The sequence below is a fragment of the Camellia sinensis genome, chromosome 2 (genome assembly GCF_055761805.1).
Source record: "Camellia sinensis isolate YWXY chromosome 2, ASM5576180v1, whole genome shotgun sequence".
NCBI classification, from domain to species: Eukaryota; Viridiplantae; Streptophyta; class Magnoliopsida; order Ericales; family Theaceae; genus Camellia; species Camellia sinensis.
Genome location: NC_138962.1, coordinates 109,735,794 through 109,807,882, shown reverse-complemented (window position 1 = coordinate 109,807,882; position 72,089 = coordinate 109,735,794). Strand labels below are relative to the sequence as shown.

General features: G+C 37.2%; 2 protein-coding genes and 3 long non-coding RNA genes across 10 annotated transcripts; 1 reads left to right on the top strand and 4 right to left on the bottom strand.

The window, feature by feature from the left end:
• Window positions 1–15,949: 15,949 nt before the first annotated feature.
• On the top strand, window positions 15,950–37,765 carry LOC114266731 (uncharacterized). 5 transcript variants are annotated; one of them, XM_082913574.1, is made up of 6 exons: window positions 15,950–16,086; window positions 16,359–16,485; window positions 17,193–17,271; window positions 19,061–19,130; window positions 19,338–19,456; window positions 36,068–37,765. In XM_082913574.1, exons 4-6 carry the CDS (start codon window positions 19,108–19,110, stop codon window positions 36,235–36,237), a joined length of 312 nt encoding a protein of 103 aa, XP_082769700.1. In that variant the 5' UTR covers window positions 15,950–16,086; window positions 16,359–16,485; window positions 17,193–17,271; window positions 19,061–19,107; the 3' UTR covers window positions 36,238–37,765. The 5 variants fall into 5 exon arrangements, 3 of the variants coding, with proteins under 3 accessions (XP_082769700.1, XP_082769699.1, XP_082769701.1); XR_014360416.1 differs by lacking the exon at window positions 36,068–37,765 and adding an exon at window positions 21,754–21,899 and having other exon boundaries at window positions 15,956–16,485; XR_014360417.1 differs by lacking the exon at window positions 36,068–37,765 and adding an exon at window positions 20,621–21,438 and having other exon boundaries at window positions 15,956–16,485.
• Window positions 37,766–44,515: 6,750 nt separating this feature from the next.
• Window positions 44,516–45,521, bottom strand: LOC145819650 (uncharacterized). The gene is made up of 2 exons (XR_014360415.1): window positions 44,855–45,521; window positions 44,516–44,747 (listed from the first exon to the last, which is right to left on the bottom strand). It is a non-coding gene; the product is annotated as an uncharacterized LOC145819650 (long non-coding RNA).
• A 3,396-nt stretch (window positions 45,522–48,917) lies between these two features.
• On the bottom strand, window positions 48,918–51,026 carry LOC145819649 (uncharacterized). Of its 2 annotated transcripts, XR_014360414.1 has the most exons (4): window positions 50,675–51,026; window positions 50,088–50,136; window positions 49,560–49,820; window positions 48,918–49,002 (listed from the first exon to the last, which is right to left on the bottom strand). It is a non-coding gene; the product is annotated as an uncharacterized LOC145819649 (long non-coding RNA). The 2 variants fall into 2 exon arrangements; XR_014360413.1 differs by having other exon boundaries at window positions 50,088–51,024.
• A 97-nt stretch (window positions 51,027–51,123) lies between these two features.
• On the bottom strand, window positions 51,124–52,146 carry LOC145819648 (uncharacterized). The gene is made up of 3 exons (XR_014360412.1): window positions 51,893–52,146; window positions 51,374–51,434; window positions 51,124–51,269 (listed from the first exon to the last, which is right to left on the bottom strand). It is a non-coding gene; the product is annotated as an uncharacterized LOC145819648 (long non-coding RNA).
• A 1,498-nt stretch (window positions 52,147–53,644) lies between these two features.
• Window positions 53,645–54,456, bottom strand: LOC114285398 (rab GTPase-activating protein 22; the record flags this gene model as incomplete). Its single annotated transcript, XM_082912841.1, has 1 exon — window positions 53,645–54,456. A coding segment is annotated over one exon (777 nt), but the record flags the coding sequence as incomplete, so codon positions are not given.
• Between the last annotated feature and the right edge of the window lie 17,633 nt (window positions 54,457–72,089).

Below are 72,089 nucleotides of genomic sequence, written 5' to 3'. Positions count from 1 at the left end.
TAAAATACCATCTACACATCATGATTTGGCAACCAAATTTAAACATTGTCAACCATAATCACTCCAAAAAGAGTAAGCAAGTAGTAAGTACTCAACATTGATTACAATGATGGGTGCAAGAATCAAACTGTTCTATATAAAGGATGAAACACTTACCAATACTAGTTCTCTGCAAAGACGGAGATGCATCCACAAAAAGGAGAGAGAGAGAGAGAGAGAGAGAGATGCAGATGCATCCACAGGAGATGAAGATGTTGACACATGAGCTAGGACCTCCATTGGGGTTGCCTCTGACACTGAAGTCTTCGACCTCCCCTCATTGGCTTACCCAGGTGGTATTTGTGTAGTCTTTGTATGCAACAATTGTATGTAACAAATGAATTATAAGCAAGGCATTAATAAAGATTTAAAATACATGACAATTCATAAAATTATAAGATAAGCTAGTAGTCTAATATTACACCTACATTATAAGTAATGAAATTATCAACAAAAAAATCAAGGACATTACAATCAAAATGATTAAACATGACTTCATTAACAAGGACATTAAAACTCATTACAATTTGAATCATAACTAAACATGACTTCATTAAGAAAAGCATGCCACTACCATCAAGGACATTACAATTTAGTTATACAAAAATAAAGGATTCTATTTTTATTTATTTATTTTGATTTACGTGTGATTCTAATCTTTGTTTTGTTTGGTTTTACAACTTTTTACTTTAACCTTCCCTACTAGATGATGGGATAATGATGTGCCCAACTTCAACAGCATATCCTCACTCAAGACCCACCCCCACACACACACACAGAGAGCAGAGAGAGGAGACAACTCTTTTTATCCCACATTCTGATAATTGGTTCCAGTTGGGTTTGCAGTGAAACCAACTGGGTTCAATCCATTTTCTGTTAACGATAAGTTTTCTTTCAAGAAAGTTTTGATCTTTGATTCTTCTTTCAGCTCTACAGAGCTTCTACGTGAGGAAAAAAGAAATAGGATATAGAAAAATACCATTTTTTTTTCTGTCCCATTAATGATTCCCTCACAGGTTGCCAAAATAACAACTAGGTACAAACCAGTTTGTTGTTTAGCATGATTTGCTTTCCCTCGTGTCCTTCAAAAGAGGTGTGGTTTTGATGGATTTTTTGTGGTTTTCACATTGTGAAAGAAAGGATCATAGCATTTGAAGAGTTATACACATCATTTGGTGAGTAATTGAAGCTTAGTTTGTTGAGAAATCAACTGGGGTTTTCTTAACTTTTCATTTTTGTTCAATCTTTACTAATGGGTTCTCTGAAGTTCTGTTTTTGGTTGGTCTTGTGAGCTAGGTTTCATGAGGAATCAACTGGGTGGCAAACTATTTTGACCTTCTAGTTCAATCTTCCTAGCTGACGATGCCACCTAAATGTTGATTTTGTTGAAATTTGGGAGCTGGACTTCGTAAAGAATCAACTAGCACTACAAAAAAATTAAGGTTTTAGAGACTAAAATTTAGGGACAAAATAATTTTTTAGGGACTAAATATTTTTGTTACGAAAGGTGTTATTATTATATTTTTAGGAACAAAAATTAGACATTAGTAATGAATTATTATCCTTTTCGGACCAAATTTTTTGTCTCAAAAAATGAACCATTTTGAGACCAAATTATTTTGTCCGGAAAAGTCTATTTATTAGTGACATTTTCAAAATTTTGTCGCTAAAAGCCTTATTTTTTACTTTTTAAGACGTTTTTTTAGCGACTATCCTCATGATGATAGAAATTGATCTTTAAATGTCTTTTGCAACAAAATTTTCACTTTTAAAGACCTAAGCATTTGGTCTCTAAAACTCTTATGTGTTGTAGTGTAGATTTCAAACAATTGTAGTTTATGGTTGAAACTCCATATTGGGTTTCCCTCAGGCTTAAATTTGATGACCTTTTCTGCTCTCTCTGGTGTTTCTTTCAACCTTTCAAGGCTCTTTTTGAGGTTATGTAGGTGGATTCTAGTTAAGATATCTCTGAATTGTAAGTACTCTACCTCTAAGTAGAAAATGAGAACCAATTTCAAGCTGAAGAAGGCAAAGGAATCTTTGCATGGATCAAATAGAGTTTGGAAATGGAGTAGACATCTTCTGTTTTTGTGGCTTTTTGGTGTTTTCATTGGGTTTATTGGTTCTTCTATGGTTTGAATGATGGGGCCTTGAGGACAAAGGAGCAGACTCTAGACTTGTGTCAACAACACAAAGCTAGGATTTTGCTAGAACATTTCAATGTCAGCAAGGACCAGATTCATGAATCAGATCAAGTGCTATCTTTATATCTATCTTAGAGATTTGCTTCTTAAATAGCTCTACTCTTTCTGGTTGTAGTTTTAAGTAACTTTTTTTGATAATAACTGTTTATGTTAATTAATACTTGAGTTAGTTAGTGTGGAGAAGTGGTTTGGAAATGCTCTTCAGATCCTGGGAGACGCTAGTGATCCTCAGCTAGTCACCTAAAAAGATACAAACACTCCAGTCGGGCGTGCCAGAATTAGCACTCCGACGGACAAGTCAGTTCAGACACTCAGGATAACTTGTTTACTAAGTTAAGTGAAGTGATTCTTACATACCTTTCTCAATCCATTGTTCCTATATTTATACCTGTTCTTTTTGATCCTCGAGGCCAGGGCCTACTTTTTAATCATTGTCCTTTCTCTTATTCGGCTCTAAGTATCTACACTTATTCGGCACATATATTATATTCGGCTTCCCATTCTCGTAGGATACAACCGATTAATATCAGTCTTCTAAGGTACACACCTTCTGATTTTGCCATTATTCGGCTCCCACAATTGCCCCCCGAACTCCCCATTGACGATAGTTAATCGGCGTGTTTGGTCTTGAATTGGAAAAGTCAAAATAGGTCAGGCGGCTTCGCGTACCCCAATACAGATGTTAGAATGGGCACACCTTTTCGGTCATCATTACACTTTCCCGCCTCATTCATGCGTCTCACATTTATTGTGATTTGAAATTTCAGTCCTTTCGAGTGCACATTTCATCGAGTATTCGAGACTCTTGGACCGCCAGCGGGTATCCCTTCTCTGACTCATATTTTCTGCAACTCTTCTCCGTCCACCCTCGTCCCCCTTGCTCCTCGTAAGTCTTCTTCTCTTCTCTTTGTAATCCTACTTTCTATTTGTTATTTTAATTTTGGCGAACCCTTGATTCCCCGTGAAAATGGCTAAACACTTGAAAGACCTCCTTTCTGAGAGTCGTGTTTCCGTATTCCGGCGACACTTTTCCATCCCCGACGATGTTCATCTATCTCTAGTAACGAACAATACTCTGGATATGGAGAGAGAGGATCGAAATTCAATCATCTTTCCTCTCTTATCCATTGTAGAGGGCAGGGTCTGTTTTCCCCTATATCCATTCCTTAGGGCCGTCCTCCACCATTGGGGTCTGATTCCTTCTCAGCCCAACATGAACTTTTTTCGAATCGTAATGGGGATCGTAGATTTGAACCGGCGCCTCAGGATCGATCTTGGCATTCCGGTCGGCCTGGGCGGTACTTTCTTAGGGCCAAGGATACTGACCATCATTTGGTAACCATGCTTGCCAGTTCTAGTAAGCGTGTGGATGACGTAATGGTCAATGTCCGAGGAAACTGGGAATTTAGCGAAGGCGAGGGTCACCTAGACCCTATTCCCAGACAGAGGGGTGAACCAGGTTGCCGTGTGTCTCCTTGCGTTTATTGAACTTTTCTTTCACTCGGCCTTCTCTCCATGGCTAACCCTTTGTCTTTGCAGGCAGCAAATTGAAGAAGATTCTGGTTTCTACTGACGACGCAATCCTTGCACAGATTGCGACTGCACTCGGATACTTCGGCCGTCCTAACATACAGAAGCAAGGGAGAGCGGCCCACATACTTCTTCGATACAAGCCTACTTATACTACTTTTTCGGCCGCTAACGACATTCCGATTCTATCCGGCGATCAACACCTTGTAGCTCTTATCTTCCCTAGCTTCAGGAGCCTTAGGCAAGTTGGTCTCGAAGCTTTTGATTCGGGGCAAGACGTGGAACCGGTGGTAGAGGTAGTCGCCGAACCAGCCAAAGAGTTCGCTGAGGAGGCCGAAGAGGTTGACGAGGCCCTAAACTCGGCGTTTGAGGCAGCCAAACTTAGTCAACCTACCTCGCTCTCCACTTCAAGTCAGGCGGAGTTTTCTTCTGGAGATATTTTTGGAAGTTTGGGAGACCTACCCAGCAATTTTTCTGAAGGTATGGCTGGGGAAAACCTTACGCAGATGGCTCGAAAGAAAAATGTCGAGAAAATGGCTGCCCAGAAAAAGACCGAGGCCGCCCGTTTTGGACCTGCCTTGATTGAGTCTTTCGAACCCGTTATTGAAGAGCCGGCTCAGATTGTTGCGGCCGAAATGGCGAAAGAGGTTGAACAACCGGTCATTGAAGAACGGTTGATTCTGGAAGAGCGGGGCAAAAAGCGTAGTGCCGAGGGATGGGCCGGTTTCGGAAGATAGTCCTGTTGACAAAAGGCCTTGCTTAGAAGAGTCGGACGTGGTTGTTCCTTTCATTATTCAGCCAAAGATCAGAGACATACCGATTTCCTCTGACGCATCCATCATTACCGACCTAGCGGTAGCCTTGAGCCTGGCAGCTTCAGTTTCCCTACCAGCTGATAAGGCATCATTTCATGTCATGTCAGATTTGGTGGTCGTAGCCCTATCTGCGCAGTTGACCCATTTGGTAGGCGAACTTGACTTGTTTTGATTTTGGTTGCCTATGGCATCTAACGATCCCAACTCGTTTTGCAGACGATCAGCAGGATCGCTGACTTGGGTCGTCGCCTACACGATGCCCTTGAGAGGATTGATCATTTGCAGTTAGAAGTGGGAAATCAAAAGAGCAGGGTCGAGTTTGAGATAATGAGAGCTGCAATGGAGACTGCACGAGCCAAAGCTGAAGTAGAAAGGGCTCGGACTGCCGATCATCTCCGTTCTGAGGCCGAAGATAGGGCAAACGCGAGCAAAGAATCGCTTAGGCTAGCCGAGGAGGCGCTTAACAAGGTGGAGACTGAGTTAGCAGAGTTGAAGGTGGCCAAGGAAAAGGCAGAATCTGAGGCTTCTGTTGCATTCAAAGCAGGAAAAGGTGCCGCCTTCGAGGAATACGTAGATGAAGTCCCCAAGTTTGAGAATCGGGGATTCAAACATGGGTGGCTTAAGGCCCTTGATGCCGCTGGGGTTACATTGGTCTTGTCAATTCCTTATGGGCAGGTGGACGTTGAGCCACTTGAGTCTGACCCCGAGGATTGATCTGGGAGTCATTCGAATTTTACGAAACGCTTTTCCCTTTTGATGTATGTTTTCGTTTTAAGGACTTTTGTTGGTTTCGAGTAGTTTTCATGTATAAATTGGTTACTGTCTGCGCTTAATTTATTAATGAAAATTACCTTGTCGTTTCACTACTACTTATGCGCAGCTTGTGATGTTATGTTGGTGAAGAATTTTTGCCTTTCACTACTTTAGATAAAATGATTACTCTGTTGAGCTTTTTACGATTGAATATCTTGGTAATATTGACTTATCGTTCGTATGCCGAATAGTTCGTGGGTATTACGCTGTTGAACCGATTGATGGGCCAGCTGGGGCGCTTAATCCGAATAGATTGATTAATCTGCCCTTGCCCCAGGAGCTTTGAAGTCGATTCATGGGCCGGCTGGAGCACTTGAGCCGAATATATTGATAAATCTATCTGCCCTTACCCCAGGCGGTGCATGATCATTCGGGCGCCGGATGAGACGAACACAGGAGCTTCGAAGTCGATTCATGGGCCGGCTGGAGCATTTGAGCTGAATATATTGATAAATCTATCCGCCCTTGCACCAGGCAGTGCATGATCATTCGGGCGCCGGATGAGACGAACTCAGGAGCTTTGAAGTCGATTCATGGGCCGGCTGGAGCACTTGAGCCGAATATATTGATAAATCTATCGGCCCTTGCCCCAGGCGGTACATGATCATTCGGGCGCCAGATGAGACGAACTTAGGAGCTTTGAAGTCGATTCATGGGTCGGCTGGAGCACTTGAGCCGAATATATTGATAAATCTATCCGCTCTTGCCCCAGGCGGTGCATGATCATTCGGGCGCCGGATGAGACGAACTCAGGAGCTTTGAAGTCGATTCATGGGCCGGCTGGAGCACTTGAGCCGAATATATTGATAAATTTATCCGCCCTTGCCCCAGGCGGTACATGATCATTCGGGCACCGGATGAGATGAACTCAGGAGCTTTGAAGTCGATTCATGGGCCGGCTGGAGCACTTGAGCCGAATATATTGATAAATCTATCCGCCCTTGCCCTAGGCGGTGCATGATCATTCGGGTGCCGGATGAGACGAACTCAAGAGCTTTGAAGTCGATTCATGGGCCGGCTGGAGCACTTGAGCCGAATATATTGATAAATCTATCCGCCCTTGCCCCAGGCAGTGCATGATCATTCGGGCGCCGGATGAGACGAACTCAGGGGCTTTGAAGTCGATTCATGGGCCGGCTGGAGCACTTGAGCCGAATATATTGATAAATCTATCTGCCCTTTCCCCAGGCGGTGCATGATCATTTGGGCGTCGGATGAGACGAACTCATGAGCTTTAAAGTCAATTCATGGGCCGGCTGGAGCACTTGAGCCGAATATATTGATAAATCTATCCGCCCTTGCCCCAGGCGGTGCATGATCATTCGGGCGCCGGATGATTGAGGTTTTCACAATTAATGAGATTGCCTCGAGGGTGCTGCCTCTGTAAAGGATAAATGATTAAAGGTACAACTTTTATGAGCACAGTAAACAACTGACTCCAGCTTTTGAAGGTATCGTGTGAATGTCGAACAGACTCTTCTTTAACAGCAGAGGGGAAGCGAGGACGCTAACTGAGCTGGGTGGAGACATGAATCGGGGTGGTGACCCTTCGCGCACAGGGAGTAGGAGTTCCAGGGATCGAGAGAGGCGTCAGTCTCCTCTACGTCGAAGCAGGTCGCCTAGGCGGGACAAGCAGTCGCAGGGTAGATCTCCTCAACCTCGAGTCAAGAGGGGATCTGACACGAATCCGTGCCAGTTAAGCTTTGCGATATTTGTGGGGAATAGACCCATGACAGAGGCGGACTCAATCGTTCGAGACCCAAATGTAGCGGTCGAGTTTGCTCGATAAATTTTTCCTCCTGAGGTTCAGCAATCGATGGTAGGTCGACCGGACTACGAAGTATTTGGTGAAGGCATTCACAGGGCGGTGAAGGGGCTTTACACTACCTATGAAATTGGCATGCGGCTGCGCGCTGCCTGCCGAGAAATGGAGAAGAATGAGGAACGTATTCGAAGTTTGGAGGCTCACGCGGAGGCGGTTGAGCACGAGTTAAAGAAGACCAAGGCGGCTCAGGCACAACCCGCCGGGCAGGGAAACCCAATCATGGAAGAAAGGGTTACCAGTCGGCTCATCAATACTGCGCTCGCCGATCGTGAGACGGCGAGTATGTTCGCAATGGAGACCGTGAAGGGGAGGGCCTATGAAAAAGGTTTTCATGAAGGCCGAAAAGTAGGGATCAAAAAAACCAAGGAGAAACTTGCCGAAGAAGTTTGTCGATATGAAAATCGTGGATTTAGGCACGATTGGATCAAGGCATCTCAAGCCACGGAAGCTCTTCGAGCATCGGGCATTGATTCGACATCGCCAGTCTACCACAGTAAACATTTTTCGTTTTCCGCTTTTGAAGTCGAGAAGAGTGAGGATGACGGTGACGCCGTATAAGTATACCTATTGTAAGGTTGAAACGCAGATCACGTTCAAAACTATGTAATTTATTATTTGTTTGATTGAATAAAAATGTTCTATTATAAATATTTCATTGCAGTTCATATTCGGCATGTACGTGTTTCGTTTTATTGTATACATGTTTGAATGAATGTATAAACATTGATCGGTCCGAGTATCTGTTAAGTGTCCAGCGATACGCCGGTTTATAGGCAGGGTTGACCCATACGTGATAGCCGTTTATTCCTGAATGAGGCCATTGTAACTTGAGGAAGCCGAAAACCAACGAGTAGAGTGGCTGCGGCAAATTTGACTCGGCTCGGGGCCTAGATTTTTGGCCAGTGCATGTGCTTCAAAAAGTAGTTGGGATAACTAGGCCATGGCGAATGTCAACCGACGTTTGTCTCATAGAGTTTAGCGTTAATGAAATCGCCATGGGATTAGGGCCTCGAGATCGTTGCCAGTATCGAAAATAAAAAAGAGTGGGCGCTTCGCGCAGTTAAACAATCACTTATCATATGAGGTGAGATAAGTGGGGATGTTAGTTAGAGAGGCTCGGAGTTCAGCCGAGCTTGGTGTTGCGATGGAGCGCGGCAGAGGACCCGTCCGTATGGGAGGTAGGGCGTCCAAAAGTTGGCATGAGTCTTCAAGTCGTCGAAGCAAATCACCCCGAAAGGAAAGGCAACGACCATTGGGTTTATCCTTCCTTGTCCTGGATCTTTGCCTTGACATTGTCAATGGTATCAGGGGAAGTTTGGCAATGCGTAAGTCATGGGCTTGGGCACAGTTGGCTCAAGGCATTGCAAACCGTGAAGGACTTCCGGGTGACGGGAGTTGATTCGGCGTTGCCGCTTTACCAATGCATTTTTTTCCTTTTTTAGCTTTTGAGGTTGAAAATGGGTATTGTAATGCTCAAATGCGGGTTGCGTTTATGTAACAACTGTTTGATCAAATAAAAAGTTTTATTTCAAACATTTGCATCTTATTCTGAATTTTTTATATGCTTAGTTAAGCCCCTTATTTCAGATGTTGGCGTGTTTTGTTTTGTTTTGTTTTGTTCGTGCCAAAGGGTACTCCGAATACAGAGGTATGATCTGCCCTAGGGTGTTATGCACCAAAGGGGGCTCCAAATGCGGAGTCTTAATCGGCCCAAAGACATCCTACGCCGATGGGGCTCTGTAACCGGCGTTTCGTATGTGGAGCAAACTGATGAAGTGTTGCCCTCGAATATAGTTCGATCAGCTTAGTTCAGGCTGATCAATAGCGGTCTGGCTTGAAAACATGACGGATCAGATTAATCAACGCAATAAATCTATTTGAGCGCTCCGAACCCAGAGACTTGATCAGCCGTAAGGTGTCATGCACCAAAGGGGGCTTCGAATCTGGAGACTTAATGTGGCCAATCGTGATATCCACGAAGGGCGCTCCGAATCCGGAGGGTTAATCGGCCCTAAAGTGTCATGCACCAAAGGGGGATCCGAATCGGGAGACTTAATCGGCCCTAAGGTGTCATGAACCAAAGGGGGGCTCTGAATCCGGAGACTTAATCGGCCCTAGGGTGTCATGCACCAAAGGGGGCTCCGAATCCGAAGACTTAATCGGCCCTAAGGTGTCATGCACCAAAGGGGACTCCGAATCCGGAGACTTAATGTCGCCAATCGTGATATCCACGAAGGGCGCTCCGAATCTGGAGTCTTAATCGGCCCTAAGGTGTCATGCACCAAAGGGGGCTCCGAATTCGGAGACTTAATCAGCTCTGAGATGTCATGCACGAAAGGGGGCTCTGAATCTGGAGACTTAATGTGACCAATCGTGATATCCACGAAGGGTGCTCCGAATCTAGAGGCTTAATTGGCCCTAAGGTGTCATGCACCAAACGGGGCTCCGAATCCGGACACTTAATCGGCCCTAAGGTGTCATGCACTAAAGGGGGCTCCGAACCCGGAGACTTAATGTGGCCATTCATGATATCCACGAAGGGCGCACCGAATCTGGAGTCTTAATCGGCCCTAAGGTGTCATGCACCAAAGGGGGCTCCGAATCCGGAGACTTAATGTGGCCAATTGTGATATCCACGAAGGGCGCTCCAAATCCGGAGGCTTAATCGGCCCTAAGGTGTCATCCACCAAAGGGCGCTCTAAATCCGGAGGCTTAATCGGCCCTATGGTGTCATGCACCAAAGGGGGCTCCGAATCCGGAGACTTAACGTGGCCAATCATGATATCCACGAAGGGCGCTCTGAATCTGGAGGCTTAATCAGCCCTAAGGTGTCATACACCAAAGGGGGCTCCGAATCCGGAGACTTAATGTGGCCAATCGTGATATCCACGAAGGCCGCTCCGAATTTGGAGGCTTAATTGGCCCAAAGGTGTCATACACCAAAGGACGCTCCGAATCCGGAGGCTTAATCGGCCCTAAGGTGTTATGCACCAAAGGGGGCTCCGAATCCGGAGACTTAATGTGGCCAATCATGATATCCACGAAGGGCGCTCCGAATCTGGAGTCTTAATCGGCCCTAACGTGTCATGCACCAAAGGGGGCTTCGAATCCGGAGACTTAATATGGCCAATCGTGATATCCACGAAGGGCGCTCCGAATCCGGAGGCTTAATCGGCCCTAAGGTGTCATGCACCAAAGGGGGCTCCAAATCCAGAGGCTTAATCAGCCCTAAGGTGTCATGCACCAAAGGGGGCTCCGAATCCAGAGACTTAATCGGCCCTAAGGTGTCATGCACCGAAGGGGGCTCCGAATCTGGAGACTTAATGTGGCCAATCGTGATATCCACGAAGGGCGCTCCGAATCCGGAGTCTTAATCGGTCCTAAGGTGTCATGCACCAAAAGGGGCTCCGAATCCGGAGACTTAATGTGGCCAATCGTCATATCCATGAAGGGCGCTCCGAATCCGGAGGCTTAATCAGCCCTAAGATGTCATGCACCAAAGGTCGCTCCAAATTTGGAGGCTTAATCGGCTCTAAGGTGTCATGCACCAAAGGGGGCTTTGAATCCGGAGACTTAAAGTGGCCAATCGTGATATCTACGAAGGGCGCTCCGAATCCAGAGTCTTAATCGGCCCTAAGTTGTCATGCACCAAAGGGGGCTTCGAATCCGGAGACTTAATGTGGCCAATGGTGATATCCACGAAGGGCTCTCCGAATCCGGAGGCTTACTCGGCCCTAAGGTGTCATGCACCAAAGGGGACTCCGAATCTGGAGACTTAATTGGCCCTAAGGAGCCATGCACCAAATGGGGCTCCGAATCCGGAGACTTAATCGGCCCTAAGGCGTCATGCACCAAAAGGGGCTTCGAATTCGGGGACTTAATCGGCCCTAAGGCGTCATGCCCCAAAGGGGGCTCCAAATCCGGAGACTTAATGTGGCCAATCGTGATATCCACGAAGGGCGCTCCGAATCTGGAGTCTTAATCGGCCCTAAGGTGTCATGCACCAAAGGGGGGCTTTGAATCGTCGACATGACGAGCGCTACAATGGGGTTTGAGAAATGAATTGAGCGACGAAGAAAAATGGTTTGCATTGTAGAAGTGATATATATACAAGTATCAAAGCCCACAGGTCGGGTCAGTGATAAGGCTTTCATAAAACCTCTGCTTGTGCCGATTGCGGGGAGCCACGAATTTCTTCAATGCCATGGGCTGTCAGGAAGCGCACAAGCTGATGATAAGTGCTTAGAACAGCCTTCATGATATGTAACCAGGTTCGCCCCATGATGACATTATACGGCGAAGGGAGCTTTACGACCAGGAATTCTACTTCGACTGTTCTGGAGCCCGCTCAAACAGGTAGTATGATTTTTCCTAACGGGTACTCAGGATTCGTATTAAAGTCGAACAATAGGTGAGGCGCTGGAGACAGATCTGACTTGTTGAAGCCGAGTTTGATGAAAGTTTTGTAATACATAACCTCTGAAGTACTCCCTGGGTCTATGAGAATGCGTTCAATGGTCAACCGATTTACACGTAATTTGATGACCAACGGATCGATGTGGGAGGCTGTTGTGCCGCTAAGATCGGAGTCATTGAAAGTAATTGTCGGAGCTTCTTTGGGCCATTCGGTCAGAATACGTTGCTTTTGGGCGATTGGATGCGATTGAATTGTGTGCACGGCTGGGGATGCAGGCAGGCTGTAGATTATATGGATCACGCCAAGTGGAGGTGAGTCCTGCCTCAAGGCTAGTGCCTTGATTGGCTTTCCCTTTCTCACGTACTATTGCAGTCGACCGTCTTGCACCAGTTCTTCCAGGTGATCCTTTAATGCGTAATAACTCTCAGTTTCGTGGTCGTGATCTTTGTGATACTCGCACCGCCTATCCCTTCTTCGTGTGTCGGATGGCCCCACCATCTTTGACGGCCATTTGAAGAATGGAAGGTGTTGGACTTTGGTCATTATCGCAGTAATTGGTTCTGATAACTCTGTGTACTTCTTGTCGGCACGCCTTGAGCGTCTGCTGTCGACTTGCAGTTGTTCATTTGTTCAGTGGGAGCATTGATCGCTTGATCGGCGAGAGTCCCACCTTTTGTCTCGTTTAGCGCGTTGTAGTGGCTCAGGGCTCGAAGGTGGCACGGAACTTATTGGTTGAGCAATTTCAAGGGGAGCCGTTTTGTTGGACATTTGTCCGGCTTTTATTCTCAAGGCATCATCCTCCACTTTGCAATACTCTTCAACTTTCTTCATCAACACCCAGACTGTTTTGGGAGGTCTTCTGGTCAGGGAATTGCGAAGAGCACTGTCAGGATGTAGTCCCATTTTGAAGGCGATGATTGCCATGGAGTCATTGCAAGCGTCATCGACGAGGTTGAAGTACTCCCAATAGCGCGCCAAATACGCTCTGAGTGTTTCTCCTGACTGGATCTGCATAGCCCAGAGAGAGTTGGCCTGTTTTGGCTGTACCTCATTAGTGATGAACCTGGCCCTAAAGGATTTCTATAATTGATGGAGGCTTTGATCGAAGCCGGCTCCAGCTTGTAATACCACCTGACAGCTAATGGCCCCAGGCTGCTGGGGAATATTCGGCACATGAGGGCTTCGTTGTCTGCATGCAATGTCATGGCCTGCTTGTAGTGATGGATATGATCAGTGGGGTCTGATTTTCCGTCATAAAAGAGTGAATGACGGAGCTTTGAACTTCTTGGGCAGGGCCGCCCTTGCAATCCGTCGGACAAAAGGATCGTGCTGGTCCTCTTCGTCTGAACTGCTTCTTCTGAACTTGTTCATTGTATGTAGACTCTTTTCGGAGGAGGTGGAAATTTTGGATCGTCCCTTCTTGTTGAGCTCTGTGGGTAATGAGTTGGAGTCGCTATCGGTATCTTTTGGTCGGGCTCGAGGTCATTGTCCACCGGTCCTCGGAGGTCGTTCGGGATCTTGGCGCACGGCTTCTCTGGATTTTGCTACTTCCAGGGCCAAATCTTGACGGAGACGTTCATTTTCAGCGATCATGTTCTCCAACCTTTGTTCATTCTGCTTTGCTTGTTCCATGATCGCTTGCATTGTCTCTTGCGCTGAAGTCGTTGGTGAGTCGAAGTTCAAGGCGCGTTTTGTAGCGATGGTTTCCTTTCTGAGCATATTTGCTGGAGTGAGGTCATCTCTCTGTGCGGTCTCGTCAGTGGCTATCGGAGGATCTTCAGTCACGCCTGCCATGGATGTATTTGAGTATTCCCACAGACGTCGCCAATTGTGGAGAAGTGGTTTAGAAGCACTCTTCAGATCCTGGGAGATGCTAGTGATTCTCAGCTAGTCACCTGAAAAGATACAAACACTCCGGTCGGGGGTGTCGGAATTAGCACTCCGACGGACAAGTCAGTTCAGACACTCAGGATTGCTTCGTTTACCAAGTTAAGTGAAGTGGTTCTTACATACCTTTCTCAATCCATTGTTTCTATATTTATACCTGTTCCTTTTGATCCTCGGGGCCAGGGCCTACTTTTTAATCATTGTCCTTTCTCTTATTCGGCTTTAAGGATCTACACTTATTCAGCACATATATTATATTCGGCTTCCCATTCTCGTAGGATGCAGCCGATTAATATCAGTCTTCTAAGGTACGCACCTTCTGATTTTACCATTATTCGGCTCCCACAGTTAGAAAGTTTGAGTGAACAAAGAAAGTGATACATAATAGGATTACAATTGTTTCTTGCTACATCTTTAATAGGATTATATTTGCTTAGTTCTATATTTTTGACAAATGGTGGTCGCCTCGTCAGAATTTTGCTACTGTGGATTCTGAGTGTACATGTAGAAATGAAATATGAATGAATTTTAATGATGGAAGCTACAATTGGTTTTCAATGAAGTGACCATTTCTATTATTTCAAATTTTGGATAATTAAAATAATCTTTCTCAAGGAAATGTCTCATGTCTATTTTGATTCAAACTACAGTGAAAACAGTAAGAAATGAAATATGGATGCTAATGCAAAGAAGTCATTAATTGAATTTGTGAGTAATTGGTTTCTAATTAAATAATTCCAGATGACATTTCTCTATTATTGCCAAGGTAAAGCTCTCATATATGGTTCTTAATATATTAATACTAATCCAAGTGTTTTGATTTTTACAATTTAGTTTGTATTGTAAATTTTGTGTTAACATGTTTTCGACAATTGTAGTTTCAAAATCAATTGCATGAGCTAGATGAGGAGAATTGCAAAGAGAATGAAGTAGTTCAAGTTGCTGTTGAGAACTTCGATGCTTGGAAGTTGAGGAGAAACACCCGCAAGTATTACAGATATGTTGGTTCTCTCACCACTCCTTGCTCGAAGAATGTCATCTGGAATGTCTTTCCCAAGGTACTACTTCATTTTTCTTTTTTACACATACAATACATTAGGGGTGGTCACAGGTCTATTTGATTGTACTAAAACCAAAACAAAAATTAACTTTGGTGTCCAAATAATTTTGAGCTATTGGCTCCTTGTCACTGTGCCTTGTTGGGGTTGGAGTTGAGCCATGGCTCAACTAATTTTGAGAAAGCCCCTATAGATTCCCCATATATCCACTACCTTTGAGGACCTAGTCTAGGCTCTTCATGTCTGGCTCCCCGATGAGTAGAAACTCATGTGCTTAAAGCATAGAAAGAGTTTCCATGCTTAGTCTTTCCTAATATCTTCTTTTGGATTAAAAAAAAAAAAGAAGGTGGCTTTTTGGCTTTTAATCAAGCTTTTGGCTTTTTTAGACAAATGATTTGGGAAGTTGGTAAAAAGTGACTTTTGACTTTTTTGATTAATGTTTGTTTATGATGTCAAATCATAATAAAATGACTAAACTACCCCCATTTATTTAAAATATTTACAACTTCACCTATGTAACACATTTTGACCCATGAGGGTAAAATTGTAATTTCACCGTTGACTAAAAACCAACTTCCCAAATGAAAAAAAAAAACAAAAAAGCCAACTTTTGACTTTTGCTACTAACCAAAAAAAGTGGCTACAAACCATGTTGCCAAAATAGGCCTTAGACTTGAAGGTCTAATTTTACTGTATAAAACTTAATTTTATACATTAAAAAATTACTCTACAACAATTTACACTTTTGGCGATCAAATTTGACGACTAAATTTTTTCAGTCGCTAAAATTTGAAGAATAGGTGACTAAAAATTATATTGGTCGCTGTTGAATAAAAAATTTGTTGCTAAATATACCACAATAGGTGACTAATAATTGTTTTAGTCGGCATTAGATCATGTTTTAGGCTACTAAAATTTTTGTTAGTCATGGTATACCAGTTTTTGGCTACTAAAATAAATTTAGTCACCAAAAAGCTAGCATAATATTTGCTATTAAACTTTGGCAAACAAAGTTTTGGTCGGCAAAGATTAATTTTCGGTGACTAAATACTTTTTAGTCACTGTAAGGTAATTTTTGCCTACTTTAGTCACTAGACAAAAAGTATAAATTTTACTTTTATCTTTGGTGACGAAAAATTTGGTCAGTGAATATTTCTTTTCGATAACCAAAATACGTTTAGTCACCAAAATGGTTACTTTTGGCGGCTAAAATATTAGTCGCTGTTAGTTAAATGTTTGGCTACTAAATAAATTAGTCATTTTAAATTAACCTTTGGCGACAAACAAGAGGTTTAGTCACCAAAGGTCGGTAAAATTTTAGAGGGAAACGTTAAAAGATTAATTTCGAAAACAAGGTTCTTCTCTTCTCTCTCTCTCTCTCTCACACACACACACACACAGAACCAGTCACCACCAAACCTCACCTCACTGCAGTCGCTCACCACCGTTGCTCACCGTAAGTCGCACATCGCCACCGCCACCACCACAATACAAACAGGTTCTCTCTCGCTTGCTTTCTCTCGCTTGCTCACTCTCTCTTTCTCTCTCTCTCTCTCTCGCCCTTCCTCTATTTCCTCATTTCTCACTCTTGCTCTAGGGTTTATATGATTTATTTAGTTTAATTTCCAATTTAGCTTGTTTTTGGTTCAATTTCTTCAAATTGCAGTAAATTTCAAGTTGCATTGGTAGATTGTCTAGCTAATTTTGCAGTTCTCTTTGTTTTTGTTGGGGGAAAAATTTGGGTTCAATGAGGCATTTGAGTTTATCCAGGAAAAATTTGGGGTCCCTGTGGTTGTGTGTCCTGCTTTGGGGGGCTTAGGAGCTGGGTCTCTCTTTGATCACCAACGTTGTGACCGTATCATCGTTATCATCACCATCTCTCATTTCTCTCTCACTGGTAAGAAGTAAGAACCCTCTTTCTCTATATATCTATATACGTATATCTTTATTCTCCTCCAAGTATTATTTCACCTTGCCTTCTTTTGTCCTAAATATTTAATTGCCCTCTATAGGAAGCAGATTCTCTGCACCTATGGCTTCTCACATTAACGACGTTGGTTTATAAATTTACTCATTTTGGCACTTTTGCATCTACTTAAAAGTTGTAAACCAATATTTCTTCACCTTTTCCTCCTCCCCAGCACATATGATCTCTAAGTCTGGTGTTTGGATCTTGGATTGGGGAAGGGAAAAGAAAAATGAAGGGAAATGTCAATGAAATATATGCTAATTTTTTTCACTTTTAAGGGGTCATAGAATTAATGCATTTAAATTCAAATCAGAACATGTTGATTTCCCAAATTGTTTGTTTGTTCTCACTCTTAAATATATTCATTGCCATTATAGGGATTTATGGTTTCATTTTCAAAGAGCACTACATTTTGGGACATCCTAAATTTGAAAGGACTTAAAATGTGGAACAGAGGGATTTATAAATATAAAAAAAATGTGGGACAGAGGGAGTATATGCCTGGACCTTATGTTCTCACTATTTTAATTTTCAGTTAACTTACTATGGATAGTTTTAACTATGAATTGTAATTTTTTGCTACAGCAAGTGCATCTTTTCTTCAGCCTACTGACAGTTTTAATTGTCAATTGTAGTTTGTGACTAAAGCGAGTGCGTCTTTTCTTCAGCCTAAAGCCAGACGACCGGTCATGGATTTTATTGTTGCAACTTAAGGTATACTGTGTTATATGCTGATTATTTGTTGCTTTCCTGAACATATTTATGCTTATATAGTTGTACCTTGTGCACAAGGCTCTTGCTTACAACATAATTTGGGAGAGGTAGTTAACATATAAAGATAAATAATGTGGATTTGGAATGAGTGACCGATCTTATGCTTCTAAACTGCTGATCATGTTTCTTGAACGGTGCCAAAACTTCCATTTTGTTGTGACAGTCTTCTGAAGTGTTAATTTAAGTCCCTTCCACCTTGTTTGACCAAAAAGTTGGTAAATTGATGGATTATCTAATTCTGTTGAGGATCGTACCCATTCTTAGTTTTAAGAAAAATAAAAAAATAAAAAATTATAGGTTTGTATATGTGCCATTTGTGGAAGCAGAAACATTTTTTTTTTTTTCTAGCAACATTACAATTAGTTCTTTCCATCTAATCATCTAGTCTGGGATTTTGAGAGAATGGAGTCATGTAGTCAGTAACTTGATGTGGTAAAAGTCCTTTTAATTGTAGAAATTTCTTGTATGACTTTATACTTCTGGAAGTAGCAAATATGTGTACTCGTCACTTACATCATTCCTTCATTGACCTAAGTAGTTTTTTTTTTGGATTAGGTAGCTTATGAAGCTGGTATATACATATCCTCTTTCAGAGTATGTCAAGTACTGAGTCTGGGTTCTTGTTGGAACCAAGTGCTTTGTTATTGTCTGGTATCGTGAGCTGTTAGTATTTTAATTCCTATAATTTTACATCTTGTCGCAACCCTCCCTCTTCCAATGGGCGAGCCTTAGATTGTGAAAGAGGGACTAAGGATGCTATCTAAAAGCTGTGGAGAATGGAGATAACAGATTGGGTCAACATTTTTTAAGTTGAAGTTTTGATACCTCTGTTTGCATTTGGTTCCCCAAATATTATACCAATTAAGATGTCTATGTCAAAGTGGAGTCATGTGGCTGATCAAAGTGCAGATATCTATGATCTGTGGCACTGAACTGCTGATCGCTTATTTACTTCAATCTTGTTTCATGAATTTTTTTTCTTCTTTTGATAATTAAATAAAGTTGAAAGGGGTGAAACCTCTGTACATTGTAGGGGTGAATTCTCTTTACACAGTGGGAGGAAAACTAACACTACAAGAAATTACACTTTTGGCGATTAAAAATGCCGACTAAAAAAAATCTGGTCCACTTGGAAGGCAAGGAATGAGTATGTTTTTAATGACCATCCACCAAATTTTGCAGGATTGAGGAGCTTGTTAAAGTTAGGGTGGCTTTTCAAATCTGAAAGGTGTACATTTTTCAATCTATGATTTTGTCTCAAACTTTAGTGATGTCAGATTTTGCTTGTAATTTGATTGTGTTGGTGCAGCCCTGTTAGTGCTGCGGCAGAATTTTTTTTTTTTTTTTTTTTTTTTTTTTTTTTTTTTTGCTTTTGTTTGTTTGTTGCTCTGTTGCCCTGTTTGTTTGGGGATGCTACTGTGTTGCTCTGTTTGTTTGTTGCTTTGTTGCTCTGTTGCTCGGATTGATTCTATCATACTAAAAATAATTGAAACAATCAAAATAATAAATAATTAAAATGAACAAGTCTTTACCATTGAAATATAACACAAATAAAGAATAAAATATTGTTTAATAGAAGCTAACAATTGTGAATTGTGTAGTGAAGTCCAACTCAAGTTTAAACACAACCCATATGAATTAAATACAATAACACAACTAACCTAGAGAGGTTGAGTTTAATTCTTCAATTTTATTTTATTAGTTGTGTTATTGAATTTATTTTATACAGAATTGCTATTTACAAGGCTATATATCCAAGCTTGGGGACTCTTGCAGATGTGGTTGCTGCTATTGATCAAGTAAAGCACTTTTCTCCATCCATCCCTTTGTAATTGTAGAAATATCACAATGTCACATCATTCAATACATCTTTCTTTTTTTTGGTATAAAAATAATTATATAATTAGTGTTTTTATACATGTCTGGTGTGATAGTTTTTAATTGAGAACTTCTTGAGTTGGCCCCATCAGCCCCTAATAAAAGACTTTTACATTTGTCAATTTTAGGCTGGAAAATATGACAGCTTTTGAAATCATGGGTGTGGCTGCTTGCACCACAGACAGAACTTGCGCTGCTATTCTTGTCCTTAGCAATGGTCAAAAGCTTGGCGGGGTGGGATTATCAGGTAAAGCTCTTGCCTTTGCTTTGGATCCCGACTTCCAAAGCTAGTTCATAATCAATTATCATTTTTATTATTATTATTATTTTTTCAATAAACACATAATAAAACACAAAATGTAGTATAAGTCTTTGAAAAAAAAATTATTAGCTGAACCTCCTTTTGAAAAAAATTATCCATCCATATATGTTATGGTCATGTTTGATATTGGGATATATAGAGGGGAATATACTTTTTTGACTGGATATAGGTGATAAAGAAAAACATATGGGTCTCACATTTTTTATATCATTTGTTTGGTTATCCGATATGAAATCTTATGATATTTTATATCCTCCAAAAGTAAATGATATGTAATACTAACTCCCAATGATATTACTGATCCCCTACCAAATGATGGATAATCATCCTTCTAAAAACCAATCACTCTTTTTTTATTTTATACTATATCTTACTCTAACCAAATATAATAAAATTGATTACACAATATATATAATTCATCTCATATCCTAAATATATTATATTACATTCTATATCCCTAAGTATTACATATACTCCTCACCCTCTTATATCCAATTTAGACGATTAAACATAGCCAGTGTCTTGTTTTGTAACCGATTTTTGTGTCTTGGACTTATTCTTTTGGATAAATTATATTGATCTCTCCTAAGATTTAGAGAAAATACAAGAAGCCCCACAACTTTGCAGAAATCACCAACCACCTTCTACTATTATTTTTTACTGTTCATAACAACGTTTGTCTATTATCTCTCGCTAATCACTCTTTTCACTTGTTTTCAATAAATTTTTAAAATCAGTAAACTGCAAATGAGATGACTGGGTCTATCCCTACAAGTTTAGGAAGACTCACAAAGTTTACTAAATTGCAACTCTTCCATAATTCATGGAAAGGCCTCTTGTCCCAAAACCATTTATACGGTCTTGCAAAACTACAAGTTTTTTCCGTATCTTCGGACACAACTTGCATTTTTGATGTGCCACATGAAAGGGTTCCTCCATTTAGCCTATTAACTATCCAAATTAGTAACTATCTGTTGGGTCCAAAATTTCCAACATGGCAAAGAAATCAGAAAGACTTTCATCCATAGTCCTCACAAATGTCTCCATTTTAGATACAATGCCTAACTGGTTTGAAAATTTTCAATGCAGATTGACATGCTCGATTTATCTCACAACCAAATTGTCGATGTTGTTCCCAACTCATTAGGAATTTCCTTTGTGGACTTGAGTTTCAATAGTCTAGAAGGCACAATCTCACACTGGCCTAATGTAATGTTTCTCTTTCTGAACAACAATTTACTTTCAAGAGCAATTCCTTTGACTATTGGCCTAATGTAAATAGGACAAGTAGGTCGGGAGTTAGAGTCGAGAATGCCTTGAACTTAGTCGAAAAAAGGCGTTCGGGGGGCGAAAATGCAAAACAGCTCCCCAACCACTGTTGTGATGTAACGGGTAGCTTCCCTGTGCCAAATATGACCTGTAGGGACAAATAGTATGCAAATAGGACATGTAGGTTGGCAGTTAGAGTCAAGAATGACTTAAACTTAGTTGAAAAAAGGCGTTCAGGGGGCAAAAAGGCAAAATAGCTCCCCAACCACTATTGTGATGTAACGGACAGCTTCCCCATGCCAAATATAACTTGTAGGGATAGCCAGTACGTAAATAGGACACGTAGGTTGGGAGTTAGAGTAAAAAATGCCTTAAATTTAGTCAAAAAAAGCGTTCGGGAGACGAAAATGCAAAACAGCCCCCCAACCAATGTTGTGATGTAACGGGCAGCTTCTCCATGCCAAACGTGACCTATACGGACAGATGGCACGTAAATTGGACACGTAAGGTGGGAGTAAGAGTCGAGAATGCCTCAAACTTAGTAAAAAAAAGGCATTCGGGAGACGAAAATGCAAACAACCCCCCAACTACTGTTGTGATGTAATGGACAGCTTCCCCTTGCCAAATATGATCTGTATGGACAGACGGTACGTAAATAGGACTCGTAAGCTGAGAGTTAGAGTGGAAAACACCTTCAACTTGGTCAAAAACAGCGTTTGGGGCCAAAAAATGGAAAACTAATTATTAATTATGTGCAATGATTACTTGTAAAATATTACTAGTTGCAAATATATGCGTTGGAGTTTTACATATTTTTCTTTCATATATATTTGAGTACACAAAACTAATGATTAATTTGAAAAGATTAATTAAATTTAAGTTTTATATTTTTTTTTATAATTTAAAATATGCCAATATTTAGTCAATACTAATGATTAATTTTATTTTTACAGATGGTTTTTGTTGTGGAATTGTGGATACAACTTTTTTTGACAAGTACGGAAGACATTGTTTTTATACCTCCATCCTTAGAATTGTTTGTACAAATTACTTTTTTGGAGTAGTACATATCTAAAATTTGGCGTGGTACGGATTACATTTTGGCGTGGTACGGATTAATTTTTTGGTGGTACAAATTACTCTTTTGACATGTGTGGCTTGCTTTTCATGCTCCTTTCGGATACGACTAGCCCCACAACTCAGATTCCTATGGTTTTGAATATGATTTCACAAGTACAATGTGAAATAGATAAACACTAATGAATCCAAATCTGACAAATCCTTTGGAAAATCAATTTTGAATCAAAATGCCAAAAATGGACTGCATTACCAGATACAGAGTCGCCACCTAAATATTTTGGAAAAATTTAGAAAACCGAGACTTGTTCCAAAGGCCACTTATCCGTAATCACCAAGAGTGTCTCGGCTCGAGAACTTAGGTACGAAAGGGGAAGGTCATGAATTGAGCACCCCACTTGCCCGATCGAAGATCGGCCTCTACTAATCATGATGTGATTCTTATTTACCATATATGCTCTTGTTCCGATTATTAGGCTAATTTTTTTATGTGTTGCACACAAGTATAGATTAATTTGCAAAAATTGGAGTACTTTGATTTTAAGCTTGTTGGAAAATGTTTTTGAACATATGTTACCTGAAAAAGTAAACTCATATGTGCTTTGATCAAACTATTCTAGTTTACACAATTAGCCTCCATCTACAAGCATTCAAACAGTTTATCATTTAAGCAATTAGCCTCATGATAGTCATGCTTGTCATGGCAACAATCACATGCATGTGATATGTTAAAGCAAAAATGCTCACCTAGTACGCCGAGGTGAACCAAAGTAAGTAAAATAGTTTAAAAGAATGCATGTTCTTAACTATGCAAATGACTAATGCAACACATGCAATATGCAATTTAATAGACTCGGCTACTAATTATGACATGTGAATCAACTTGATGGCATGCAGTTCTAGCACGTACTCAAGTAAGTAATGAATAACAAATGTGAGTTAGAATGATGCGCCAAGCCTCATGCATGAAAGACAAATGAATGCAAATCATGAGAAATGCTAAGTAACGTGATCCTCTAAACTAACTAATTAATTACAAATTAGAATTAACTAACTATTACAAGTGCAAAGAAATCTACTAGTTTAATTTACTAATTAACTACGTGCTATGTAAGCTAATTGAACTCTCGCACGCACGCGTGCGCGGGTTTGGGGGGTGTTGGTAAACCATGCATGCCAATGCAAATATCCTCCCGAAAACACCACTGTTTTGCTGTCAGGACTATTCTGCTTGTAGAAAATGCCTCTATTTTGCCTCTACTTCTGCTCTACCTTGCAAGAAAATGACACTACCTATTGACACAAAAGTGGCCGGTCGTCCAGAAATAGTGGGCGGCCAGCTATAAATAGTGGTCGGCCGGTCACTAATGTAAATGTGGCCTTGCTACAATAGAAAAAGAACAAAGCAGAAACATAGTGTTTCTAGGGGATATTCACCCTCTCTGCCTCTCCCTATCATGAAATTTCTCAAAGGAGGGATAGAATCGAGCCGCAAATCATCAATAAGTGCAAAGTTATTGCATGATGATCCATGGCTCGATTGAGGGGAGGGGGGGGGGAACTCAATAAGGGAAAATAAATGACCAACAAAACCTCCCCCTTGTCATGAGATTGATCAAGGGAGGTGGTTGACATTGACTCTCAAACCGTTATCATCACTAACAAGTATGAAATGGCCTAAGGCTCAATGGGTTCAACTAACATCCGGTTGAACCCCAAACCATTTATCTTGTTCCATTTTAGCCTCAATTTTGTTAGTCCATTTTAATTACCTTTCCATTCATTAGTTGATTAAGTCCAATAATGAATATTAAGTCTACTAATGAAGAGAGACATCAAACAAAGAGTTGTTTTGGGCATAAGAGAGATGTCATGCCATTGGTAATGAACCTTCAAGGAGATTAACCATTAAGCACAATGATCTCAATCTCAAGCTTAAACAATCAATCGATTTGAAACAACTCTGAAGGCAATGAAAAACTAAGAAATGCGAGAAGTGCAAAGGTGATTAGAGATGATCACAAGTATGGAAAACACTAAATAAATGCTATCAACTCAAATAGGTTAGTGTCTAATGCCTAAAACACCAATCCTATGAGGACTATTACACTACAAGCATGCAATACAAAGCATAAATGAAATAAACAGTCCTAAAATAGCTAAAAATAGTGCTCTTGAAGAGGAATGATCCCTTTGTTCACAAACCACTAATTTCACACCCTCAAGAGTAAAAATGCAAGCTCAACAAAGAACCCTCAAGGTTTGGTTTAGGGTGTCTAGGCAAAGGGTATAGAAGTTGCAAAGGAAAGAGAGAAATGTAGAGAGAGAATATTTTCAAAACTTTGTTCCACAAAATTTTCTAACCCTAAATCATGAGAGAGGGTCATCTATATATAGAAATATATGAGAGACCCTCGGAAATATCCATACAAACGCAGCTGGAATGGTGCATGTATCTGTCTGGAAAGCTGGCCAAAAATATCTGGTTTTCACACAAGTGGCCGGCTGGTCACTAGTGGGTCTGCAGGTCCCTAGATGGTCAGGTTTGAAAAATTGTTATTTTGGTCCGAAACACAAGGATCAAGGTTTTTATAGGTTTTTGAGGCTCAAAACCAAGGTTTCCTGTTGAGGAATCGAGCATTTGGACAAGCATGAAAATTCATCATTGGGTGATCAAATCAGTGGCACCCAAGTCGTAGGGCGGTCAAAAATGGGGTGTCTACAGCATAGTACATATTACCTTTTGGATATTAAATTTGGTTAATCCTATGTTATGTATGAAATTATATTTTTGAGGCTGGATTATACTTGGTTTATATGGAATTTCTATTATATTTAAAATTTGACGTTAAATATGAATTTTTTAGATGATTGAAAGTAAAATGTGTGCACGTTGTGGAATGGTTGCTAATATAATCAGTATTCAAGGATTATTTTGTTTATATACAAGGTACAGGTTGCATTAATAATTGAATAAATACAAGTGGTCAAGAAATTAATTTAAAAAAAAAAAATTATAAAGTTTTTGGCTACTAAATATTTTAGTAGCCAAAAATGCAAGGAAAGGTTTTTGGTGACTAAATGTTTAATAGTAAAAAAGAAACAAAAGACTTTTGATAACCAAATAGTTAGTAGCCAAAACAAATCAAATCGAGGAAAGAAACTATTGCCAACTAAATAGTTTAGTCACGAAAGAACACAGCATCCTTCGGCGACTAAAAGTTTTAGTTGCCACTAGTTGAATTCATTTTTATGTAAAAACTTTCGACGACTAATACTTTAGTCGCCAAAAGGTTACCTTTGGTGACTAATAAATTTTTAGTAGCCAAAAGTTGTAAATTAGCGACCAAATAAATTTTAATCGCCAATACTATTGCCGACAAAGTATACCCGACTAAATGGATTACTAAATTTTTTAGTCGTAATTGACTTTTGGCGACGAAAAATGAGACTTTGGCGACTAATTTTTTAGTAGCCGAATGTGTATTTTCTTGTAGTGTTAGTATGTATGTATCTATCCTCTATATCTATATCTATCTACCTTCTATACTATTAATATGTGAAGGTTGTTGGTGGTGTTGATAGAAATGTGTCTTATATTTTGAGTTTTCCCAAAATATGCCTCTAATAATTATTTAAAACAAAAAAGTTAAATAATAAAGTGAATGGGACTTAAACCTATGATGTTGGATTTGGGTAACAACATCTTTACCACTTCAACAACCCACAACAAATATATTTCTAAATCAAAATCAAAATTTTTATTTTATAAATTTAATAACACATCCATTGGGTGAGCACACACCCACTACTTGTTATAACAAATTGAAAAGGACCTATTATATATTATGATTATATGTAAAGTGTTTCAAATAAAATTTTGATTTGATTATAGAAATGGTTCAGTTTTTAGGTTACACATGGAAAATAATTATAACTAACCAAATTGGTTCGGTTTTCAGTTTGGTGACAAAATTTTATAAATTTATCAACCAATCCATGAAAATCGAATTGGTTCGGTTCACAGGTTGTTCTGATCTTCAGAATACATTATATATTTATACAAACATCTAGGTACATTTACAAATTTTGATAATTGGTTAAAAAGATGCAGATTAGATCAATATCTAAAGCACAAATAGAGGCTTTGAAGGCTCCATTGCAACCAACATCTAAGAGCAACTCGAGGCTTGTGCAACCCTTGAGCAGGAGAAGAGTTAAGTTGTACAAACAGAGAGACAGACAGTAGTGCTCACATTAAGATATATATATATACACGAGCAGAGAGAGAGAGAGAGAGAGAAATAGCATATATAAATGGAAAGACAAACTACAAATTTATATATATATACACAAATAGGGAAAGAGAGAGAGATAGAGAGAGAGAGAGACAGAGACAAAGAGACACAGAGAGAGAAACTGACCTATAAGTAGAATGGCGAAGCCGAAGATGAAGAGGCAGCAAAACAGGGAATGAAGTGAACGAAAATGGTGGCTAGGGTTTTGATAAACTGATTGGAAGTGTAAAGAGTGAGGAGATAAAGGATAGCAACCAATCTGACTTAAAAGAGGGAAAAAGATGAAAAAGCAAGCTCAATCAATTAAGGAAACGTGTTTTTGATTTAGGAAATCCAAAACTACGTAGTTTTGTTACACTATATATCATTTTTCCTTTTTGTGACCACAATCTACTGGTCACCAAAGGGTTTGGCATCCCGCCAATTATTTTTCTCTCTCCTGCCATTACTTTCCGTGACCACATTTTATATTTGGTCGCAAAAAAAAAGTACTTATTAGCGACCAAAAAACGTTGGCCGCAAAAACACAACTCATCCGTGACCAAAATAAATGTTGGTCACAAATTAGTATACTTTTTGCCACAATCTCAAAAAAAGTGGTTGCCAAAGATGTTTTTTCTTGTAGTGTTTATATACATTTTTCTGTACAAAAGATGACATATGCGGATATACATTCGAGAATCATAGATCCTGAATCTATAGCATATGCCATATGTGAGTGAACTAAAAAAAAAAGTAATATAGATAAATCCATGCCCTAAAGGCTACAATTTTCCAAGACATTACTTGGTTACAACAAGATGGATCAAATCCAAAACAATTAAAAGCCAGAGGCTTGTACAAAAAGTATTACAACAAATAAACAAAAGTGAGCATTCAACTCCTCGATCCTCCCAAGCTAAGTCCTTGATAGAGGCATATCATCAGCACCTGAAAGTTGTTTTCCACATAGGATGAGCTAAAACCCAGTAAAGATACTTTAACACAATGTATGAAACCTAATGAAGTTATAAGGGGAATGCACATACATGTTATTTCCAAAACATCAAGCTATCTCTTTCAAAAACAATGCCATGTATCAAATTTTATGAAATTCAATTCAATAAACAATACTTTTCACATTAGAAAACAGAACGGTGGATACAAAACATTGGAAATCTCTAGGTACGTGTCTACCAGTAGGCTATACAAGTATTGCCATAGCCATTTTACTAGTACTAATCGGAAAGATCGACACCTAACTGCACGGGTTTCTAGACTTTCACCAATGACACACAGGCCAACAATATAAACCATAACCAAACCCCCTAACTAGATTTACTAAGGTATACACCCATTTTTTCTCAAAAATAATACATTTTCAATATTCAAGTATGAAACAATGCTCGATGCAAGATTAGTAATTAGTTTCAATTTAACATAATCCTTATGCAATTTGTATAATAATCAAAATTATCCTCCACCGATAGTCCAAAAAAAATATTTCTACTCAACAGATAATTTTCCAACAACAGATAAATTCTCATAAATTTCAAAATGGGAGCGATATTTTATATCCAACTCCACTCTCATTATCAACAGATACATTCTCCATATCCTTCCTTTTTCTTTCATAAATCAACATCAATGATTTTTCAAACAAAACCACCTCTATTTTCAAAATCACACCCAATTAAGGAATTTCCAACACAACCCAACAATATACACATTTCCACAACCCCTGTCAAGAATTTATTTGAAAAATCTCTCTTTTACATTTCAAAATCAAACCCTAGATCTAACCCAAATCCCCAAATCACTAACCCTTTTGAAAGAACAAATAACTAAGGTAAGAATTATACCGAAGGTTGAAGAAATCCCTACCTTAAGAGTAGAAGAGGAAGAGAGCAAGGGAAAACTTTGACGGAGCCGAAAACGAGATCCTTTCAGATTAAAATGAAGCTTTCAACGAGCTCTACCTTTTTCTCCAAAAAGCTATAGTGGAGAAATCAATGAGTTTGATGTATTTGAAGTGTTTAGTTAAGAACTAGAGAGAGAAAGAGAAGAAACTAGGAGTTTGGGTGTTTTAGAGAGAGAAAAGCGATGAGTGCAAAGAGCATCAAAGCGAAACAGACTAATCCCAACTAGGTTAGCACCGACAAATCCGTCCTATCATCTGCTAGCACACTATCAAAAGTTGGTGAGTAACCAACCGCAATAAAAAATAAAACCAAAAACAAAGGACACACAGCCAAGCACGTACAAAAACCACCCCAGCAACCTTCTTCCAGAAAACTTGACAGCATAACATAAGGTTGCAACTAAACATTTAGCATAACAGGCGGTTCCATATATTCAGCATACCAATTCCATATGCAGCATAACAGGCTGTTCTTCCTCCCACACAGATCAACCTATAACATCATGACAAATCTAGAGGCAGCATAACATCAAAACAAACTGCAATAGATCAACTCCACCATGTTCTCCAAAACCACCATAATCAAACCGAGGTCCAAACTCCGTCTAACCAAACAAAAGCATCCAAAACAAGAAAAACATAACAACAATGCATCCAATGCAGCAGCACTAATGCACCCAACAATGCACCTAATCCTTAGCAGTAATGCTCCCTGATCACCACACTTCAGGTAAACCAAGTCCAGAATCCCCAGCGCACCATAGCAGCAATTCTTCAAATTGACCTCATATAGCTACAGCTGCTGCTCAACAACTCAGTGAAAATTACATTCCAATTCCATGACAGGATAATACTATTGCTCTCCCACCCTACTGAAGAAATGCATAACAGAGAATGCACCAGGCCCACCCACAATGCTGCTAATACTCTCCTGGGACATTTGTTTCTACTACCCATGCATCTTCACACCCAGTCTGCTTTTACAAGCTTTGTTTCACCACCTCTAACTGTTGTGTTGCCTCTAGAGCTAGACAAAGCAGTTGAAGCTTCCACAAGACACACCTCAAACAGACAGCTGAATCTGATGCAGATTAGAGACAAAATCGTGAACAGAGTAATCAATCTGCAATACCCATTTGGCCCACAAAGCAATATGCACCTTAATTCTTTCACATAAGTCTTCAACAGCAGGTTGAGCCCCCTTGAATATACAATCATTTCTTAATTTCCACACATACCAGAGAACCACAGACGGAACTACCTACCAAATTCTTGATTCCCTTGACTTAAATTTACCTCCAGACCACCAATGCAATAGCCCCTGAACTAATCCAAGAATTACCCACAGTAGATCCCACCACCTTACCATTATAGACCAGCACTCCCAGATTAGTGGACAAAAAAGTCTCCTCAGCATTGCAGAACACGCAAGAAGAACTAGCAGAAGTAGCTAAGACGCCAATCCTTTTCAGGAAATATGAAGTCTTCACCCTACCTCTCTAGGCCAGCCAACAAAAGAATTACATTTTTTGGGGAGCAGAATTTACCCATAACACTACAGGAACATTCAACCCAGGATCTTTTGCTACCACCCACCACTTCCACACAGAGAACACTGAAAACTAACCTGAGTTGTTAGCTAACCATGAGCAAGAATCTTCAATATCAGACTTAATTGCAGGGGATGATGCTAGCAGCCTTAACAACCTCTGCAACTCCTCTTCTTCCCAAGCAAATAGCCTTCTTCTGAACTGTAGCTGCCCCACCCTTGCATTGCTCTTCTTTGCACTGATTTGGTGTAAATTCTCCTCTTTCTTAGTAGATAAATAATATAATCTGGGGAACTCAACCTTCAACCCTCTGCTACATACCCAGCCATCAAATCAGAAATGTATTCTCCTTCCATTACCAATAGATACTTTAAGATGGTCATCGTAAAATTCTCCTAAGTGCTGATTGACAGAAGGCAACTTCACAATATCTTTCCAAATATTAGGCATCCTATCGATGTTAGTCACAGATGGCATCCAACCTCCACCAATTCTGCCATACCTAGAGCATAACACAGATGTCCACAAAGTTTTGTCTTTATGTCCATACCTCCCCCACCACTTCAACAGCAAGTAGTCATTCACCTCTTCTATGTCTCTCACACCTAATCCTCCTTGCCATTTACTTTTGGTTATCTCCCTCCATGGGACCAAGTGTACTTTCTTCTTATTTTTAGATCCTCCCCACAGAAAAGAGGACTGAAGTTTCATTACAATCTTTACAACCCTTTTAGGCATCCTGAACAATGAAAGAAAATAGATAGGCAAATTTGAGAGAACAGATTTAATCAAAGTCAATCTACCCACGAAAGATAATAACTTCCTCTTCCAAGAGGACGGCTTCTTCTTCACCTTTTCTACTACTGGATTCCATGTACTCTTCCATCTTGGATTGGCCCCTAAAGGCAGACCTAAGAAGTTAAAAGGCAGTTTCTTGGTCAGACAGTTCAAGCTCTGAGCAAACTCCTTGGTTTGGTCATCTTGAAAGCCCATACCACAAACAACACTCTTGTGGTAATTGATCTTCAGCCCAGACATCACCTCAAAGCACCTCAACACTCTTTTTATATTTAGCGCTTCCTCCAAATCACCCTTACAGAAAATGATGTATCATATGCAAATTGGAGATGAGATATACTCAACTCTTCAGAACCAACTACGGCACCTTGAAATAAACTTTTCTCAGTAGCCCTCCCCAATAACAAATTAAGAGCTTCAGCTACTATAATGAACAAGAAAGGTGAAAGAGGGTCACCCTGCCTTAGCCCCTTTTGTAGTTGAAATTCCTCAGTGGGTGCACCATTAACCAAGATAGAAATTGTTGCAGTTGAAATGCAAGTCTTCATCCAACTAATCCATTCTTCACCAAATCCAAAGTTTCTCATCATAGACATTAGGAACTCACAATTTATTGAGTCATATGCTTTCTCAAAATCTAACTTGAGTATAATCCCCTTCTTCTTAGATCTCTTCCACCCATCTACTACCTCATTTTCTATTACACCCCATCTAGGATGTACCTTCCACAAACAAAGGCAGACTGAGCCTCACTTATCACAGTTGGAAGAACCCTCTTAAGTCTTCTAGATAACACCTTGGCTAGGATTTTATAGACTGAACTGACCAAGCTAATTGGCCTGTAGTCCCCCAAGCCTATAGGGTTGTCCTTCTTAGGGATGAGAACAATAAATGAGCTATTAATCCCTTTTGACAACTTTCCATTGGTGTGAAATTCATGCAACAACTGAATTATTTCTCCTTTCATTATTTTCCAACAACTTTGTATACAGGCCAGGTTAAAACGAACAGGACCAGGGGCCTTGTTTCCATCACAGTCTTGGATTGCTTCCCAAATCTCAACTTCAGTGAATACAACTTCCAAACTCACTGCTGCTTCAGGGCTGATAGTAGCAAAAGGGCCTGACATTTTTGGTCTTTGTATCCATTGCTCAGAAAATAGCTGACTAAAGTGCCTAACCACCTCTTGTTTCACTAGAACTGGATCCTCTAACCTCATACCCTCCACCAAAATTGAGTCTAACATATTATTTCTCTGTCTACTGCTTGCCATAATATGAAAGAACCTTGTATTTCTATCAGCAAATCTAGCCCACTGCATCTTGGATTTTTGGTGCCACAACCTCTCCTTATTTCTGTTGAGCTACCACACCTTGGATCTGACTTCTCTTATTCTTTTAATTTCCAGAACAGTCAAGGACCTGGATTCTGTCTTTAGATCCCATTCATGTAGCTCCTCCTCAGCTGATTTTAGTAGGGTGTCTACGTTGCCAAACACCTCCCTGTTCCATACCCTCAGATGATTCCTCAAAATGTTTAACTTGCTCATGACTCTATACCCTGCCCAACCTTGCACTTGTGTGTCCTCCCACGTCTTTTTGACTTCAGACATGAAGGTAGGGTGTGATCTCCAAGCATTAATGAATTTAAAGGGCTTTGGTCCCCAATCTCTATCATCCTCTTTTAGCAATATTGGGCAATGATCTGAAATTGTTCTAGATAAGCCCCATTGTTTTATGGCAAACTTCTCCAACCATTTTGGATCTACCAGAAATCTATCTATCTTGCTCCACCTATCTCCATCCACTGCATTACACCATGTGTACTGTCTGCCTAGCATAGGCATGTCAATCAATTCCAACTTTTCTATAAACTCATTAAAGTCTGACATCCCCCTCTCTCTTCTAGAGCAGCCATTTCTCTCACTCATATATCTGATTTCATTAAAATCCCCTCCCACACACCAGGGTAATGGAAAGTGTTGGTTAATACTCACCAACGATTCCCAGGTTTGTCTCCTCCTCACAACCTCATTTGGAGCATAAATATTACCAATAACACATGGAAAAGAACTATAAACTATACTTGATAAAATAATAAAATGCTTACTACTGCAACAATCCTGGAGCTCAAAAACCTAAGGTTTCCAAACACACAATAGACCACCAACACTTCCATCTGAGTCTACCAGCATAAACTCCATCTCCTCAAATGGCCATATTGTTTTGATAAATTTGTCATCTATTGAGCTTCTTTTAGTTTCTTGGATTAACAATACATCTATATCCCTTTCCCTCACTAGATTCTTTATTTTTCCTCTTTTTTCTGGCCTTTTCATCCCTCTAACATTCCATGATAAGATCTTCATAATAACCATCACAACTTACTCCTTAACCCCTTCTTAGCAACTAGTTAGGATCTGGTTGCAGCTGTTTCAACTGCAATTCTTCTCAAATCATTCTCTTCCAATTCTACTATTTTGCTCACTACCTCCTCCTCTTGGCCTTGACACTACATTCCCAGCAATGCTCCAACCTTCACTGTTGACTGAGCCTCCTCAACTAGATTTTTCCTTCTTTTCAGGGTCTGATTTTGGGAGATAGATAATGAATTGGCTCCAGCCACAGCTGAAGCTCTGAAGATGGCCCCTCTGTGAAAACCAAGCCTACCCATCATGCCTTTTTGTTTCATATGGCCTCTAACTATATTGATGCCCCTCATTTGATCACTGCCCTTCTTCTTTGAGTTACACCCTCTCTTTGCTGCTGCTTCCTTGAATTTTCTTCCTTGACCAGCCCTATTTACCACAGCCATATGGATGGTTTGGCCCAGAGTTGGTCTGATTTGATTATAGGCCACACAGTCACTGAGATTCGACCCCACCCCCTTATTTGGCCTAGTGGGCTCAGGCCCAACCTGCATGCCTTTAAGTAGAACTTCTAGACTTATATTATTCCTTGCACCCATTGGCCCACTCAGCTCTTTTAAAAAACCCACAGTACATATACCCTCATTCAACTCATGAGTTTTATTCATCATTGTTTGCTGTGAGTTGACTTCCTGTACCAGTCCCTTTTCCTTAGAGCATGCACCTGCTAGGTCATACCTCATGCCACCCTCTCTGACAACTGCATCTGCTAGGTCATTCCCCATGCCACCCTCTCTAACATCTGCAGCTATTACATGGTTACCATCATTTCCTTTAACCTACTCATCTGATCAGGCCATCACTGTTTCCAATACCCTACTAGCATCATCACAACCATCTACACCCTCCTCTTCTTTATTTGAAGAAGCTTGCCCTGCAATCTTGCAATTATCCCCATTGTCGGACATCTGATCTGCCCCTACTTTTGCATTGGAGTGCAGTTGCTTATGTTGCATACTTCTGCTACTACTTGAATTCGGGAGTAAACAACTAGGGACTTCTTCACTGACCCTAACTGGAATGTGCTTACCTTTATGCTCCAAAAATATTGTCACATTGATCATCTCCATACACTTTGTTATCACTCTTACCTTAGTTTTCTAGAAAGTTTGTGGATTATTAATATCTTCTTCGAACTGAACTACCACCCCCCCCCCCAATGACTACCAGTATTTCGAATAGTTATAACACTCCAGAGATTTATGGGAATGCCAAAACAATTCAACCAGACGCACCTCTCTTGCTCCACAAACTGACCTCTCCCACATCCTTCAATTGAATCACACCATTACCTTCCCCACCTTTCTAGTTGTTCCTTCCAAACCTGCATGTGCTGTGCTGAAGGGAAAGTTAATAGAACTATGCGCCCAACCCCCTCTCTTGCAACCACATCCTGCATCCCTCTTTTACAGAGTTCTGCTCTAAAGTCCTTAAAAGTTAAAAAGCTGCTCAGCTGTACTACTAAGCTTTCATACCGCCAACCATTGCCTTCTTCATTAGCTTTTATTACCACCTGCACACCCACTCTGTCACTTCCCCTTGCAGCTGCCTCCACATAAGTCTTCTTAACTCCATTTCCCAGTCTCTGCTGCATCTGGAGTCCCTGATTCATCATTCTCCCAACTTCGCCTCTTTTCTACCCTCTTTGCTCCGGTTGACCAACTTTTTGAGGTTTTTGAAACTCTGCTCTTTTAACCCTCAGTTCCTTGTTATCACACCAGAGCCCATCTACCTTCTGGATCGCTATCCCTGCAGCCACCTCGCAATCATATCTTACAAACCCAAATCTAGATCTTGATGCTTTCCTTCTCTTTCCTGGAATAAACACATCCTTAACTAAGCCAAACTTTCGAAATAGGTTGAACAATCCTTTAGGACCCATGGAATCTGGAATGTTATCTATGAATATAGTAACTATCATTGCTTCTTTCTGAAATCCATGTTGGCTACCCACTTTTCTCCCTGTATCACGGGGTTCCAACCTTCTCTCTCCATTGTGCTCTAAATGAGTATGAACCCTCTGTTCGGAATTGTTCTCCGCCCACCGAGAGGACTTTGTTCAATACAACGGCTTTAATGTACTTAAGGCCCACCTCCTTTTGATTTGTATAGCATAATGATATATATTATTGTTATATATCAACCCAAGTGGGTCAAAGTTATCTTCCTTTAAGCTAGTCAAAATTCTCATTTCTCTTCAATTTTTAGAATCTATCTATCTATAATTTTAAAATTCATTCTTTAAGTAGTGATTTTTTTTAAGAAAATTAGAGAAAGCAAAAACCAAAGTGTTTGGTCACTTGCTAAGCATCTTGATGTTTGGATTTGCCATTTTTTATAAAGTAAAAATCAAAGAAAGTTTATTACGAACAGTAGATTTAGATATTTCACCCAACTTTTTTTTTTTTTCCCTTTCCAAATCCATACCCAAATACATGGTCTAAACAATTTAAATCTCTAGTCAAATTCATGATCCAAGCACACTCTAAAATACAAAACAAAGAAAATTTTATCTTCGTCTTTTGCATAAATAAAGTAAAAATACAACAAAGTTCTGGTAACATCATCACTCTTGAATCGCAAACAAAGTCGACGGACCTTTCAAACCCAACTATATAAGTAGTGATTGAGAGCAATTGAAAAACACAGAGAGCTGATATTGATGATCGTGACTCAGTTTCAAACCCAACAATCTGAATAGACCCGAAGTGGAGCTAGGTTAAGCTTCTAACATTGCAATCCTAACTGAAACAACATTGCATGCAACAATGAAGATAATTACATCCCATTGAACAAAATGGGACGAAATCTCAAACAAGCTTCAATGGAGGACCAAAGGCTTTAGCAGAAGATTAAGGGTTTCGAAGCAGAGGTTACCGAACAAGTATTTAACGCCATCGATCTAGTTAGACCTGTTTCTGGTAGGCTTGGAGAGTAAAGATACAGATTGCAAACCCATATCTGGTAGGGTTTTGACATTATTGTCGTGAATCTCTCGTTTCACCATCATTCAGATCGTCATTTACTTCATTGTCATTCTTTGGCAGATATAGAAAGATCGTAATCAAATAGTTTTTGAAAATATTACCCATCCCATTCAAGCTAGTCTCAAGAACATTAGGGATTATGTTCATGAGATTGAGAAGGCTTTCCATTCTCCTCTCCACCCTAACACATCATTACCTAGACTAATTAATTTGTGCTTTTCTGCTGCAGGCAAACTCAAACTCAACACTAATGGCTACTCAAAAGGTGGTCTTAGACAGACAGGGTATGGACGACTCTTGAGAGATGAAGTTGGGACATGGATATGGGGGATATTATGGCAAATTAGGGCACTCTTCTGTGACAACCCTCACCTTCGATTATTGCTAATCTATGATTAAACATGATAAGTAACTGATTTGACTGAAATTCTGAATTGATTGCATGAGTGTAATGTTTTAAATGCATTTCTATCTGTTTGACTGCTAAATGATATGTTCGTGTTTTTATTTTGAACTGTAAATTGAAGGCCTTATCGGCGACCAAATCTGAAATCGATTAGTGTTTTATGTTAATTAGAATTTATGTGATTTTATGGTAGATTTAATTGAAATGTGATTTGGTATGATTAAATTGAATTAAATAATGTTAAATTGCTTTAGTTTGATTAATTACCAAACTTGCCATTAAGTGGCCATTTCCTACAACCTTGTTAGTGACTTAACTATTGCATTACAAACACCATTCTTCATCCTTTGAAGACCCAAACTGAGAAAGAGAGGGAGAATAGGAGAATTTGAGTTCAACAAGAAAATTAGCTTGAAGACTTATAAGAAATTAAAGAAGAATTGCATATTTGAGCTTTCACATTTGAAATTGAAGACCTAAGGTAGAGAATTTACCTTCTTGTTTATGAATTGAGTTGGTTCTTGCATGATTCATGGAAATTTGGAGTTTGGAGTCAATAATTGGTTTAAAAATGTTGTATTGGATAGTAATTCATGCATGCATGTTCATATCATGGCATTTTGAAGTTGTTCTTCATGAATTTCTACATGCATGTTCATATTTTGGGTCTTGATCCATGAACTCACCATGTTTTGAAGTTAAATCTTGCATTTGATCTCGTTTTAGAGCATTGGAGTTCTTAGGAACCCATGCATGTGTTGAATTTGCATTATTCTTCTAGCCTCTTGAAATTTGTGTTTATTTGATCTACTATTGGGCTTTGATTTTGCAAATTGATCTTTGAAACATGTCATATTATGGGTTTTAAAGTGTTTTTCAGAAAATTAGCCCGAAAGGATCGAATTTGAAACTTTAAAAGTTGAATTTTGTGCTTGAAGTTCAACCTAGAAATTCTAGATTTTGGACCCACGCTCGAGCGTAGGACTTCACGCTCGAGCGTACACTCTGAATCTTGCACTTCCGCTCGAGCGAAGAAAGTCACGCTCGAGCGTGAAATGCATATGCCCAGAAGTTCATGTGTTTTGCAGTCCGTTCGAGCGAGAGAGTTCACGCTCGAGCGAGGACCTGAGTCTCACACTTGAGCGTAGATCGTGCGTCCATCGAGCGTGAAAATTGTACATCCAGTACTTTTGCCTGAGTTTACAGTCCGCTCGAGCGAGGAAAGTCACACTCGAGCAGAGCTCCTTTGTCTGCATGCCCGCTCAAGCGTAGAATGCCACGCTCGAGCGTGGACCCCTGTTTCAGCAAATTTTGAAAAGTGTTTTTAAGTGCATCTTTGCATCCTCTTTCCATCCTAGGCATTTCTAGGGCATGTTTAAAGCATCTTAAGGAGGATATTGATGTAGAACCACACCAAGACAAGATAGGGGTTAAGTTATCAAACCCAAGTGTGTAACTTAATGTGTGTTCATTCTGTAACTGTGTAGGGTTGGCATCCGAGGACGCTCATTAGCTGCTTATAGCCCAGTGCTCTGTGAGTAACAATGTTGTACAGATATATTCAATCATGAATATTTTCTGAATGATCTACTGTACTGCTTTCTGAAATGATATTTCTTACTGAATGAATGTTTGTCCTATTTGTGAACTGTATTCGTGGCATCCATAGCAATCTACTGTTACTGTACTATTACTGCTACTGTTACAGAGATCTTTGTCGGTTCCCATGGTTGGAACCATTACTGTTTACTGTTATGATGGCCATCAACTGACTGTTCGGTCTATTTAGACCTACTGTACAGTTTTGCTATTGGATGTACCACATATAACTGCTATGGTTTCTAAATGACTGATATGACTGTTAAATGACTAAAAGGACATTCATTCTTAACCTCTTTACACAGTCGTTATTTACTGGGCTTTAGCTCACTGTTTATATTTATATGTAGGTGTCCAGGCACCGGACTGGAGCTCGATGCATCGGGTTAACTCCTTTTTTGTCAAGCCAACCTTCGTGCCTCACCTTGAGGTTCCAAGCCCGTTCAAGCTAAGGTCGTTTTGGGGTGTCTTAGTTTCACCCTTCTGTCTCTGTTTTTGTAATGACTGTCTAAAAACTTGTGCTGTACAGTTATAATTAGGGATTAGGTTCCTAACCTAGATGTTTGTGCATATGGTGTATATATGTTTTGCTTATGAATGTGAATATGTTCGGAAAAGTCTTTTCGCATTCAGATTGTCATAGCTCATTGAACATCTTTTACTACTGTTTTGGCTTCCGCTAGCCCCTGTACTCTGTATTACTATCTTTACTGTTAAGTAAGCCTTCGGTAATCACGGATTACTGGCCGGTTATAGTGCTAAACCCATAGGGGCGGGTTTGGGTCGTGACATCTTCAAATGTGGAAGCTGAAATATGGGCCAAGCTATTAAAGAGGACTCACAATTCTCTTCCAAAAAAGTAAAATGAATGTGGAGATAGAGACTGATGTTGCACAGGCTATTAACCTAACCCAGAATGGCCCAAGGCATAACTCTCCTTATAGATCCCACATTGAAGATACTAAGGCTCTGCTTGGCAAGTGGGTTTTAGGCTATTTTTTGGCTAAAATTCACAAAAAGACAAAATAGGCTAAAATAGTTAATAAGACAAAATGTCACATCAAATCCATAATCATTTCACTTTTTCTCTCACAAACATTACATCCAACTATAAAAAAATACAACCATCTTCCCAAACACAAAAATTTTAGCCAACTAAAATAGTCAAAAACTAAAATAGCCTACTTCCCAAACAAGACCTAAAATTCTAATGAAATGATGCAGCTGCACACTCAGGCATACTCTGAGAGAAGGCAACAGAGTTGCTGATAAATTGGCCAACATGGGATGATCATGTGGTGATAATGGAAGATCCTCCAGAAGATGTTAGGGCTTTGGTCATAGAGGCTATGACTGGAGTTAGTTTTATGAGGGACTAGCCCTCTTATCTGTTGTATTGCTACTCTAAAAGATTATGTTTGGTTTGGTTTTGGGAGAGTAGTTTTTAAAAATTGTTTTGAGGAGAGAGTTTAGAAAATTTTTTGATTTGTTTGGTTATGTATTTTAAAAGTAGCTTTGGAGTTTGGGAGTTTGGAATAATTTGATATTTTGTTATAATTGAGTAGATGTGTGTGAGAGAGAAGAAGTGATTGAGAATGAGAGAGGAGAGAAAAAAAAGTGATTGATTGATAGGTAAGAGAGAGAAAGTGATTTGGAAATTATTTTGGAAAATTTACAAACCAAATAATTTGATATTTTGTTATAATTGAGTAGATGTGTGTGAGAGAGAAAAAGTGATTGAGAATGAGAGAGGAGAGAAAAAAAAGTGATTGATTGATAGGTAAGAGAGAGAAAGTGATTTGGAAATTATTTTGGAAAATTTACAAACCAAACAAATTTTTTAGAAAATTTTTTCCAAAATCACTCTACAAATCCAAACCAAACATGCCCTTCGTGTTTCTTAATGGAATATAAAAAAAATTCAAATCATCATTTCAATATCGTAGAGAAAGAAGGGAAAAAAAAAAAGAAAGAAAGAAAGAAAAGAAAAGAAAAGAAAAAGGATCTAAGATGCTAATCCAACGATCACCATTAGTTGAGAAAGACTGAATTTACCGAATACTCCAAAGGCCTATGCAAAACATTGTGCAAACTTGATGTCAAATGGAAAGGTAAAAGCGTCTAAATAAAATAGAGCCATTTGCAAAACATTGTGCAAACTTGATGTCAAATGGGAAGGTAAAAGCGTCTAAATAAAATAGAGCCATTTTCAACTGTAGCTCCCTCAACTCCCTCGTATAGATAGTAGTATAGATATAGATATATGACCCCGGGGGGGGGGGTGTTGGGTGTAAAATAATAGAGCCATTTTCAACTGTAGCTCCCTCAACTCCCTCTTATTGGGGGGGGGGGTGCTTGTCAATATTTTGTATTAATCTTAAAGATATTAATTTAATTTATTTAATAAAAACATAATTTAACAATAATAATATATCAATTGTATTTCTTTTATCAGATTTTGTTTACCTCATGAGACATACTCATAATGACGATACCATATTAAGGAAATTCACATGAACCATTGAAATTTTTTCAAATTTGAAGGAAAAAAAAAAAAAGTGACTACTTTGATAAATAATTGAGTTGATTTATACTAAGAATCAATTAATTTATGATTTCTCTTTTAAGTATATGTTAAAGTTGAGTAGATATTGTCAACATAAATTTCAGAACATAAACCTTACACTTTGGATCATTTACCATGTGTATTATCAAAAAATCAAAACAAAATGACATACCTGAATCCATTGATGAATGGTTAAACGGAAGCGTGATTATCAATGAACTCTTTGTTATTGATTATGTTATTGCCTTCTAATCCTTTCCCCTTTGGTGCCTTATGTTTCTCCTTGAGAGGATTTAGAAAGAAAAATGGCAGTGTTCTTATTTCCACTTGGGAAGGAATAGGGACCATAACCTTTTAAAGGTTGTAATTGGTTTTCAAAACTGAAAGGTTGTGGAAGTTCAAAAGGAATGAAAACCAACTTTAACCATTATTGGTTTTAATTTCTATTTATTGGTTTTCAAAACTGAAAGGTTGTGGAAGTTCAAAAGGAATGAAAACCAACTTTAACCAATATGTTTTAATTTCTATTTCTGCCCCTCATAGAAATAGAAATTATACAACTAGCATCTACACATTAGGTCCATAACACATATACCCTTAAGTCTATTAACTAAATTGAATCACTTAAATTGTAGGCTTCTTATAAATGATAACACCACATTTAATTATGTGGTCCCATTGAGACATTGTCTAACAATCTCCCACTGGACCACATATGTATCCTGAAAAATGTGCTTAACTTTAGTGAGCTCAGAAATTTGTTATCATAACTTGAGGGTATCCAAACAATCTTGTCCATTAACTATATTAATATAGGATCAAAGCGGTCTTCGTTACATCAATCGTAACTCGACCCACCAATGGTCACGTATACTAATACAGCTAAATGACATAGATCAATCATGGATGCGTAGCATGGAAATTACATGTGATGTGATCCATACATGCCTATTTCCAACTGGTCCTACTTAACCTTATTGAGATCAATACTTCACAATACGTAACAGAGCGTAATAAACTGAATATTTCATTTCTGCAGAAATTAATCTAATTACATAGATAAAACTCAAGGCTGACATATAGCAGTAATATAAATACAAACTCCCACTAAACCAGAATGTTCTCAAATAGAACAACACTCATCTGAGCAGTGTGCTCATGAAAGACCTTGGGTGGTAGTCCCTTCGTAAGTGGATCCGCTATCATGGAGTTTGTCCCAATGTGCTCTATGGAAATCTGTCCACTCTGCACTCTTTCTTTTACAACTAGGAACTTGATATCAATATGCTTTGATTTTGTCGAGCTCCTGTTGTTATTGGAATATAAAACTGCAGACTTATTGTCACAATATAACTTAAGTGGTCTTGTAGTGCCTTCCAAAATACGCAACCCAGTGACAAAATTCCGCAGCCATATCCCTTGGTTTGATGCCTCATAACATGCTACAAATTTTGCGGCCATGGTGGATGAAGCTATGAGCGTCTTCTTTGCAGACCTCCAAGAAATTGCTCCGCCAGCTAACAGATAAATATAGCCTGATGTGGATTTCCTACTGTCTTGGCATCCAGCAAAATCGGAGTCGGAATATCCAATGACCTCGAACTTATCCGATCTCCTATATATGAGCATATATTCCTTTGTTCTCTGTAAATATCGCATAACACGCTTGACTGCTTTCCAATGATCCATGCCAGGATTACTTAAATATCTGCCTAACATGCCAACTATAAACGCAATATCCGGACGCGTACATACTTGAGCATACATTAGACTCCCTACAGCCGAGGCATAAGGAATCTTCTGCATTTCTTGAATTTCAAGACTGTTCTTCGGGCATTGGCTGAGACTAAACTTGTCTCCCTTAGCAACCGGGGTTTCACCTGATTTACAATTTTGCATGCCAAATCTATTGAGTACTTTTTCGATATAGCTCCTTTGTGATAATCCCAGAATACCCCGAGAACGATCTCGGAGTATTTCGATTCCTAATACAAAGGAAGCATCACCAAGATCTTTCATTTCAAAATTCTTAGATAGAAATCTCTTGGTGTCATGCAATAAGTTTATATCGTTTGTGGCAAGCAATATGTCGTCAACATATAAAACCAAAAATATGTGTTTACTCCCACTGAACTTGTGATACACACATTCATCAACAACATTAGTTTCAAAACCATACGAAGTGAGAATTTGATGAAATTTGAAGTACCACTGACGAGAAGCTTGTTTGAGTCCATAGATGGATTTAGTCAATTTGCAAACCATATTCTTTGGGTCTCCTGACACAAAGTTTTCTGGCTGCACCATATAAATTGTTTCTTTAATGTCACCATTAAGAAAAGCTGTTTTGACATCCATCTGATGCAACTCAAGATCAAAATATGCAACAAGCGCCATAATTGTCCTAAAAGAATCTTTTGAAGAAACTGGAGAGAAAATTTCTTTAAAGTCAATTCCTTCTTTTTGAGTAAAGCCTTTGGCTACAAGACGTGCCTTATACCTCTCCACATTACCATTTGAATCCCTTTTGGTTTTAAATATCCATTTACAACCTACAGGCTTCGCACCAACTGGTAATGAGACAAGTTCCCAAACTTTATTGTCTTGCATAGACTTATATTCTTCATTCATGGCTTCTATCCACTTATGAGAGTTGGAACTTTCCATGGCTTGACGAAAGTTGATTGGATCATCTTTCGACATTCCATTTTCTACCTCATGTTCCTGGAGATATACAATATAATCATCTGAAAATGCAAATCTCCTTTCTCTAGTGGATCGCCTTAATGGCACAGATTCTTGAGGTTGAGGTTGTAGAGTTTGTTCCTCAGGAACAATTACCTCATCTTGAATGGGGGTTTGAACTATATTATCTTGAACAACATTGTCTGGTTGAGGATCCGAAATTACTTCTCGAGCAATGACAGGTATAGGAACCTGTGATTGGTCAAAAGTAGTAGTAGGAAGTGGGATTACTCCTGCTTCCTCCTCAAAGACAAAAGTAGTAGTAGGAAGTGGGATTACTCCTGCTTCCTCCTCAAAGACAATGTCTCTAACTGGATTTCTCCCCCCAAACTCAACATCCTCAAAAAATGTTGCAATTCCCGTCTCAAATATTGACCTATTTGTGGGATCATAAAACTTGTAACCCCGTGATCGTTCGGCATAGCCAATAAAGTAGCTGCTAATGGTTTTAGAGTCCAATTTTCGTTCATGAGGTTTATAAGGCCTCGCCTCAGCAGGACACCCCCACACATGCAAATGTTTTAGACTAGGCTTTCGCCCAACCCAAAGCTCATAAGGTGTTTTTACAACTGCTTTAGTTGGCACCCGATTTAAGATATAAGTTGTTGTCTTTAGAGCCTCACCCCAGAGGGACTCTGGTAAAGTAGAATGACTGATCATACTTCTTACCATATCCTTAAGAGTCCGGTTTCGTCTCTCAGATACACCATTCATGCTAGGTGATCCTGGCATGGTGTATTGTGGGACGATTCCACATTCCTCCAGGTATTTTGCAAACGGTCCTGGATGTTGTTCACCTGATCCATCATATCTGCCATAGTATTCACCACCATGGTCAGACCTGACACTTTTAATCCGTTTGTTGAGTTGTAACTCAACTTCGGCCTTAAATTTTTTGAATACGTCCAAAGACTGTGATTTCTCATGGATAAGAAATAGATACCCATATCTGGAATAGTCGTCTATGAATGTGATAAAATATTGTTGACCATTCCAAGACGCCATAGGGAATGGGCCACAAATGTCCGTATGAATTAATTCTAAGACATCTGTAGTCCTATGGGCACCATATTTCTTTATTTTGGTCTGTTTTCCCTTGATACACTCAACACAGACATCAAAATCTGAAAAATCAAGAGAGTCCAAAATTCTATCAGACACAAGGCGCTTAACTCTAGATTTAGAGATGTGACCTAGGCGTTTGTGCCATAATGAGGCTGAATTTTCCTTAGTTAATTTACGCTTTGTACCTCGTGATTCCACGTGCAAGGTTGCATTATAAGATGCAATAGTTTCGAGCAAATATAGATTATCAAACACATTAAGTAAACCAGTACCAACAACATTGGAATTAATAGACATACTAAACTTCATATTTCCAAAAGAACAATAATATCCCAATTTGTCCAATACAGAAACAGAAATTAAATTCCGTCTAAAGGACGGTACAACAAAAGTGTCTAATAAATCCAAATAGTAACCAGTTTTCAGTAATAATCTAAAGTGCGCTATTGCCTGCACTTCTATTGACTTGCCATCACCCACAAAGATGTATCTTTCAGCATCAGTTGGCTTTCGGTAGTTCAGGCAACCCTGCATAGAAACACATATGTGATTAGTAGCACCAGAATCTACCCACCAAGTGTTTCTTGGTACTGAAGCTAAATTTATTTCAGAACAGACCAAAACATGAAATGTACCTTTCTTTACACGCCAGGCGACGTATTTGGCACAATCCTTCTTTCTGTGTCCGGGCTTGCCACAAAAGAAACAACCATCCTGCACTTTCTCTTTCTTTGGTTCCGGACCCTGAGGAATAGCAACTTCCTTTCCCTTATGCTTTCTTTTGCCCGTATGCTTGGAGGTGCTTGCCAGATGAGCACTTTCAGTCCTTTCTTGCTTCAATCTCTCTTCCTCTTGCACACAAAATGAAATGAGCTCATTGAGAGTCCATTTCTCCTTCTGGCAGTTATAACTGACCTTAAATTGGTTACATTTTGCAGGAAGAGAGATGAGAACTAAATGCACGAGCAAATCATCAGATAGGTCGAGCTTTAGTGCCTTAAGTTTTGAAGCAAGATGAGACATTTCCATGATGTACTCGCGAACATTACCCTTGCCTTTATACTTTATTGAAATCAAGCTTGCTAAAAGCGTGCTTGTTTCAGCCTTATCGTTTTTAGCAAAACGCTTTTGAATTTTTGAAAGAATTCACCGGCAATGGTAACATCCTCTGTTATTGCACCCCGAAAAACTTCTGGAATCCCACGCTTCATGATCATAAGACTTAGCCTGTTAGAACGATCCCACTTTTCAAAGTACACAGTTTCCTCAGGAGTACTTTGTGCAGTGAGAGCATTCGGTTTTGGCATCCTTAATGCCAAGTCTATGTCCATGCAGCCGAGAACAATCAATATGTTCTCTTTCCAGTCCTTAAAGTTTGTTCCATTTAACATTGGAACATTGTTCATGTTGGCAGAGATTGAAGTAGTCGACATTAAAGCTGAATAGAAAAGAAAATAAAAGGAATAAACAATTATGCTCACATTAAGTTACCAAACAGATAATCTCTAAATAAATTAATTTAATGACAACATCTCAAGATACCTAGCACAACATTAATACCAAGCCTTTGGGTAGTGATATTAACTGTAAGTGGTATTCTTGTTGTAATGATCAAACATTGACAATAAGTTATGTCAAATAACAAATCTATCTTTTGATGGATTTATTATTCACATTAGGTTTTCTTGACAATTGGCACATGTTTATCACCACAAAATGTGTGTGTAATTCTGCCAAGTCTTAATCATGTCTTTGGACCAATAAATACCCGCATGAGATACACAGACATGAGCTTCAAAACATTCCATATAAAACAATCTAGACAAGAGAGATCACTTTTGTGACATCTTGTTTGAATTGACTTATATTGAGAATGTTAGAAAATTAAATTTCTGTAGACGTTGTATGAAATTACATTAAATTTAAAGATTTCTAAATTTGTGACCCCGTATATGTTATATAATCTGCAGCAATTCCAATTATATATAAGCCCTGTTTGGTAGAGCTGTGGGAAAGTGCTTATAGCTTATGCCTAAACAGCTTATACCTTATAACTTTCAGCTTAAGCTGATTTTCAGCTTATTCTTAAAGCATCTCCTGCCCCACTCAAAAAATAAGCTGATTTCTGACTTCCACAAAGCTATAAGCTATAAGATATAAGCTAAACCAAACACATCAAAATAGCTTAAATTAAGCTGAAAGCTGAAATAAGCTGAAAATAATTTCTGCCAAACAGGCACATATAGATATATAAATAGAATTGACGGGTCCAAAAACAAATAGTTTTTTTTTTATGATGTTCAAAATTAAACCGATCAAATCGCAAGATATATCTATATATATATAAATACATGATGTTCATCCATTTGAGAGAAAAAAAAAAAAACTGCCCACCGAATCATTTTAAAATTCCAGAAAACAGATTGCCATTTTCACAGAACAAAACAGGAAAAAACAGAATTTACATCCATAAGAAAATTCAGAATCTGATTCCAAGAAGCTAAATAGAATGAATAAAGCATATCAATTCTGATAAGACACATGATATGCATGCTCTGATACCAATTGTCAACATAAATTTCAGAACATAAACCTTACGCTTTGGATCATTTACCATGTGTATTATCAAGAAATCAAGACAAAATGACATACCTAAATCCATTGATGAACGGTTAAACGGAAGCGTGATTATCAATGAACTCTTTGTTATTGATTATGTTATTGCCTTCTAATCCTTTCCCCTTTGGTGCCTTATGTTTCTCCTTGAGAGGATTTAGAAAGAAAAATGGCAGTGTTCTTATTTCCACTTGGGAAGGGATAGGGACCATAACCTTTTAAAGGTTGTAATTGGTTTTCAAAACTGAAAGGTTATGGAAGTTCAAAAGGAATGAAAACCAACTTTAACCATTATTGGTTTTCAAAACTGAAAGGTTGTGGAAGTTCAAAAGGAATGAAAACCAACTTTAACCAATATGTTTTAATTTATATTTCTGCCCCTCATAGAAATAGAAATTATACAACTAGTATCTACACATTAGGTCCATAACAAATATACCCTTAAGCCTATTAACTAAATTGAATCACTTAAATTGTAGGCTTCTTATAAATGATAACACCACATTTAATTATGTGGTCCCATTGAGATATTATCTAACAGATATGACTTCAAGTTGAGTAGATATGACTTCTCTTTTGATCATGTTAAAACTAAATAGATCATAATTTTTATATATTATTTTAGTATCAAATCTTAGTTGTTTCTCATTCTTGAATTGAAATACGACAATCATAGCAATTGATATATAAAAGAAAAAAATTATTCATATCTTGGCCTCTTTGGGAGTTAAAATTTTAGTTCCATCCCTGTATGTAAATCTTACCTGGTCGGGTAATGGAGCGAAACTTTAATCCCTGTGTATCAAATAAGATTAATATTCAATACAACATTTCAAAAAAAAAAAAAAATAATAGATTGATTTTTTGGTTAATCAAAATAGTGAAATAGTATTTTTTGCAAAATTAAGCCTTTGACGCCACCTTCAGCAATTTTAAATTGATAGATCTTGAAAAACTATATGGAATAAAAAAAAAGGTCCAAAACAAACTATCGAACACAAAGTTACCACATACTAAAATTTTAACACCATAAATAATTTTTTTTTACAATTTAACATACATTTCTATTCAAATTATTTTAAGTGATCTATCTAGATTATTTTAATCCACAAATATATTTTTATATATGTGTGCAAAAATTTTAAATCTATTTGTCCCTATTTTGAGCCTATCTATATGCAAATTATTTTAACGTGTTTGTACAAATTATTTTAATCCATGTATAATATTTTTACCTATCTATGCAAATTTATGTGTCCTAATATTTTTACTTAACGGTTCAATTTCTTTTATCTTATTTGTCGTTGTAATTTAGACAGATAGATACCTCATTGTGGACAGATATGTACTTAAAAGTTATAAATATATATATATATATATTATTTATAGCGTTAAAATACTACTACAAATATAGATAAAGATCACACTTTTTTGGTGTGATGTATGTTTTTTAATCACACCTTTTAAGTTTTATTAAAGTGTGGTCTTTAGGAGTGTGATTAAAAATAGTCATTTTTAATCACACTTTTTAAGTATCATTAAAAAATGCTTTCATCACATCTTTTAAGTGTGATTAATAATATTTAGATCACACCTTTTAAGTGTGATTAAAAACATTTAGATCACGCATTTTAAGTGTGGTTAAAAACATTTAGATCACACCTTTTAAGTGTGATTAAAAATATTTAGATCACACATTTTAAGTGTGATTAAAAACTTTAGTTCACACTTTTTAAGTGTGATTAAAGACTTTAGATCACACCTTTTAAGTGTGATTAAAAACTTTAGTTCATACCTTTTAAGTGTGATTAAAGACTTTAGATCACACCTTTTAAGTGTGATTAAAAATATTTAGATCACACCTTTTAAGTGTGATTAATAACTAATAAAACCTGTGATAAAAAAAAATTGACATATTTAAAGAATAATCAATATTATTTTTGCACGCGCATTTGAATAATGTAATACACACTATATACTATATTTCGAATCACAACCATATATTTTATAAATGAAAGTTAAATGTTTAAAAGTATATACAAAGAAATTAATTAAAAAAAAATTAACTGTGATTACATACATTAAAAAATAAAAAATAAAAAACTTGAAAAAAATAAGTTCTTGAATTCTTTGACCATATTTTGCATCTCTCCAAGAAATTTCTGACCTGAAAAATAAAAAAACAAATTAATTTAAAAATCACCAGAAGCATATGAATAAACTTACTAATTAATTTATAAACTTACATTTAGATCACACCAAAAATAATGTAATTTATCCAGTTGTTAAACTGCCCCCAATCCTTTCCCCACAGCCACCAAAAATGACATAATTATTTTGATTCTCCACATAAATATCAGTAAAACAACACCACAAAAGAAGACAATATGCAACAATGCAGAAAGGATCACATAAATGATAAAATGGAGTATTATATGGACAATCAAAATCATATGATATCAACATATAACTCACTAAAAACTATAAAACAAATAAGGATCAATAAAGCTTATTGGTCTTAAAAGCAGAAACCACATAGCCTGAATAATTACAAATTGGTACACCCATCGATGGAAAGATCACCGTGAAAGGTTTTCCTCAAGATCAATAGTGCACCCATCAAATTTCCAAATATAACTGCATGCTTAAAAAATAATTCTATGTAGACAAGATATTTTAACAGAACTGGTAAAAATGCATACTTTTCTGTTAGTACCAAACTACCTATTCATATGGGTTCAACTCTGACACAAACTGAGATGCACATGAGATCCAGAACCAATATCATCTAATGCATACCTGGGGCAAACAAAAAAATGGAGATAACAGTTAAGAGACATAGCTTGAAGAAGAAAATTCTGCAGGTGAGGAAATGAGTGAAGTTTAACCAATATCAGATCCTTGTCAAGGATCTTCACCTCTCCCCCAAGATGTTCTAGCCAACACAAAACAGGGAACATATATGGTCTGGTTCCCTTAACAAACCTGAGTTAGATTAAAATTCACATCAAACGGATCGAGAAATACCTATAATTAAAATTCACATCAAAAGGATGAAGTAAACAAAAGTCAATTAAAATTCACATCAAACAGATCGAGAAATACCTATAATTAAAATTCACATCAAAAGGATGAATTAAACAAAAGTCAAACAGAATCAGTTAAATTAATTTTATTAATTCAACATTAAAACTAATTTTTGGCTACAATCTGTATTAAAAACTCAATACCACTTGAAGGATAGAGAAATACCTTGATAGAGAGTGAATTAACCAATCGATGTCTTCAAAGTAGCAGAAATCTGCAAAAAATGAAGAAGAAGATGAAGAATCAACCTATAAAAAAACTGCATCCATGACAATGTGCAGGCCAATAGAACAAAAATGTGAACTACTTATTGTGTTATTTATAGATCTACAATATATATATATATATATATATGAACATATTTTCAAAATAAAAAACAAACAGGTTCAAACAGAAAGAGTCATGCACATATTTTCATTCGAATTTTAGGTTGGTAGATAAGATTAGATATATGATGCGTAATTAGTACATCAAATAATTTAAATGAAATGAACATAAGAATATGCCTCTGTTTTATTAATGGATTCCAAGTATCATTGTCAATAATAGCTCCATTGAATTGACTAATTGATAGATGAAACTTGTTTATTAAAAAGTCAAAGACGTCATCAAATATAAATCTGTGTAGGAATTTGTCAACCCAATTTTAATTGCACACCATAAGGTGGAAAAGATGGTTAAGAAAGTTAAAACAATTGGGAAAAGAAAATCAGTACATGTAAATGTTAAAATGTAAAGAGAAGGGTTGATACCTGGTGGCCTTCTTTTACAAGAAGTCCCGACAAAAACACACCAATAAACTGAGTCCCTTCCATTATCAGGATTTTCATAAGATAATCATTAGATATTGAAATGCTAGAAACAACATATTCTGAATAATGATCATCATCCATCTAGAAAAATACAATAAAGTCAATTAAAAAATAAGATGAAAGTTGTGATATCCAACGCTGATGAAAATTCTCGAACAAGATTAAGGTCTATACTCGATAAAACGAGCCCATAATTTATTCATCATTCTAAACAAATAGGATTTTGGAGTTAGTTAACTAAATCTCACATACTTACTTGGGGAAGGTAACAAATAAAAAAATGGGAATAAGCATCACAGAGTAGAACTAGACAAAACCCCTTACAAATGTTAACAGAGCCATGAATGATATGTATAATTCTAAAATTATTAAAAATTATAGGATGGCTAAAGAAGAACTTGACATAAACAATGGGATTTATATTACGAATTGCTGAAGGTCACTAGAAACATTGACTACAAACTTGAGAGTGACTAGAAACATTGGCTCGCTCACCCTTTTCTTCTGTAGCTTCATCTTTAAAAAGCTTCTCAATCTAAACAATGGCCCAAGTAAGAACATAAGCAAAAGGAAAAGAAAGAAAGAAAGAAAGGAGAAGATTCCTCATCATTCCATTCGATGTGTCATTGTCTAACATACCGCCATTAGAAACAAATAAAACAGACAAACTTTGAAACCCAAGTGCTACCACAATCAATATCTGAAACAAAGAGAAGGAAACACAAGATATTAAATCAAAAGGCAACAAGAGAACTTCACAGGATATTAAGTTTGTGGAAGTTAGGAATTTAGAGATTTACTAGTTTAATTTGCTCTAAGTTGCTGGTAAATGTGAAGATTGCAAGTTTATTCAAGAAGTTGTTTCTATCAGATAAAGCATTAAAAAATAAATAAATAAATTTAACTCCTTTTACTTTAGTCTCGTTTCCTATCTTTTTTTATTTCATTTTGCTTTCCCTCAATAAATCTAAGATCCAAACATGGCCTAAAGTCACTTTAAGGATTCTATAAACTATAAAAAGGCAAAGCACAATAAAGAAAATTCACAACCTTGAAATATCAGTCAAAGCACAGCAGAACATTTGCAAACTTAAATTATATAAATATTTGAACAATGAAAAAAGATGCAAATTCAAGATGAACCTTAGGTAGAAGTACCTGTTTCTGAAGATTCAATAAAGTCAATATTTCTTTTCTCAACTCAAGATACTCTGCACATACAGCTTTGGTTGGAACCTTTGGTTTTAAATTAACCTATGAAAAGCAAGGGCATGATTGCTTATTAAGAAGCATTTTAATGGAAGACAATGTGTAAGAAGTGACACCATAAGATAGCAAATTCTGAAACATCATCCTTTCATGTTTAGAAACATCTAATGAAGAACAATATGTTTATTATTTCCTGAAAATTTGAAAACTATGTTAGGCTTTGGAGCAATAAGGAAACACAAACAGGAGAAGCATCTAAAGTTACACAAAAGGTGCACCTCAAGCAAGCCAACTTGAGGAACTCAAGTTATAACTCTCACTATAGTATAACAAGTGTAACACCAACAATTAAAGCAACTATGTGAAGTGTAACACCAACAATTAAAGCAACTATGTGATTCATATCTATGGAACACACTCATTATTTTCATAGTATCATCATTAGGCATATTGTCAAACACATGGTGAACAAAATATAAAATTGTAGTAGTCCAATCAAACACCAACAAGATAGAAATCTATCAAGAAAAAAGAAAGTAACAGATATACATATTATGAAGTTTCTGATACAATCAGTCAATGAATGGGAAGTAAAAAAAAAAAAATCATTCATCAAATCCATTAGGTCAAAAATTATAGAAAAATTCATATATAGAAACTCGAACAACAATCACAAAACACAAAAAGATATAAAAAATTACAGAAACTAAGATCAGAAACTTCATATATAAAACTCTGATATAGAGTTTAGAAATCAGAGTTTACTTGGTCCCTATATATTTAGAAATCAGAGTTTCAGAGTTTTAAACTTCATATATATCAATAATTTTAACAGTTTAGAGAGTACTGACCTAGGTTTTCGATACCAGGTAAGAGAGAACTCGGAAGAGAAGTAAATCGACAACTGAGATTCTTCTTCAATGAATCGATGATGAAATCTTCCATTGATTGAAGATTGTGATGTAGAAAATGATGAAGAGAAAGAAAAAGAGATGATCGGATCAATATTGTAAATCATATATATGTGTATATGTGGGGAGAGAAAGAGAGAGAGAGAGAGAGAGAGAGAGAGAGAGAGAGAAACGCACCAAAATTTGAAGAAGATTGAGCAAATCTGCCATGGATGCTTCCAATCTGTATTGGAGCTCTAGAGAGAGCAAACTCGTTCAAGAGACAAAGAGTCGCAACTTTTTGATTGCTAGCAAACCCTGTTAGGGCTGAAGTGAGGTCCCGATTTTTTAATGGTTAAAATGATTAAAATATTTGGTCACAAAATGTTTTTAATTAATGATGACAAAAATGAACATAATACAATCAATCAGGCTTTAGAGGGAAATCATCACTGAGATTATTATAAGGCTTCCAAGAAGTCATTAAAGCCTAGAAACAGTTTCTACAAAACACTTTCAAGGGATAGATCCTTTTTAGGTTTTCATAGCTATTACAAAAGTGTAAACAGTACAAAAATAGATTTAGGGAATGCAAATTACCTAATAACTTTCATCTTTCCAATCCAATATGGTACATTTCACCGCTGACTGCAAGTCCCTGCTGCACCATGCCCTCGTGTTCAAGATCATATATACCTCATGGGAAAAAACGCAAAATTATCACTACCAAACATGCCCCTACCATTCAAACGAACATCCAATGCGACAAGCACACCAGCTGGTGAAATTAAGCTTCAAGAACTAAAATAAAATAAATTACAAAAAAATGTGTTCCAATGGAATTTGTCAGAAGGGGTTCTTTATCTTGTCGTGGAGATTCACCACCAGATTGTGTGCATCGTCTAGAAGCTTCCACACATCAAGTTGGCCAGCCATGCTATTGCACTCCCTTATTATGTCATCCATGCTACTATATTTCTCTATGATCTGTTTCCTCCGTTGCAACACCGAAGCCGCAATTGCGTAAAGTAACAGATCTTCTGTTGGTGGAGCACGCTGCCTTACCCTGCTCCATGCAGATTTTCCAATCCCTGCCCTAATCGTAACCTGATCAGCCCACATTACCTCCCAGAGGCAAATCGTTTGCTCGAAAGTCAATTCCCTTCTGAAGAGTACCACAACCATCCTGTAAACAAAAAAGCAATCCTCTGCTTGGAGCATCTCCAAGTGTCGGTATAGGTGAGAATCCTTACATTTGATGATTTTTGAAATAGTGTTCAATTGCTGCCTGATTCCGACCTCGTCGAGCCGGAAATTATGCCGAGCCTTCCTCATGAAACCAACAAAGCACCAGAAAGCCTCATGGTCCTCCAGTATCACAGTTATTATTGGAGAAAGTAAATTGCTCATTCCTTGGCAGTATCCAATTTCAGGGTCATAAAGTGCATAGGCTTCAAGGATGGCGACTAGTCGAGCAGCATGGAAGACCCTGGCAGGCTCCAGGTGATCGTAATCTTTTAACGCAAAAGCCTCAGCAGAACGGTGTGCCCTTTCTTCGGACACAATTAGATGCCAAAACAGATTCAATAACAGACACAATATGAATTCCACAATTAGAGACCAAAATTATTCCACCTATTTTTCTGATTTCAGATTTAATAACAGACACAACACAATTAATAAAACAAAGAGATTCAACTAAGACACAACTAAGATCAAAACAGATTCATATTTACATTCCAAATAGAGGCCAAAACAGATTCACATTTACAGATTAATAACAGATTCATATTTACATTCCAAATAGAGGCCAAAACAAACACAGAGAGTGAGTGTGAGAGTCGATCGGTGTGCCAAAACAAACACAGATTAACAGACAGATTCATATTTACCCGTGTGTGAGTCGATCGGTGCAGAGATGCAAAACCAGAGAGTGAGTGTGAGACTGATGAGATGAGAGAGTGAGGGAGCCGATTAGGTCAGATCAGAGATATATATATATAACAAAAAAAATCAACGATCGGGAGAGAGAGAGAGACAGAGATTGAGAGAGAGAGTTTACCTGTGAGTAGATCGGCTGTGCGATGATGATCGGTGCGATGAGATGAACAACGAGAGAGTGAGAGGGTGATCGGTGTAGAAACGAGAGAGTAAGAGAGACAGTGATGTTGAGATTAAGGATTTTGGTTTTGCGCCCGGGGGGTGGGGGGGATGGCAAAAAAAAAAGCGGGAATGAAAAAAAAAAGAGAGGGAGACGGGAGGTGGATAAAAAAAAATTAAAATCTTTTTTTTTGGGGGTCACAAATAAAATTTAAACAATAAAATAATATCGTTTAATTCTTTTTTTTTTTTGGTGACGCGGGTTGCTGTCGTTAAAAAATTTATTTTTTGTTAAAATAAATTTTTTTTGTAGTTAATGAAAAAAATTTCATTTTTTTTTAGTTACTAAGATTGAAAATTTATTTGTTTCATTTTTATTTTAATTAAAAAAATTATTATTATTATTTTTTATTTGGTAGAAGTAGGGGTAATATTTTGATGAAAAATATTTTCCACTAAAATAAAAGTTTATTTTCTGTGGTCAATGAAAAATATTTTTCTACGACCTATTTTTTTTGGTTAGTAAAAATCTTGACCTATTTTTTTGTGGTAGAGGAAAGGGAGCGACATTAGTGGTGGAGGTGGTGGATAAGAGATGATGGTGGTGGTGGTGGTGGTGATGGCAAAAAATATTAGTGGTGAAGTTGTGGTAGTGGTAGTGTAGATGGAGTGGCAGGGGTGAAGGAGAGGTAATGGTAGTAGTAGTGGCAGTAGTGGTAGTGGTGGTAGTGGAGTGGTGGCGATGGTAGTAGTAATGGTAGTCGTAGAGGTGAAGTGGCGACAGTGGAAGTAGTGGTGGCGGTGGAATGACGTTTGCAGTAGTGGTGAAGGTGGTAGAGGAGATGGGTTGTGAGAGAGAGAGAGATGAGTGAGAGACGGATAGAAGAGATAGAGAGAGAGAATAGAGCGGGAATGGAAAACAAAAACAGGCGGGAATAAAAAATATATTTTTTTTTGTCAGAAATGAAATTTAAATAACAAAATAATGTCGTTTAACTTTCTTTTTTTTTTTTTTTTTTGCGACAGGAGTTGCCGTCGTCAAAAAAAAAATATTTTTTGTTAAAATATATATTTTTTTGTAATTAATGACTTTTGTTTTTTTGTTTTTTTGTAGAGGATAGAGAGTGGCAGTAGTGGTGAAGGTGGTGGATAAGAGATGATGGTGGTGGTGGTGGTAGCGGCGAAGGAGATTAATGGTGAAGTTGTGGTAGTGGTAGAGTAGATGAAGTGGCAAGGGTGAATGAGAGGTAATGGTAGTAGTAATGGCAGTAGTGGTGAATGTGGTGGATAAGAGATGATGTGGTGGTGGTGGTGGTGGTGGCGGCGAAGGAGATTAGTGGTGAAGTTGTGGTAGTGGTAGAGTAGATGAAGTGGCACGGGTGAATGAGAGGTAATGGTAGTAATAGTGGCAGTAGTGGTAGTGGTGGCAATGGTAGTAGCAATGGTAGTCATAGAGGTGAAGTGGCGACAGTGGTAGTAATGGTGGTAGTGGAATGACGTTTGCAGTAGTGGTGAAGGTGGTAAAGGAGATGGGTGGTGAGAGAGAGAAAAATGAGTGAGAGACAGATAGAGGAGAGAAAGAGAGAGAGAGAGAGAGAGACAAAGACAGAGTGATGAGCCAGAGAGAGACAAAGTGGTCGCTAAAAATGCATTTTCTTGTAGTGGATAGATAAATCGAGAGGGAGCTCAGTAAATAGAGAAGACAGAAGGGAGAGAGTGAGCAACGCGAACATAGTGGGAGAGAAAAAGAGAGAGAAAGAGAAGAGAGAGAGAGGAACAAAAAGATAGAGAGTGAGAGACAAAAAAAAGATAGAGAGAGAAGAGAGATGAACAAGAGAGAGAGATAAAGAGAAGAGAGATGAACGAGAGAGAGAGAGAGAAGAGAGATGAGCGAGAGAGACAGAGAAAGATGAGAGAGATAGAGAGAAGAGAGATGAGCGAAAGAGACAGAGAGAGAAAAGAGATGAGAGAAGAGATAGATGAGTGAGAGACACAGAGAGAGAGAGAGAGAGAGAGACAGAGAGACAGATAGACAGAAAGAAAAGAGTGATGAGTGAGAGAGAGAATGAGAAGAGAGAGAGGAAGATGAAAAATGGGTGAAAAGATATAGACAAAGAGAGAGGGAGAGAAAAAAAGAGCGAAAAGAGATAAACGAGAGAGAGACAGAGAGAGATGAGCGAGAGAGATAAAGAGAAGAGAGACAGAGAGAGATGAGAGAGATAGACAGAGAGAAAGAGAGAGAGAGAGAGAGACAGACAGACAGAGAAGAGTGATGAGTGAGAGAGAGAGAGAGAGAGAAGAGAGACAGAGACAGAGAGATAGAAAGATGAAAAAATGGGTGAAAAAGTTCCGTGTCTAAAGCCTCATTTTCTAGTAGTGAGTCATCTCTATCATTTATGGGTAGAATAGAGGCGCGGATTTGAGAATTGTATATTTTATATAAAAATCAAATTGAAATATTTTATACAATCACACCTATTTAGGGAGTGTGATTAAAAAGTAGTAATTTATATATAATCACACTTTAATTAAAATGTGTGATTAAAAAATATATATATAATCACACTTATTTAAAAAGTGTGATTAAAAAGTAATAGTGTATATATAATCACACTTTAATTAGAAGGTGTGATTAAAAAATATATAAATAATCACACTTTAATTAGAATGTGTGGTTAAAAAATATCTATATAATCACACTTATTTAAAAAGTGTGATTAAAAAGTAGTAGTGTATATATAATCACACTTTAATTAGAAGGTGTGATTAAAAAATATATAAATAATCGCACTTTAATTAGAATGTGTGGTTAAAAAATACCTATATAATCACACCTATTTAAAAAGTGTGATTAAAAAGTAGTAGTGTATATATAATCACACTTTAATTAGAAGGTGTGATTAAAAAATATATAAATAATCACACTTTAATTAGAATGTGTGATTAAAAAATATCTATATAATCACACCTATTTAAAAAGTGTGATTAAAAAGTAGTAGTGTATATATAATCACACTTTAATTAGAAGGTGTAATTAAAAAATATATAAATAATCACACTTTAATTAGAATATGTGATTAAAAAATATATATATAATCACACTTGTTTAAAAAGTGTGATTAAAAAGCAGTAGTGTATATATAATCACACTTTAATTAGAAGGTGTGATTAAAAATATATACACTTAATTGAAAAGTGACATAAAAAATAAATATTATCACACTCAATCAAATTAAGTGTGATTAAAATATCAATCTAATTTTTTTTATCACACTTCCAATAAAAGTGAAATCCTTTTTTTTGTCAAAGTGTGATCTTTAACTATTTTTGTAGTTGCAACATGTCATAACTTTATGCTCCATAGTTCGTTTTGGATGAACTTTTTATTTTATTTTATGTATTTTTTTATTTTTTTAAGATTTATCAATATAAAATTGCCGAAGGTGGTTTCGAAAACTTTAACAAAATATATTGTTTTGCTATTTTAATTGACTGAAAAAACATTTTATTCACTTTTTTTTTTTAATTTCATATATTAATCTTGTTTGAATATTTTGAAAAAATGAATTTACGAATATCAATTTTATTAAAACAAATTTATAAAAACTGATAGCATAAAATAAATACAAGAGTGAGTAGGTGCTTGCCATGCACTAAAAAAGTGTATTTTTTTTGCATACATACACTTATTTAGGTCACATCAATTAATATCTATCAACATCTTCTCTCTATTTTTCTAACAACTTTCTCTACTTTTCTATACAATTTTTTTATAAAAAATTAAAAAGTACATTCATTTGGAATATCTCAAACCACCCCTAAATTTGTCTAACAAAATTATGTTTTTATGCCTTAATAGTTTAACACAGGTAGATGTTGCTAAAGAAGTTTAAATATTGAATTCATAGCTTGACCTCACTTTTTTTTTATTATTATTATACAAAATATTATATGCATATATATTGTCAATAAACATAATTCAAGGAAGACAATAATTCAAGAAAAAAAAAAATCCAACATTTGAGCTTATAACAACATAAACCTTGAATTTTTAATTTTGTAAATTAAACCCTAAACTTTTGATTTATTTTTAATCTAAATTATTTGTCTATTTTTATTAAATAAAAAGAAAATTAGTAATAAATTCAATTTAGATGGAGTCTAAGACATTAGGTTCAGTTTATTTTTTTATTAGTGAGAAATTCATCATTTGTGAAAATAGTTTAGTGAGAAGACTTTTTACTTGTTTTGAAAAATATTTTGTTTCTAATTTTACCTCTTAATTTATTTGTTCTTTTTTTGACTATCTGTTCAAATTTTTTTCATCTATCTGCTCAAAAAAAAATTTTTTTTTATCTATTTGTTCAATTTTTTTTTTCTATCTATTTAAATTTTTTCTGTATAAATTTTTTATCCATCCAGATTTTTATCTATTCAATATTTTTATATGTACAAATTTTCTATCCAAATTTTGTCTTATAAGTTATCTCTCTCCCTCTCATCCTTTTTTGTTCAACACGAAAACAAAATCAAAAAATTACTGTTTCATCATCATCACAAATAAAAAATATATATATAAATAAATAAATAAACATATATATAAATGTATTTACAAACATATACATATAAACATTAGAATTAAGGTTGAGATCATCGATTTCCATTTCCAGATTTTCACCCCTCGCGATCTCGGCGATTAAGATTGTAGTTCAACTAGTTCACAGCCCCTTTCAGATCTGTACCAAGAAAGATTTGTAAGAGATCTAAGAGAGAGATTTGAGAAGAGAGATGACGTACTCAGAAATTTACTACTGCTAGTACTGCAACCATAGAAGAATTTCAATTGCGTTGAACTCCGTCCACATCCGATCGAACATCGACTCCATTGATGGACTATATAGAAAATGAGAGAGTAATGATTCCAAACCAATGCACTAGAAATTGTGAGACCATGAAATAGCCTCTTATATGATGTTGTAGAGATCTAACGAAGAGGTGAACTTTATTCCAGTATCTGCAAAGATGAGTATAATCGACGCCACCCAACCGGAGTTGTCGGCCGGAGACACTCCGATGCTAAAGTTAATCCTTTGATCGAAAGAATGCAGCTATGAAAATCAAGAGTGTTGGTGTATAGTGTAGGGAGAGAGAACATATCATTTCTTCTGGGATGCCCTCTATTTATATAGATGGAAGGGTGTGATATTTGTCTGGACTGGACCCATTATAAGTCTTATTTGGATTAATCTCAATAAGAGAATATATATATATATATATATATATATTTTGGCTCCCACAAAAATCAATAGTAAGATACAGAGAGATAAAGGAATAGTGAGTTATGATTGGTGATCAGAGGAGAGAGAAATAAGAGAAGAGGAAAAGGAAGAGAAGGACGGCGGAGATGAGCGAGAGGAGGTGGTAGAGGCGGCGGCTGTGACGGAAGAGTATTCTGCAGAGGATTTGCATTCCGGCGAAGAAAGAATTGGTGTATCGTTTCTTCTTTTTCATACACTCAGATCTTCAGATCTTCTTCTTTAGGGCTTCGTGGCGGCAGACGACAGAAGATGAGGGTTTCACGGCAACGAACGATGGAAGAAGGTTTCGGCAGAAGCTGTGTATGAATGCCTCCGCCGCATGCCAGTCGCCCCACCTCCATTCCATCTGCAGCGATGAGAAGCTCTCTACCGACTACCGCTTCCACCATCACCGCCTCAAGACAGAGAGAGAAAACGAAAGAGAGAGAGAGAGAGAGAGAGAGAGAGAGAGAGAGAGCAGTTGCTGTGAGTCTATGATGTTAGCGTGAATATTATATTATGAATATCTATATCTATCTATCTATACTATTATAAAGTGAACACCTCTTATGGTGTCCTGAAGCTTTACTCTTCTCATGCCATGTGGCAGTATTTTTTATTTTTTAAAAAAAAGTTAAACAAAGAGATGGGCAAGGCTTGAACCCATGACCATGGGTTTAAGTACAAGGACTCATACCACTTAAGCTAAGTACACATTATAATATTAATTTCATTATTATTATTTTTTATTCCTACTTATTTAAATTGCACACACATCGTGTGTGCCACCCACTAGTTATATTATATATATATATATATATACATGGATATTTTATTGATTTTGTTTAAGGTCAAGTTTGGCGGGCCATTTCCCTAAATAAGCTAAAATAGTAAATCAATTCTCAAACTAAGCCTAGTTTTCAAAGAATTTCCAGAATAAGCTAACTCGCGGTTCATAATCGCGATTTCAACATTTTTTCGCCTGTCCCGGGTGAAAGTTGGGAAATCTTAAATTCGTGGTTACAAAAAGCGCTTTCGATTAATAAATCGTGGTTATAAAACGCGATTTTAATTAACTTTTCTTTCCTTTGAACTCGCTGTTACAAACCACGAGTTCATCGAAAAAAATTATGTTCTGAATTCACTGTTCACAACCCCGCTTTTGTTGAAAAAAAATTTTGTTCTGAACTCGCTATTTGTAACCACGATTTTATTCGAACTCGCTTTCCCAAACCACGATTTTAGCAAAACTTTTTTGTTCTGAACTCGCTTTTTATAACCGTGATTTTTGCCCAAATTTTTTGCCATTAAGTGAACTCGTGGTTCACAACCACGATTTTAAAACTTGTATATAATCTCCCCCCAGCCCCGTGCTTTGCATTCACGCTTACTCCTCTCTGCTGTCTCCCTCTCCCTCTACTGTCTCTCTCTCGCTCTTATTCCTCTCTCTGTCACTGTGCTCCCTGCTCTCTCTCTCTCTCTGTTGAGCTCCCTCTGCTTCGGTACCGTCTCTCTCTCGTTGGTATGGCTTCTATCATCTACTTTACATATTTGTGAATATATTTGTATTTGTGAAAATGTGAATAAATTAGGGTTAGGGTTCATGAATGTGGGGTTAGGGTAAGGGTTTATATTTGTGAATAAAATGTGAATAAATTAGGGTTAGGGTTTATGTTTGTGAATAAAATGTGAATAAATTAGGGTTAGGGTTCATGAATGTGGGGTTTGGGTTAGGGTTTATATTTGTGAATAAAATGTTGTGAAATCAAAAATAATAAATTAGGGTTAGGGTTTATATTTGTGAAATATTAACTATAGATAATTTGTTGAATGTGAATGTTGAATGTGTTGAATTTTAATTATAGAGAATTTGTTGAATGTGTTTAATTATAGGTAATTTGTTGAATTTTAATTATAGATAATCTGTTGAATGTGAAATCTTTTGCTATAGATAATTTGTTGAATTTGTTGAATGTGTTTAATTATAGATAATTTGTTGAATTTTAATGTTGTTAATTAATTACATAAGAAAGAGAAACGTTAATTTGGCTGTAAAAATTATTATTAATTAGGTGACGTGGAGTAGTAATAACTTAAAATTAATAGAGTAACAAAAATATTTTTTTTCTAAATTTCAATTTTTTAAGTAAGAACAAGAAATTGAAAAGTAAGGAACAAAATTTGTGATAAGAAATTGCTATGGAAGTTTTCTCGTCATTTTGGCCAGGGACAAATATATATATATATATATTTTGGAGATACGGATATGGCAAAATAGAAAAGTCAGATAATTGAATTTCATGTCGGTGTAGGCCTTCTTTCGTTTTCTTGTTAATTTTTTTTAAAGAGTGATTGTGATTGTTAATATTTTGTATGGGTGACCCTTTAAGTAGTACACTAAATTTTTTTTTTAAAGAAAGAAAACTTTAAAATATGCCATTGATGCCACATGCCCCTACGATAAGAAAAATTGGTTTGACTAAATTTATGCACTAAATTCAAATCTAATCGTGGTTAAATATAAAAAGTATAGTTTACTTGAATTTCATGCCCCATTTAGGGTTGAATTTCATTTTCGAGTTTTTCCTCCTTAAATTTCATGACATTCCCTTTTATAAATTTGATATAAATAAATGACTTTTTAGAAGTGATCCACAAAAAAATTGATATAAACATTAGAGGTCGAATAATTTGATCCACAAAAAATTAGAAGTCAAAAAATTACTTTTTACCTCTTTGCCAAAAGAGGCCTTTCAAGTCGTCATGGAAAATGCTATTATGAAAACATTTGATATAAAAAAAAAAAAAAATTTGTTTAGGAATTATGTTTGAAAAAATTAAAATATTTGATTTATAAAATGAGTCATTCTCGATAATTTTTACCCATTTGAATTATCCAATTGACTTATTCTCTATGCGCCTGTATTATGTTTATTCAATTAAGTTTTAACTTTTTATGATAGTCGGATGTCTGTATTAGTTTACGTATTTATCGACTAATCTTACAAACCGCACCAAACGTCCCTTCCGCGTAGATCCGACAAATCTCAATTAATACCTATAAACATGACACATACTGAGAGTTCAACTTGAGATCTGAAAGGAGCATACATAATTTTTAACATATAATGAGAGCTCTTTAATATTAATGAAACTCAAGTTTGACTCGATTCAGGTCGATAATTTCTTTGTTATGTTTTTTATATTGCTTAAAATTATGAGAGCTCATTAATTTTTTATTTATGTTATTTCGTACGTTATTTCCCTAAGTTATTTCCTACGTTATTTCGGATGAGGTTATTTCCCTAAGTTAGGGAATAATGTCATAGGAAATAACCTACCAAATAACTTTGTCATTAAGGTCCCTATTGGCAGAAGCTTGAGCAAATAAAATTAACTTCTCTTTAATTGTCCATAAATCTCACTAATTTGACCACCAGTTATAAAAAATGACGTGAACAATGTTTGAAATAAAAATTAAGAACAAGTCATACAAAATCAGTCGAGTTATTTGAACTCAATGAAAAAAATAATAATTTCATAGAAAAAAGTTACACTATGATTAAAGATTTTTGTATGACTTGTTACAAAATTATATGAATAGAAAAAATAAATACGATACTTGATACAAATATACTATAAAATTATATGAACAGAAAAATAAAAGAAGAATCTTCGTAATGTCTTCATATTCAAAATTATTGATATATCTGTCTAGGTTACAAATCACGTTTTTAAGGAAATTTTATTTATACATAAATTTTGAAGTAATTATTTTTTTAAAGTAAATCTGATTAAGGAAATTTGATTTATACATAACCATGCTTTTGTTAAGTAATTCTTTCTATCTTTAGAAAACGTGGCTGCAAACCACGGTTTTACTGTTGACCCGTGGATAATAATCACTTCTAATCAAAATGTAAAAATTCAACAAAGAATTCAAAACTAGCACTCATTCTTGTTTGTCACAGACACTCACAAACACTCTCTCTATCTCTCTCTCTAACACTCACACCCACAACACTCACATCAAACATATATAATTTTTAATATATATAAATTTTATTTTGTAAAATTCAGACCAATATTAAATATATATAATAATAATTGATAATAGCAAATAATAATCAACTATATAAAATGATTATTTTTTGACTTTAATTCTGAAAATGTAATTTTTTATTTTTGGTAAATTATGCTGACACCCCTGAGGTTTATATTTATGACAGTCATTCCCCCACCTTTGAAAAAAAAAATTCATTGGAAAAAAAATAAAAATAATTGGAAAAATAATTTATTTCAAAAGAAAAATTAAATTAAAAAAAAATTAATTGTTCTGAATTTTATAAAATAAAATTTATATATATTAAAAATTATATATGTTTCATGTGAGTGTAAGTGTTGTGGGTGTGTGTGTCAGAGCGAGAGATAGAGAGAGTGAGTGTCAGTGTCTGTGACAAAGAAGAGTGAGTGCTGGTTTTGAATTTTTGTTCAATATGTGTTTTGAAAACACGTTTTTACATATTTTACTTACAAGCGTGGTCACGAATATGTATAAGTAAGTTTTCTTTATGTACAAATCAAGTTTACCAACACTTTATAATTTATATAAAGTCACAACCTACACTCATAATTTATGTCATGATGTGAAATTTAGGTAAATTAGAAATATTGTTACTTTGATGTAAAGTTAGGTTTACCTACACTCATAAGTTTACCTACCTCATAAGATTGTTGGATTTTCCTACATTCATAAGTTTACCTACACTCAAAGTAACAAGATTAACAACTTACACTTATAAGTTTATGTAAATTACTTAGATTTATAATTTATCAATTACCTAAATCAACTTACATCAATTATATTTATTTAATGATTACAAATGTTGTTACTTTATAATTTATAATCATTTTTTTATAATTTATACAAAATTAATCCAAAATTAATAAAAGATTTTTAGGGGGCATTTCCCTAAATCGTGGTTATAAACCACGATTTTATCCAAAAAAAATTTTCTTCTGAACTCGCTGTTATAAACCACGATTTTATCCAAGAAAAAATTTCTTCTGAACTCGCTATTATAAACCACGATTTTATCCAAAAAAAAAAAAAAAGACTTACGTACTCAAAAAATATATATTAAAATGTACTAAATTTTTTTAAAAGCTTACATTTTTTGAGTACATTTTGCTGAAAAAATTAATATTTTTCTGAAAAAATATTGAAAATACAATTATGTTGAATACTTTTTAAAAAACAATTATGTTGAATACTTTTTAAAAAACAACATAAAATACAATTATGTTGAATACAATTAAAAAACAAAAAAATACGAAAATCACAAAACTCAATTTTCAAACAACTAAATCCAAAAAACTCAAACCAAATACATTGAATACCTTTTAAACAATTATGTTGACATTTTGAAAAAAAATTGTGTTTTATAGAAAAAAATTTTAGTTAACCAAACAAATGTTTTACTTTTTTTTGATAAAAAAATTACATAATGAATATATAAAGTATAGAGTGAGTGAAAAAGAAAAAAAAAAGGGTTGGCGTGGTTTGAACCCACGCGAGACAGGCGTATATGTGTTGAAATCGTGGTTCACAACCGCGATTTAGCCTATTTTGAGAATTCTTTCAAAACTAGGCTTAGTTTGGGAATTGATTTACTATTTTGGCTTATTTAGGGAAATGCCCCGATTTTTTTTAGACCTAAAACTTAGCTGAATTACATTTAATGTGCACAAGAGCATGATCTTAATCATAATAAGTAATGTAAAAAGCACAACAGAAGAGCATGATGTTAATTTTGTATGTGTTGTAAGATGTTTTTCTTAAAAAGCTAAAAAATCTAAAGCATTATCATTATTTTAACTCATATCTTAATTAAAAAATGAATAATGATTGTTGGATTATAATTCATGATTACTTAAATACAGTTTTTGCGACACAAGTAATTGTACTTGAATGAGTTAAAATTCATATAATTCTTTTACAAGTACAAGGAGATATAAGTATACTGTTGCTATGTTAATGTTTTTTGTCTTAATTGAAGCAAGTATATGGACACTATTCCAATTATTTTCTACTGGGGGGGAAACATAATTCGAAATCCCGATGAAGGCGTATCATATGATGCTGAGCCGAAAGGGATATATGCGGTGCAAATTGGCACCACGCTTAGCAATTTGGAGGAGATGTTTACATCAAAGGTGGCAAGTTACGGGGAAAGTGTCCGATTGACCTTCAAATGTAGATATCCTTATCGCCAGTGGTAAGCACACAGCAAATACAAGATATTACCAATCAATGACGATGAGGCGTTGAACACCGTATTAAGTATCGGTGCAACTTTTCAAGCACCAAATTGTTTAGAAGTATACATTGATAAAGAGATTGTACACAATATCCCGAACATGACACAAATGGATTCTCATCCGTTCACTACATTGCTGACGCATGGGATTGACAGAACAGCGTTTCAGTCTCCTATGTATGAATCAGATCAATGTTATCCACTGGGCTACACACAACAGTCATTTTAGGGCCATGGTGTAGAATCAAGTTCACATGGTGGATATGGGTATGAATTTGACAGTAACACAGAAGATGTGCCCACATGCAGCCATCATACCACTCCGGTTGAAGTTGCTGGTAATATGGCTGAAACAGTGAACGAGGTGCAGTTTGCTGACAGTGACATGTACGGTCCTGATGTCGCCCTAAACGATGATGACAATGACATGTGTGATGAAGATAATTTATTAGGCGGATCAGATGATGATGATGATGAAGAATATGATGCCCAGGCTCCCGTTGACCCTGAAAATGCCCCCATTCCACCTAGAGTTGAAATCCCTTTCTATGACAACATTCACATGGGTGGTGATTTTGACATTAGTACCCGTGATGTCGTTCCCCGTAACCGGATCTGGAGCGCTGAAAATCCCGAGTTGGACAGAGGAATGGTTTTTGTTGATAAGAAGCAACTTCTACATGCTGTGAAATTGTACCATGCAACAAATAATCGAGAGTATAAGGTCGTAACCTCCAAGCGAGACCTTTGGGTGTCTGCTTGCAAGCACGACTGCAGTTGGTGGTTGCGTGCATCTCATAGTAGGAAACATGGTCTTTTTGAAATAAAGCAGTACAGGGGTCCTCACCATTGTTTATACCCACGAATGAACATGGACCACACTAATATTAGCTCCAGTTACATTGTTTCTCATATTTTGGGACAAGTTGCGGTTAGTATAAAAAATAAATGTTTACATATATATACATATTTGTTTGTTTATAGTGTTCACATCCAGATAATCCAACTCATATTTGATTGTCGTATACAGAATGAACCTGATATGCCGATTAAGAATGTCATCGAAGATATAAAAAAGACCATAAACTATAGTATATCATACAAGAAGGCGTGGCATGCAAGGGCAAAGGCAATTAAAATGGTATTCGATGATTGGGATGAATCATATAGGCAGTTGCCTAAATTTATGCATGCATTACAGACATCGAATCCTGGCACCATCGTGACATGGAAGCACAGATATACCGGGCATACAACCATTATGCCCGTCTTCCACTTTGTTTTCTGGTCTTTCAAACCCGTCATCGATGGCTTTAGATATTGTAGGCCTGTTATAACTATAGATGGTACATTCTTATACGGTAAATACACTGGTGTGTTGCTTGTAGCAACGATTGTCACTGCCAATGGCAAAATATTACCGCTTGCATTCGTTGTTGTCGACAGAGAGAGTTTGGAGTCTTGGTCGTTCTTCATTCAAAATATCAAGGAACATATTGTCATGGACCGACAGGGAGTGACTTTGATATCTGATCGAGCTGAGAGTATTTTAGCTGCTGTGAGGCGGCATTGGCTGAATCCGTCGCTCCAATTTGTTGGATATCATCGGCACTGCCTTCGACATGTTTTCAGTAACTTTAACACACATTTCAGAAATAAGGAGCTCAAACAACTTCTGTGGAAAGCAGGGAGTGCTGATCAACGACGAAAGTGTAATGGTTACTTAGATCAGATACAGGCAATTAACCAAGAAGCCATTAATTGGGTCCATAAGATGAATCCTGAGGACTGGGCCCTTGCATATGACGGTGGATATCGCTGGGGGGAATTGACCAGTAATGATGCAGAGTGCTTCAACAGCGTCTTGAAAGGTGCAAGGAACTTACCTATTTCAGCTATGGTTGAATTTACATTTCGACGACTCATCAAATATTTTGACGAGATGGGAGCCCAAGCTGAAACAGATGTACATAATGAGTTCCAATACCCTAGAGAGATGCAAAGAACTATGGAGGAGGGTATCGCAAGGGGAAATACTTTCAAGTTGATATTGTATGACATGTTAGTTTGTAATGTGAAAAAATATTTATTATTATGTTGTTAAGTTAATTACACCTAAAAACATGAACTTGATTAGTTTGTATCAATATTGTCTTATAGGCCCCGCCGTGTATTTGAGGTGCAAACATCTTTTCGCCGTGGACGAGGTCGCAATAGACAGATTGTGCGGATGAATCAACCCACGTCCAGTTGTGGGAAATATGAGATAAGACACTATCCATGTTCTCATATGCTCGCTGTAATGTCTGAATGCGGTGACAATCCATTCCAATACGTTGATCCAATATATAGGCTTCCTGTATACATGAGGGTTTGGGAAACTAAATTCAATCCAATACCGCATCAAGATTATTGGGATGATCCGCAGTGGACCTTATTGCCTAATGAAGTTCGTCTGCGAGAAGTAAAACGGGGTCGTACATCTATGGCTCGTATTCCGAATGAGATGGATATATCAGACAGGCATTTGACAGCTCGTTGCAGTGAGTGCCACCAGACAGGTCATGACAGGCGAACATGTCCGGCGCGACTTGGTCAATGAAGACTATGTAATACTTACATGTTGTAATATATCATTTTGAAATTCTTCATTTGTAATATATCATTTAATTATGTATTTTTAAATTCTGTATTTGTAAACGGGGTCGTACATTTAAAATGTGTATTACAAAATGTGTACTTGATTCAAAAATGTGTAATGCAAAATTGAAAATATGTATAATTTATTCAAACTTGTATAATTTATTGAAAATGTGTACTAGTTTTTCACCGTGTACTTGATTGAAAATGTGTATTACATGATTCTATACTTAATCACGTAGTTCTTCTACCATTTCAAAATTTCATATTTTTGAATAAATTGAATATCGAATGCTGCAATCACTGTTCACATTTTATAATTTAAAAAATTTACAAATTTTAAAAAAATTTAACCTATTATAAATTAAAATTTTAAAAATTGGAATGCTGCAGTCATTGTTCACAATTACAAAATTTTATATGTATTTTGCAAAATTTATAATTTATTCAAACTTTTAGCATTACAAAATCAATATTTAAGTTTTGTCAAATATGCCATAAATGTAATCATTAATTTCGAATTGCTTCCGTGTAAGTGGCATATAAATTTGTCTTTTCTCGAATCCATAACATTTACTTCATTGTATTTTACATCGTTAAGTACAAAATCAATAATTACAGTTTTCTCTGTTATTATGTTATGATTAAATGAGATTTTGATATGGATGATCTAATATTTCAGTTGTACAGGCTTCATGGCACATGTACCTGAGGAGGTTCCACTGTTCAGACAGGCACATCGGACTGACAGTATGTGGGACTGTCCGGTATGCAATAACGTTTGTTGGACTTTACGCCTACAATTAAAATACATTGTATTCTGTTGTATATTTTGTGATAATGTTATTATTTAAATTGGTCATTCTGTTGTGCAGGATGAGGCACGCATCGTGTTGACATGCCGTTGGGCAGATTCTGGATTGTGGGAGCACCCGTTGGACCATAGAGTCTTGCAATATCTATTACGCGCGGGATTCTATGGTGTGTATCGTATCGGGCATATTCGACTGGACCACGCACTCATCACTGCTCTCGTCGAGAGGTGGCGCACAGAGACTCATACATTTCATTTCTCGATCAGGGAGGCCACCGTCACGTTACAGGACGTATCCGTCCTATATGGTCTTCGGATTAATGGCCGAGCAGTTACTGGAGTTGACCCATCTATCGCGACGGAGTAGTGGATAGCCCTATGTGCTGAGCTATTGGGAGTAGCACCTACACCAGCAGATTTACAGGCAGGTAGAGTGAGGGTGAGGTGGCTGGGCGAGCACTTTGCTCATCTTCCAGATCATGCTCCAGATGAGTTGGTACAGCAGCATACCCGAGCATATATTCTGTGGCTTATTGGGGGGTACTTCTCCCTAATAAGTCACAGAACCTGGTCAAGCTGATGTACTTGCCATTGCTGAGAGACATTGAGGAGATTGGGCAGTACAGCTGGGGTAGCGCGGCTTTGGCATGGTTGTATAGGATGCTATGTCGAGCAGCTCAGGTGGGTACGAGGGAGATTGGAGGACCACTTGTGTTGCTACAGGTTAGTAACAATTTTATTACATGTCAATTCATATTGTATGCCATATGTCAGTATTGTAATTGTGTTCAAACTATTGCAGATTTGGGCATGGGAGAGATTGATTCGCATTGCCCCGTCTAGGCGGCAACTGGTTGGTCCTGGTGAGCTGCCTATGGGTGAGGGGGACATGCAGTTGCCCACCGGACTGCGAGGTAGCCGGTGGAGGGTTGACATGGGCCACGAGGTCGTCTCGACCCACGTAGTAGTAGTTTATAGAGACCAGTTGGATCGGATGATCGAGGGCGAGGTATGAAATTTTTTGATTGCGTTTTAGTTGTCTTTTTCATTGTATATGTTTTGAGTTCACGAGCAAAATTTAATTTATTTGTTGTCATTGTAGTTTATCTGGCAGCCTTACGTTGGGGTCCTCGATACGCTCCCCGACTACTGCCGGCTGGGTCAGGAGATATGGATGGCGAGAGTGCCACTTATTTGTTTTGACGTGGTTGAGTGGCATCTCCCCCATCGTGTCCTTCGACAGTTTGGTCAGGTGCAGTCCGTGCCGGATCGGTTCGACACTGAGTGGCAGTTGCACGTCACTGATAGGCGTGGCCGAGCTGGCACTGACTAGCATCTGTTTTATATGCGATATATACAGTTATGGGATGCCCGCCGGGATAGTATTGTACAGGCTGACTACAGCGATGAGGTGATCCCCTCTTCCAACCCTTACATGTTGTGGTATCGGCGACATACACACCTACTAGTCGGGAATCCGAGCCACGTGTCTGAGTCTGGATATCAGGGAGTTGGCCCTTATCTTGAGGCATTGGTGAGTATCATATTATGTGTCAGATAATTATTAAAATCATAATTTATTTACTTTCAGTCAACTGTAGCCTAATAATACATCTGAATGTTTGTTTAGGTGGCTGGAGCTGGGAGGTCGTTTCACTTGGCTGAGGACGCCCATTTGAGACGTGATGGGCAGCATGCCTTGCAGGCCGTTGTAGAAATCCGTGACTTATTGTACCAGGCATTCCAGCTTGCCCATCGGGGAGACCGTTTGCATTTTGGCCACTACGGTGTACACATTTCAGCAGCTGCTCCAGACACATCAGCGCCATTCACGTCAGCGCCGTCCACGTCAGCGCCTTCCACTTCAGCGCGTGCCACATCAGCTCCTTCGACATCAGTCACCCCACCACATACTACCCCATACATATCTGCTGATTCCCTCGACGTACATCTTACGCAGCATACTGGCATACCTTATGTGTCTGACCCTGATTGGACACCGCCCCGATACATGCATGACGTTGTTACCCCACCCACCCAGTTACCACCACCAGACAGTTCGACCGCGACCATGAGTACACAGGA

Bases quoted from the DNA above. Each gene is read 5' to 3' on its own strand.
- LOC114266731 (XM_082913574.1), top strand. From the start codon at position 19,108: ATGTGGTTGCTGCTATTGATCAA. The intron at 19,131-19,337 runs GTAAAGCACTTT...TGTCAATTTTAG, and splicing joins TGGTTGCTGCTATTGATCAA to GCTGGAAAATATGACAGCTT. The intron at 19,457-36,067 runs GTAAAGCTCTTG...TTTCTGCTGCAG, and splicing joins TGGCGGGGTGGGATTATCAG to GCAAACTCAAACTCAACACT.